Source organism: Ambystoma mexicanum, chromosome 4p (assembly GCF_040938575.1).
Source record: "Ambystoma mexicanum isolate Mex_15411 chromosome 4p, UKY_AmexF1_1, whole genome shotgun sequence".
Lineage (NCBI taxonomy): Eukaryota > Metazoa > Chordata > Amphibia > Caudata > Ambystomatidae > Ambystoma > Ambystoma mexicanum.
In genome coordinates this window covers 205,463,033-205,535,121 of record NC_090927.1, presented here as the reverse complement: position 1 = coordinate 205,535,121, position 72,089 = coordinate 205,463,033, and positions in this window count along the sequence as shown.

The following is a 72,089-nucleotide window of genomic DNA, read 5'->3' as shown; positions in this document are numbered from 1 at the left end:
CTATCTATCTATCTATCTATCTATCTATCCACCTATCTATCTATCTATCTATCTATCTATCTACCCACCTATCTATCTATCTATCTATCTATCTATCTATCTGTCTGTCTATCTATCTATCTATCTACCCACCTATCTATCCATCTACCCACCTATCTATCTATCTATCTATCTATCTATCTATCTATCTATCTATCTACCCACCTATCTATCTATCTACCCACCTATCTATCTATCTATCTATCTATCTATCTATCTATCTATCAATATTTATAAAAGTGAAAATATGTGGGTTTGTTTGTGGCTTGGCAAAGGGCTGTTCCATATACAATTCCACACCGTTACACCAATCTGCACCAAAGTTTGTATAGTTGCCTGTTAGGACCCTCCGGACATTACTGGATGCATGCCCTTTGGACACCCCGCCCATTTCCTTGGATTTCAGCAAAAGTCCACATTTGTTTGTGGGTGAAGCGTTGTCCATTATACATTTCCACACCATTACACCAATCTGCACCACATTTTGCATAGTTACCTGTTAGGGCCCTCTGGATATTACTGGCTACATAACATTTGGACACCCCACCCCTTTTCCCCGGATTGCAACACCTTCCAACATGAGATGGTTGCCTGAAATCAGTGAAAAATCAATGTGGTCGTAAAAGCACCAGTCCTCAACCCTAGAATGCACAGTGTCTGAGACATTTTCACCACAATGCACATGCAAAGAACTGCACCACGCCAGGGTGAGGCAACATGTGGGGAGAGAGCAGAGTAGGTCCCAGTGTACGGCAGCACACCAACTCTCGCCTCCCCCAATGTCTACTCCGGGGTATGTCAGCCAGCCACACATGCCCATTCTCATTGAAGTTCACGTCAGAGTACAAAGCACAGCAAGTGAAAGGCGAAACGGAAAAGCGACCCACAAGATCATCGATTTTCATCAATTGATGAGACTGTTGTCATGTCTGTCCACAGAACCCATTCAGAGAATGGGTACATTTTGCTAGTTATAAATATTGTGGAAGTGCTTTATGTATTGCAATCATTTCTGAGGCATCATTTCACTTTTAAAGCCAACAGTGTAGATTACATATTTTCTTTCAGTCATTGCTTGAGAGTTCAGGAGGTTATGTCGAGAGCCAAACTGGAACAATTTCACATTGGCAAAGGACAGGGCCTGAAACGTTCGAGTGCATTTACTTCCCAAAAGAATTCAGCAGGCCACAGAATGTGTATTGGGCCACATAATGGGTATTGAAATCATCTGAATGTTATGTTCTAAAGCCCAAGCACCTGGAATATGTTATAAACATAGCAACCCAGTCTGAGTACCAAAAAACCCCATTCTTGCAACTTTTACGCTTATAAAGAACTGGATTTCTTAGCATGTCCTTTTAATTCGGATAACATGTGTCAAGAACATGTTTAAAGTGATTTTTATTAAATTTCTATCTTTACTATGTATTTTTGAGTACTAAATGATGTAAATGTAAGGCCTATGTAAAGCACCATGGTATATCATTTCAGTGACTAGATTTATTATTGTTTCATTTCACCTAAAATGATGTGAGATGTATATTCATGTAAGGACTAACATTGAAAGTCCTGTTTTATTTTGCCATGATTGTAAATCATTTTAAAGCACAGTGGCCCTCATTAGTACCCTGGCGTTAAGGGTTTAACGGCGCCGTAAAAGGTGTCGGCACCGTTAAACCCTTATCGCCTTACTACGAGGTCCCTTTGCGGGACCCGACCTTAACGGCTGGTCTAGACCAGCCGTTAAAGTAGGGGCCCGCAAAGGGACTCTAAAGGTAAGTACGGTACCGCAATTTGCGGTACTGTACTTACCGCCTTCCCCATTCCCATTGAGCCCTATGGGGCAAAAATGGGAATGGGGAAGGGCCATGGTGGCATGGGGAATTACCACCCTGCCAACCTTGGAATGGGGTGGTAATTCCCCATTCCGGCATGGCGGACTCCGGCAGCGACCATGGTGCTAACAGCACCACGGTTTTCTGCCGGAGTCCTAATGAGGGCCAGTGTATTTAGTGTCTGGGGTTGCTAATGGTACTCTTGTTCTGAGGAGAATTGCCTAGCATTTCGGTGCTGGTCTGCCCTTGTGGGTGGGACAAAGACTGATATGCAAATGGATAATTCCTCCTCAGTGGAAGACACTCCATAGAACAGGGTATTTGACCAATGTTCATTCTAAGTAAACAGGGGTAATCCAGACATTGACCCCTTGCTCACTTCGCCTTAGAGAAGCTCAGGTTCCCCTCACTGCAAAGGCCCAACAAGGCCAAAACACGTGTCTGGGGTTGCTGATGGTACTCTTGTTCAGAAGATAATTACCTAGCATGTCAGTATTGGACTGCCCTTGTGGGTGGGACAAAGACAGATTTGAAAATGGTTATTTCTCCTCTGTGAAGGGCGCTGTGAGATAAGATGTGGTTGTAGACCCTCTTGAGTGGAAGAAAGTCCATAGAACAGGGTATTTGACCAATGCTCATTCTCAGTAGAGGGGCTCCCACACTCCTTTTTAATTTTCTAAAATAATGTGAGATGTATATTCATATATAAGCTAACATTGAAAGTCATGCCTGTAAATCATTTTACAGCATACTGTATTTAGAACATGACATTAGCATGCCCTAGATATTTTTCCACTATTGCTGGGGGGGGGAAGAGTTCAAAACTGTTAAAAAGGGGAGCTTGACACCCTTCATAGATTCCCAGTCCCAGAACTAACACACATCAGATAATCCATGGGCCCACACAGAACCATTTATTGATTGTGCTGAAGGTGGTTCCTTAGGAGGCAGCCCCATAAAACCTACCACCAGATGAAAAGTAAGGGGTTTCAAAGAAACTGTCACCATCCATCAAATTCCGGCCCTCATAAAAGCCATTAAGCACAGGTCAATGGAAAGGTTGTTGATTTCCATGTGAGAATAGATGAATCCATGCATTAACAGATATTATATATCCTGGAGGCAAGCATACAGCACAGGTGTCAACAGTGCCCTCCGTGGGCCGAAAGCAACATTTTGTATCTTTCAAAATTGAATAGAAAGCTAATGGATGCATGTAAAACCCAAATCATTCAAATAATCATTGCGTTGTGATGCAAGATAAGATTTACACAAACCCTAGTGTGTTTTGTAGCTAGAAGTAATATCTATCCAAATATGTAAAAATGTATATATCGTGCCATATTATGATTAGGGGGAAATGACAAAAACACATAATTGCTCCAAATGTTATCACAGCATGCTCATTCACGCGTTTAATTTTGGGCACCAATTTACAGAATCTGATGGTGTTCATATTGTTAATCTCACATGTTCCAATCTAAAGCATAACTAGCTGAAGTGGGCCTCTCTTATTTCTCATGCAGAGTGTATTGTGTGGCAAAAGAGAAAACAATTACTGCCACTTAAGTGCTTAGGACCTACCACCTGGTCACACACCTAACTTCTAAGCATAAGTGGAGACATTTGTAGCTTTGAATTTCCTAAATGAAAGCCATTTCAGCTTTCAAATAAACGATAAACCACTTAGCTATTTTCTGGTCACCGCTGACTTACAGTGGAAATGCTGACATATATTCTTGGTGCACATCTTATGATTTTCTATTGGCTAATCCAGTATTAAAGGGGGGCAGCACTGGCATATAGTGTTGAGACAGGCCATATGATTTCCTTTAGGCGCAATCACTGTGGAAGAGAGCACTGCAAACATATTGTTGAGACAGGCTTCATGATTGTCTTTGGCCACAACCATCATTAAAAATGTGATGCTCTGTACAACGTTGTTCACTGTCTGTTTTTGCCAAAGCTGGCCCCTCCCCTCCTTAGGTATCCAGTGTAATAACATGTCTTCACATTAGGCGGGCTAGCTTTGACTTGCTGTGTTTTACATCCTATCTTTTGCTACCTTGCTCAGATTGGAGATGGCCTATACTTCTCTACCTATGTGAGCAACGCACGGCTAAGCACCAAAGTCCCACATTTTTACTTACTTCCACTGCTTCTTCCCATAGTCCCATTTGGAAAAGAAACCTCCCATTTGGATATAAGCAGCCATATGATGTCCCAAGCTCATCCAGCTGCATCGTTCACAGCTCATTCTGTGACTAGGTACTGTGTCTTTTCACACAAACTCCTCATTTCAAGCAATGCATTTGTAATGAGGAAGGCTGTGAAGCAGGCACATCCAACAAGTGTGAGAGAGAGCCAATTTTCTCACCTCGTGCTGCTTCTTTTGAGAGTTAATGATTGGTAATTAGCATTGTGATTGAGACATGAAATTCAGCAATCCCACATGGATTTTCAATCTGCTTTATGCAAAGTAAATTGAATCACAACGTTAATATTTTTTTTATAAATATTTTGGAATACTGTCTCGACCAAGATATTTGCTTGTTAAATGCAGAAAATGGTTTTCATCTTCTTCATGTAACTGTAGATTGTTTTCTCATAATCCACAGAAACAAGCTGTGCAACTGTGTCAAACAATGACAGCAAGCTGGTGACTTGAACACACAAGCACTTCTGCCATGTGTCTTAATCTCTCAAAAATAAATTAGCTCATAGGCAGTTTACAGCGTTCCCAAGTTATCCCATTTCGGGTGTGAAATAATTAGCAAGTCCTGACTTTTAGGTTCATTTCATATTGCTTTCTGGTACTTGTAGGCTTGAATTTGTAAAGATTAAATACTACAAGATCTGAACAAGTTTGCAAAATGACTTGTCAAAAGAAGCTAGGCCTGCGGAATGCAATGTGTATGCGTTCCTCCGAGCTGTGTCATCTGCTTCCCACTAGTGATGCTTCTTTACTTTTACTATTCTTTATTTATTTGTAAGGCACAACCAAAGTGGTCCGGAGGCATACGGGCGCCGAAGCAGAAAGAAGTCTGAAGTGGTAGGGTGAGTGGACCCGGGAAAGAAGACCCGAGCACAGCTTATCTGAAAAGATACATTCTATGAAGGAAAGTGGGCAGTGAGCATTTATAGCTTTTGTGAGCTTTTGAATGTTGTACTCAGCAGTTATCTTATGCTACATCGTGTGTAGATTACTGCTGTGCGGCAAAGCTTTGTGATACCAAGGTGTCCCCGGCATTTGTGATGGTACATGGAAATGTGGCACAATAGTAAATGAGAGTACTTAATACAAACGTTACCCTGATATTTGTGGGCATTGTGTAATCATTTGGAACACCCTTTTAAGGTGCCCTCTATATCTCCCCCTCCCATGTCCTCGAAAATTGGCACCTCTATTCATCAGCCTTTCATAACTGAAAGGTGTTCCTTCTTTGGCTAGCAAAATATTCCATTTGCTATGTACATGGCTACTGTTTTGGCAAGCAGCTTGCGTTTTGTTCTTAGAGCCCCTGGCTCGGCCCAACCCATGAATTTGCTCGCTCCCGCCTGCATAAGTCCAGGCACCCCGCATGGTCTTGCTCCTCCTTATCTCTCTTCCCTTCTCACCTTTTACTCGACCTCTGGTTCCCTTCGTTCCGCTGACCATTTCCTCCTCACTGTACCTCCTTCCCCCTGCGCTTCCTCCCGGTTCCGCTCCTTTCAACTCCTTGCTCCTCTGCACTGGAACTCACTCCCCCTATCAATCTGCTCTTCCACGACCCTCCCCTCATTTCGCACTTCCCTTAAATCCCTCCTCCTCCATTCTCCACCTTAAAAGCCCCCTCCACCCTCTCTTCTCCCCCCTTTCTTTCCCTCTTCTTATTCCTCTCTCTCCTCTCCTATTTCACTCTCTCTCCCTTCCATTTTTACTCGTTCTGTCCTTCTCCTGCCCCCTCACCTATCCTATTCCCACTCCACTTCCCCTCAGTTAATTGCTCTTTGCACTGTTTTGTTGTAGAATGATTCAAGATGTCATTTTTGCTCCCAATGTTTTTTGTTGTTGTTCTTTGTATTAAGTTGTTCCACTGTACAGCGCCTTGGTGTAAGGCGCTCTATAAATAAATCAATACACGCACACACTACACATGCACCCATAGATCAGAATAAAATGCCTCTACAAAAACCAAAACTGTTTACTTATATTGACTGTGCCAATGTTTTTTTTATAAGTGGCTAGTAGAGAGCACAGTGAAACAGTAGCTCCACACACTGTCGAGAATAATCGCGTCACTCATTGTTTTCAGAAGAGCCTGTAATAACTTTGCTTTACAATAGCCCGTTGATCCCGCATGTTGCACGTATAAAAGTTTGAGATCGATTTCTTTTTGTTAGTCACTCGAGATTTGTGGATTAAAACTGAAACATTAAATGACTACAGTAAGCCTCATAACGAGTTGGGCGGTATCCCGACTGTATTTGCGTTACTGCCCACCCGTCCAGCGGTATTACCGCCGGATCACCGGTTGGGCGGTAAATGTAATTCCCCATTGGGTCCGTTGGACCCAATGGGGAATTTTCGGCGCAATTAGCGTGCGCTAATAGCGCCGAGCTCAGAAGTGTTGCTGGGGGTGGAGGTTAGGGGGCTATAACCCCGGGTCTTTTGGTTCTAGCCCCAGACAAAAGCTCAGGGACTACACCCAAAAGGGTAGCTAGCCCCAAGTCCTGGCAGTCCTGACATTAGCTTAGCCCAGATCTTTTACAGACCTAGCAAGACCCCTGGCCGCGCTAATTGGAACCGAAAATGGCCGTTAAGTCGGCGCATTAACACCCAGCTTGGAGCTGGGGGTAAATGTTGCCAGACTCGTAATTGGGCGCACCCTTAAATGCGGCAGTATTAGCGTTACATTTAACATTAAATGGTGCATCTGAAGACCACAAGATGGCAGCATTGCCTATGAAATGATAAACAGCCCTTGCCTTCATAACAGAATTTCGGTAAATTCAAAAGGTTGGTTTCAATTGTAAATTGTTTGCCCTAACAGCCCCCGGAAAACGGGGGTCGAAACCTTCTGGCATGTCACGTGCCTTGCCAATTTCCTTTTAGTTCAGGTAATAAAATTGGTGCACTGAATGCGGGTGTCAAGAACCCTGGGTCCCTCTCTATGAAACAGGGAGGCAAACGATACCAATGTTGTGCCGGTACTATGATGGTCTCTGGGAGATTTGGACATTCTCTGCACAGTAGTAAGATTGTTTTTGGACATTTTTTCTATTAAATAGTAGCATCTAAGGAAACACCCTGGCTCCTCTAGACAGGCGTAGTGAGGTCACACCTGTGTTAGCACCTTTTTCACCAGGAAGCGCCAATAAGCCACTTGGTTTGCTGTTTTGAGCTATGCACTTCTTTGCACTCACATCCGGGCGTTTTTGTCAATTATTATTGGGTTTTCGGCACATACAAATTATAGAATTTAATAACAGCGTTTTACATAGCGCCTTGTGCCTCATATGGGCTCCAGCTAGAAAGGGCTGCATGATTTCCCTTAAGGGAAAACCGAGAAATTAAGATACATACACCAGGGGTTTAATAAAAATACTTGATGGAATGCTATAGGGACAAAAAGGTAAAAACAAAGGAACAGAACTCCCCTGCCCAGGAATAGGTTGGACCGAGGAGAAAATAAACAAGAGAACATTTACAAAAAGAAAACACAATTGAGAAAAGGGGAGATGAAAGAAGAATCAGGAAAAGAGAGTGAGAAATGGAAGCAACTATCTATCTGGGGGAGTGTGGCCTCGAGTGGCTGTCAGGGCCAAAGAAAATATTATGTGCTGGGCCATGCTTGGAGGCGACCCACTGAGTGAACCGCTCAGGCAAGCTGTGTGTCAGGAGCAGCCTGGCTGCCCACGGTGCCATGTCAGGTGTCAGCCTATTCAGTCCAGACAGGCCCAGGAGTATCAAAGGGCTCAGGCAGTGTTTGTGGGGGTTCCCGGTCCGCAGGTGAGGAGCCACGTAGTCCGGGCTGCATGAGGGGTGCAACCCGAACCAGGAAGTCCGGCCATGCCCCCAAGTCGGTCCACCTTGTGGCCAGTGAGATGGGCCTTTTGTGAAAGTCCCCCCGGGCCGTGATTACCAGGTGGGGTGAAGCGTGTGGAAGTCCACTACGCCCTAGAGTGTAGGGTGGTGACGACAAGTCCCAGGCTGCCTCTCAAGGCATCCCAGTGTGGTGATGCCGATACAATCAACACAAAGTTTGGTACCACCCCCATATGTTCGCAGAGGTGAACCAAGGTAGAAGCTGACAAGTGACCTGTAAACAAACAGTTTAGTGATAATGCGATCGCCACAAGGAGCAGAATAGGTTGTGCCAAACAAGTAGGGATAGAAGTAGAGTGCACTCACAAGTTTTGGGAAAGGCTGCAGAATACACAGATAGGGTTACACAAGTAGCATAGAGAATAGAGATGAGCATAGGTAGGGGTGGGCTGCAGAATACACCGGTAGGGAATAATGTATGGTGGCACGCAATGCACGAGACACGAAGAGCATTAACGTGGTGGAGATTGAACCAGAGTACCACCATTTTCAGACCGAACTTTGAAAGGACTTTCTTCTGAAATACTGAATCCTGACATCAAAACTGCTTTGCATGCAATTCCAACCTCATGATGTTCAGACAGACACTCAGGCTTCAATGTCACTAAGGAAGTGGGCCCTGACCGGGAATGGAAACCACACTAGATAACATTCTCCAGAAGCACACAGCATGCAACCATGAAGTTAATTTGTTTCTATTGGTAGCAGTGAGAAAGTACAGCTAGCCTTGATCTCCAGGTGCAAATAGCTACCGTGCCATGCATCCTCCTAATGAATAAACACACAGCGCAGGACACAGGGGTCAGGATAGCAGAAAAACTCAATAAATATATCAAAATTAGTTCTGAACAGTGGTCCTCAACCATGTGATCGGAACAGTGATCATTTATTCCAGGCTCAAATAGATTGCGCTCCTGCTACCACCTTTGCACATCCAGACACAGGGACGACACGCCAAGGCCATGAAGAAATTGGCAGATAAGGTATCAGGCTTGGGAACGAGAAGGGAGTAACTTCTTCAAATTGGATTATAGCAGCCCGTTCATTCATCTCCTCGTCCTCACCACACATATTGGCATCATATTCAAGTGACCAAGGTCAAATGAGGCAACTATTAACCAATTTGAATCTTGTCCACCAGGTTGTCTATGGTCGTATAAAGCCGACCAATGAAATGGCAGTATGAAATGTAACATTGTTTAGTAGGACGAACTTAGGAGTTATGAGTTAAAGAATATCCAATAGTCATAGCCTTTGCCTATAGAACGTATAGGTGTTATATTTTACTAACCAATAGGATGAGTCAGTAAAAGTGTTTTCTTATCACTAACCATGACACCATTTATGATGTGTTTTCATTTAAAAGCTTGTGTTTTGTATTATAACGATTGAAAAATACTTTTATGTGTCTTCCAGGCTGTTCATGTTTGAATAAAGCTGGGTGTTCTCGTGCACTTGTAGTTACTCAATTTTGGTGAGTTTGTCTTGTGATTATCGATTAATGATTGGGACCACCTTAACACCGGGCGAGGAGCGAGGTGCTGGAGAAAGTCCCAGGCTGCCTTGTCATGGCAGACCAGGTGAAGAAAAGCCCAGGATACAGTGACCAGGTGAAGCCCAGGTGAAGCATGGAGCACTAGCACACGTCCTGTTCCGGCCAGAGCTCCCGGACGAACTACGGCCTGTCCCCTACGTATCTCTGATGCAATGCAGAGGGGATGGGCCAGAAAGATCAGACAGCCAACATGTCAGCGTCCTCCTAGCAAAGGGGACACAACCTGAACTAAAGATGGCACCCAAGGCTTGACAGAAGTGCATAAGTTGCCTGAGGGCTGGCAGGGTGTTCGGGTTCCCCCGACACATAAAGTTGCCACCCTGAAGACATCGCTGGTGGCGTGGGGGTTCAACGGTGACATGGGAATATCTACAAGCTGGCCAGGACACAATCCAGCAAAGTGCATTAAACAAAAACATCTTTATTGCAATGCGTTGTCAAATGTAGGAACGACAAAACACTATATCCGGATCGGGTGTTATCGGCCCGGGGCCCGAGTTAAAGGCCTGAGTAAAGCGAGGACATTTAACAAGGGGCCACGGGCTGATAACACCCAATCCTGCACGCAGGAGTGAGTGTTAACGCTGTTAGCCAGCAGGCTGTTCAGAACGCGGGCTGAAATTATCAGCTTCAGCCCGCGTTACGAGCAACCTGATTGGTTGGCTCCCACGGCCAGGTTGAGAGAACATGGGAATGAAAGGCGAATATAAAAATGAAAGAGAGAGGTGGTCCTACTAGGCCTTGTGAGCATTCAGAGTGTGCATGTGCAGAGAGAGAGAGGGATGAGGGGAGGGGGATAAGTGCTCGGATTAACAAGGAGGGAAGTGCTAATGATTAAGTATGTACCCTCCCTCCCCAACAGTACCCCTAGCAAAGTCTATGTTCACGTATATTCTTCTCTTAGCTTTGAATAACACTGTGCTACAAACATAGGGCATGAAGCACCAAGCCAATGTGCCCAGCTTTTTTTGGCATTAAATTATCTCTTTCAGATGTTCTTTGACCGATCAATAAACAAAAGCAGGACCCTTGCCATTGCCCATGTAACTTTCACCTGGTTGTTACACCTGATTATGGCAATCAGACTCTGCCCAATTGTTGTCTAAGAATAAAAGAGATCTAGCTGTGAGAATTCCAATAATGGCCACACCTATTACTACACAGTGCTGGATCACTTTGCTGCAGCCTTCATCTTTTCTTTTCTTTTTTCTTGTATTGTTTAAAGCGCAGACCTACCTCGAGAGCAGCAGAGGGTGTTCAGTCATAATATCGAAAACAAAATGTCGAAAACAATAATTTCTAAAAAATTATGTCGAAAAGAAAAAAATCGAATTCTTTATTTTTTTATTTATATATTTTTTTGGGGGGTTCGCGAGTAAAAAAAAGGTAAAAAAAAGAAAAGGGGGGGTTGGGAGAGAACCCCCCCTTTTCGAATAAAAACGTAGTGAAAAAGAAATTTGATTTTTTTTTCGACATTATTTTTTCGAAATTATGACTTTCGACATTTTTGTATTCAATATTATCACTATAAACCACAGCAGAGCGCTGTACAGAGTGTGGGTAGCCGGCATTTGGCCTGACTTCTTTTAACAGTAGCTCAGTACTGCAAGGTCTGCGCGTTTTTATGTGTGTCGTTGTGCATATCCATTGGAATTAGTCCATGGTCAGGTGTTGGTGATTTTTGAAACTGGAGAATTGTGGAGGCATTCCAGAGGGTGGGTGCATGACAAGAGAAGGATTGTTTGTGGGTCCTCTCTTTTGCGGACGAGTTGTGATTTGTGGTTGGTCGATTTGCTGCGCAAGGAGTGTGTGCCACCAGATATGTGGAGCTTAGCTGCCAGGTACGCTGGTGTGCTACTCATGACTGCTTTGTAGATGATATATGCTGTCTTGAACAGTATCCTAGCTTGGAGTGGAAGCCAATGTAGTTTGCGTAGGATGGGGGTAATTCGGTCAAATGTCCTTGCTCCCATAATAAGACGTGCTGCAGCGTGGTGGACTGCTTTAGGGGGAGCCAAGAGAGCAGCTGGGAGCCCTGTCAGAAGAGCATTTCCCCCATTGATGTGCGAGACCACAAGGGCCAGCAGTATGGTCCAGAAGTCCTGCGGCGGGATGAAGGGCTTGAGTTTTTTCGAATGGTAGAGATTCTGAGCAAGGCTATTTGGGCCTTCTTGGTTATGTGCTTCTGGAAGATTTCTGTCAATGGTGAAGCCTAAAGATTTTGCTAAGTCTGAGAGTTGTGGATCAAATCCTTCTAGGCGCATATCAATGAGCCATTGGTGAACAAGTTGTTTTATTGCGGGTAGACCGATGAGGACGAATTCAGTCTTAGTTTAAGGTAAGCAGTCGACATCCAGGATTAGATGATGGCTAGGTAATCGTGATGACGAATGATGTACTGCGCGCTATTTACTCTCATGACCAACTGAGTGTCACCTGCGTATTGATTGATGGCTATGTTGGGATGTTTGAGGAGAGTGATGTGATGAAGCCTGTGGAGTCATCACTGATCCCCGGCCAGAGATCTCCTCCTAGGTGGCCAGGGGACGGCAGCCGCTACTGACCCTGGGGGTGGTATTATGAGGGAGGATCACGTGGGTGGAGATGGATGTCAGGGGAAGGTGGTGTTGTAACAGGAGGGAGAACCCCTCTGTTTTAGGACCTGGGGTCAGGAAGTATTACATAACATAATGTGTCCTAATAATCCATATCTTTAGGCATGTGATGTGCGTTCATTTGCTGTCCAAATTTCACTATGAATGTCTATTGGTTCTCAATTACTCAGCAACAAAAAGTAGCATATTCATTAAGACTTTTTACATAAAAGGTTTTTTTTTCATCTTCCCTCCTTTCTCATTTTCTTTTATTCAGTATTTTTTCATTTCTCCGATTTGATAATTTCCCTAACAATCTTACTATACATAGTGACAAAAAACATATACAACAATAAACATAAGGTTTAAAGAAAGCAACATAGGATCTGTAGCTTCTGTGAACAAAAAGACATGCTTCGTATTCTCATAAATGTGATATACTAGACTATACAAAACATGTACTGAAGCAGGTGAACATATTCCACAAGAATTTGTTACTTCTCACGGTGTGTGCAAAGGACATGAACAAAACTATAATGCAAAGCATGTGTACATTAATAACCATTGACATGTAATGTGGTCCATGTGTCCATATTAAGAACTAGTTACTTCTACTTCTTCATACGGTTCTGTGCTACTGCCACATTTCTTCTGGTAGCATTATGGAAAGGTGGTGGCCCCATCAGGAGAGACACAGTATGCTTCCCTTTCCACATGAGAAGACCTCATAATTCCTGAATTCCTGATGGCTAGTTGTCACTATACAAGTCCCTCCCTTTGTAAAACCCAAAATCCCCTTCCTGCAAGCCTTACCTACCAGCATGGCACAAGGCCAAAGGAGACACAGCAGGCACCATGGCAGAACTGCTGGGGAGTCGGCAGCAGAGCTACCGGAGTCGCAGTTGTGCCGAGAAGCTGCAGTCTTACCAGCGGGTGAACGCAGAGCTGGCAGGAAAGCTGGGAGAAGATCTGCAGAGCGGGAAACGCCACCCCTGAGTGAAAGCTTCACTGCAACAACGTGCCACGGGTCTGGAATCAGGGAGTCTGCCCAGAGATAGGGGCGTACCGACAGGCATGTGAGCATTTAAGAACTTGCTTTGAATACCTGCCAAGCAAAATACAAAGACAGAATGTGCACAAATCCTCATGTATGAGATGTCAGTATGGGGAAAGGCGGAGAAAGTGTTATCACAAACATTTGAATGGTAATGAAGAAGTTAAAAGTCAAAACTTGAACAACTCTCAATATATGAGACATCAATGTGGGGAAAGTTGAAACAAGTAGTACTTCAAGCCAAGTAAGTATAGACAGTGAAGGAATACAACTGTGCTATACTGAAAGACAGTGATAACATTAAAAGAAGCCCTTGTGAATGAAGCACATCGCGCCATGAACATTTGGGGGAGACGATACCTGGCAGAGAAGCATACCAGGGCATCTGCAAGACCCCAGGAACGGATTCCTGCCATGGGAGTACAAGACGCAATTCATTCGAATAAATCCAGAGGAATAAGACATTGTGGAAAGATACCTGGCAGGAGAGTATACCTGGGGACCTAAGAACCAAATGCAAGGAAGTCTTGGCAGTCAAAACACCAGACAAGTTGAAGTCAAATAAGCACATTAACATTGTGGGAAGATACCTGGCAGGAGAGTATGCCAGGTGATCTGATGAACATACTATAGAAGAGGATTCCTGACAGCAGAGTATACCAGTATCCCATTAAAGCCATAGAAAGCTTACTTACTCTTGAAAAACACATACAAACAAGTATACCAGAGACGTTCAGAAAATAGAAAAGTGGCAGTGGTGAAATTGAACAAAGATCAATTTTCTGTTAAAATCAAAATACCTGGCATAAGAGCTCACATGAGGATTTCTGGTGGACAAGTACATCAGATGGTCCGCTAAAAGTTCAAAGAGGTTTATAAGAGAATCCTATATGTAATATCTCATTGTTATTAATAAGACCCCTTTGGTTTGTGAACTCAGTGCACAGAAACCTAGAAAGAGCTGAATGGTGTGGGACAAATTGTTTTTTTTCTAGAAACTTCTTGAACCAGGTATAAGGAACCAAAGAAGCTGTTGCTTGAAAGAGACACCTTTGACAACCTACCTGAGATATCCAGGGAAAGGAAACCACCCTCTGGAGATAAGGACTTCTAAGGACTTCTCCTTGGAAAATACTATTTTGTTGGATTTATCTACTTGCTTTAACTGTGAACACTTTTTGCCAAGCCTGAGGCAGAGGCATTTCCTTACACCCTTAGTTGTTCATTTTTAGGGTGAGGGTCAGATTAGTATGTTTTGGACACAAGGACAGTTTATATAATTCTGACGACGAGACACAGGCTGATCTTTAGTTTTAGTTTCCTACATAGGGAAACTCTCTTTAGGATAAGGACAGAGAGGCCTTCATCCAACCTTTTTTTACTTTAATAAAGATGTCTAAGGTTGAAAACATTACAACTTTGTGTTTGCCCCTCATTTCGGACACCTCACATTGCCCAGAGGTTCCATGTAAAGGTTAGAAAGGATTGATGAGAGGATGGAGCCTTGGTGTATCTTGAAAAAGGAGGGGCCACTGGGGTCTTCACCATGAAGAAAATGAGCTTCACTTTTCCAGTGGGCAGACTGTTTCTCACTTTATAAGTCTCCTTGTCCTTCACCTCAAGTTCCAGTCAGTGGATCTTTCCATTGCCTTCCTCTCACCTTCAGCGATCTCCTGTGAAGGTGCATCTCTATTACCATACTTTCAATGTCGCATCACATAATTTCTTTGACCAGTAAATGGGTCTGGTGGCAGGTACCCAGTAGGATATGGTAGTGTCTGAATTAGTCTTTTTTTTTTACTATATTTTTCGTATAAGTGTTTTGGGTTGCTTTTACAGTGCCATTCAAAAATCAATAAAACAAAATTTTGGGAGCAAATTAACTTCCACGTACAAGATATTTAAAATTTTCAATGGTATTAGCATTTGGGCAAAAATTGCTCTAGTGCAAAAAGCATACTCTTTCAATGGTATTGACACTACAGCAAACATTACCCTGGTGCAAAAATGTACTGAAAGAATATTTTAGCACAATGGCAATTTTTGCACTAGTACCAATAAGGTTCAAATTTGCTCTTGAAAGCCAATGTTTCAGAAATGAGGCCACAGTTGCAGTATTTCAGAAACTTTGCATTGGCAAAATGTTTCTTTCAACATTAGGGCAATGTTTTCCCTGGTGCTAATTGCACTTGCATTTGTGAAAAGTCTCTGTAATACCACCCCAGGGGGGTCATTACGACCCTGGCATTAAGGGTTTAACGGCGCCGTAAAAGGTGTCGGCACCGTTAAACCCTTAACGCCTGATTACGAGGTCCCTTTGCGGGACCCGAACTTAACGGCTGGTTTTACCAGCCGTTAAAGTAGGGTGCCGTAAAGGGACCTCGGTGCTAATTACGGTACCGCAATTTGCGGTACCGTACTTAGCGCCTTCCCCAGTCCCATTGAGCCCTATGGGGCGAAAATGGGAATGGGGAAGGGCCATGGTGGAATGGGGAAATACCGCCCCACCAACCTTGGAATGGGGCGGTATTTCCCCATTCCACCATGGTGGACTCATTACAACACCGGCACCAACCATGGTGCTAATAGCGCCATGGTTTAGCGCTGGGGTTGTAATGAGGGCCCAGGTCTTTTCTTTGCCAGTAAAATGAAATCTATTTGTCTATTGTGTTCTTGCTGTTGTTTGCAGTAAAAGAAGAACCACAATTGGTTGGGTGCATCTTTGCTTGGAACTGAGAGCTGCTGATGAATCCACAAGAACACGTAGCATGCCACTGTGCATCAGGCGGTATTCCCATCAAAAAAGTGGCATGTGGTAATTATTGTTACTGCATGCCGAATCAGTTTACCAACCATTCTGTACAAGCAGTATTTCATGTATTCAGGATGCTGTCATGGCTCGCTTCGGGAACCCCTTTCCATGGGAACGCTAGCGGCATTTTCACACCACAGGGGTTTCTTCTCTCAACATGGCGTCTCTTGCGCCGAATGCAGGTCTGGTGGTCAGACAAGGCAGATCCAGAGGAGTTTGTCTTCCTTTCTCGTCATTGGATCTGCCCCCCGAACATCTACAAAAAGACCGGTTCCCAAGACAACATTGTGTTGCTACTGTTGAAGCAGAACGCTCTGTAAGTTCGTTCGCTGTCCTGTGAGCAATCCTGTCTGCATCTGTCACTATCTCTATGCCCCTCTATGCTTGCTAACTACTCTCTTTTTTCACACTATTTTTTCACCTTTCCTGAAGTGGTGTCGCCAGGAATTAAATTTAGGAGGGGCCCAGAGGGGGCCAAAGACAAAAGTAGGGGTGGCACAGACAAAGGTGGTGGGAGCACCTATGAAAGGTAATGTGTGACGTCACAAGCACTCGTGCAGAGAGGCTTTTGTACACACCAACTACCCACACCCCACTGCACTTCCCCTCCCATCAGGATGCAGGCACGAAACCATTCAGTGACTAATGGCCCATCATTGGCAGTTTTGTGTGCTACAGTCTGATGGGAGGGGCTGCAAGCTGCTCGATCACTACTAGCTTTGAGACAAAAGGAGTATTGCCGTGTGATAGGCAGACATTGGCCTCAGTGAGTGTCACAAATAACACCACAAACAGAGAACATGGCCACTGCTCGCCTTAGGTGGGGGGGGGGGCATAAGAGGGGGACACTGGATTTCAGAGGGGGGCACTGCCTTCCAATTCTTGATGCGGTCTCCATCTCTCCCGGCTGCAGGTTGCAACCGTTTTGAATGAGACCTATAAATATCAAGGGTGCTGCACTAGTGTAGAAGCCATAGTCTCTCTTCCCATCATTCCAGCCGTGTCTCTCCGGTTCCTATGATTAACCAGTCATCAGCAGCCCGACATTGGAGCGCTAGAGTTTTCTTCCCCAGAGGGTTTCCCTAGGGTTCTTGCCTTCCTTAGAATACCAATCAGGGGGGTAAGGGGCCAGGGGCAACACCTTGCATATCTTCCCTAGTCTGCTGCAACTGTTCAGGTTAGTGAATATTTGAGCTATATTGTATTATCCTAACAAATGCACTATTACTCAAATACCCCATCTTTCTGTTTGTGAAAAGTGTAAACATGCATTTCCACCCATTTTAATTTAATAGCAATGTGTATGGGACAGCAACGGTTCAGGGCTGCAGCCCATGCATACAATAAATGCTCAGAAGGGTAACTTATGGCCCTTCTGCGCATTGTGAATCTCCATGTACCTGCAGATTCACAGATTGCCACATCCACCCCCCTGCAGATTCGCTGCATATTTTCTTTTGCTGTGACAGGTGGAGGTAAGATTATGGGGGGAAATGTTTTTTAATAGGAATTATTTGTTGATTTGATCATGTGCTAGTACAAAAAAACCAGCTGACATTTATTATTATTATGTTTATTATTATTAGTAGTATTATTAGTAATAGTATTATTATTACTAAGGAATGTATTGAGCATGAACCTAGCTACAATCATAGGGGAAGGACATGGTGAGGGAAGTAGAGACACAAGGGACCAGGGCGCTAACAATTATGGCCTCCCAACGTCCCTCTGCCTTTCGCTCCTCCTTCTCTCCTACCACACCTGATGAGGTCACCAGAGTTGTCTGCTCCATGAAGGTCTCCTCCAAACAGGCTTCCACCTGCTCCTCCAGAACCATTAAAGACAATATTGGCTCTCTTGCCTCTGCACTCGCTGATTTCTGAAACCACTCTTTTGCTACTGGATCTTTCCTCTCCTCCCTCAAGCACTCTCTTGTTTGACCCCTCCTGAAAAAACCTTCTGCAGACCCATCTTGTCCAGACAACTACTGCCCCCTATCTATCACTCCCTTTCTTGGGAAACCTTTGGAGAAGCTGGTCTTTCCCCCAACTGACCGAGCACACTGAACTTGTTTGTTGCCTCCATGATCAACCATCTGGATTCCGAGAATCCAGAGGCACTGAAACTGCTCTTCTGAACATCCGTCAGGGACTGCTTGCATCTCTTAAGTCCAACACTCCAGCTGTTCTCATTCTACTTGATCTCTCCTCTGCATTCGGAACGGTCAACCACTCCATCCTCACAAAATGGCTCCACGATACCCTTGGTATCTCAGAGCGGGCATTGAAATGGCTAACCTCCTTCCTCACTGACCGTCCCTCCTAGGTTATCCTGGGGTCTTTCTCCTCTCCCACCTCCATCTCCACCGGTGGCGTTCCCCAGAGTTCCAACCTTTGTCCCTGGCTCTTTAACAACTACCTTGCTCCTCATGCAGACCTCATTTCCACCTTCTCCCCAAACGTTTAGTATCATGCAGATGACACACAACTCTTCTTCAAACTTCCCTCTGATGCTCTTCTTTCCCCATCATTCCTGACTGCCTATCTGCCATCCAGTCCTGATGTACTTCAATTGAGCTCTGCCTTAACGCCAGCAAGACTGAGATCCTTCCTATTGGGACTCCTGCTCCCTCTTTCTGTCCTGCACTCTGGCCTTCTTCTATGGGCTCTCCCCCTTCTCCTTCATCGTAAAACAGAAACCTTAGAGTCATCTTCGACTCCTCTCTTTACTTCCTCCCTCACACTCAGGACATTGCCAAGAAGTCCCACTTTCAACTACACCTCCTCAAAGGAATTCTTCATGTCCTCACTTTCCCCCAGAAGCTCAATGTCCCTAGAGCTCTGGTTTTCTCTAGGCTGGGCTACTGCAATAGCCTTTTTCTTAATCTACCCTCTTCATCTCTACGACCCCTCCAGCTAATCCAGAACAGGGCTGCAAGACTTATCATTGGTCTCAAGCCCAGGGACTGCATCTCTCCAGCCCTAAAAACTCTCCACTGGCTCCCAGTTGCTGCAAGGATCAAATTCAAAGGGCCACTCTATTTACAGCTTGCTCTCACTAAATACTCTCCCTTCAGATCTTTACGTTCCCTCCGGCACCAACTCTCTGTGTGTCAAGCGCTTCGCTAAACAGCAAGCTGGTGTCCAATCTCTTTCCTCGGCAGGCTCCCTTCTATGGAACAGCCTCCCCTTCCTCTTTGTCTTGAGCTGGATCTCCTCATATTCCGGAAGCTCCTCAAGACTTTCCTTTTCATCTCATCCTTCCCTCCCTCTTCTGTTAAATCCCACAGTTTCTGAGATTGGTGACCGGGGCCTTTATGTGTCCTCCTGGGTCCTGGCCTCCCACACCCAGTCGCCTACTGCCGACACCCAGCACTTTGCTTTGGGACTCACTGACCTATGCCACCACAAGCCTGCACTTAATTATTGGCGGCTGACCACTCCACCTAGGCACTTACAGCTGATCTCTCCCTAGCACTTCCCACTTGATACACCTAGCACTTACCGCCCACCACTCCTCATTCCTTCTCTCTCTCTGAACTTGCACGTTCTGAATGCTCACAAGGCCTAGTAGGTCCGCCTCTTTCTTCATTATTATATATGATTTTCTTTCCCATGTTCCCTCCCGGTTGCCCTGTGGGACCTTTGAAACACAATTTAATGAAACATTACCTTTCACCCCTTGACAAAACAGGAAGTGCCATGACATAGCATTGTTCCTAAGTACACTACGTATCGTTAATATCAGTGTCTATAAGCCCATGCACGCAGGAGTGAGTGTTAACGCTGTTAGCCAGCAGGCTGTTCAGAACGCGGGCTGAAATTATCAGCTTCAGCCCGCGTTACGAGCAACCTGATTGGTTGGCTCCCACGGCCAGGGTGCTAATTTATGTTTACATCAGTCGACTCTCCTGACTTAATAAGAACCATTTTATGAGAAGGTGAAATCTTGGTCAGGTGAGATATTCTTATATATTTTAAGAGCAGCAATAAAGTGTGGCACAGATCCAACGACCCTGTTCTTAGGCTGTATGTGTCAGATGCGCGGGGCAGCAGACTGGGGTTCACGCTGCAGCTTTTAGCAGCCAGCTGAGAGATCTTGCAGGTTGCAGCCTCATAGACGATTGTCCTCGTGTCACTAGTGAGACAAGATGATTGGGGGTGGGCACAAAAATAGCCACAAGTTCATATGGGGTTCAAGGATACTCATAAGCTCCCACTGGGCAACAGAGAGAGAACATGGGAATGAAAGGCGAATATAAAAATGAAAGAGAGAGGTGGTCCTACTAGGCCTTGTGAGCATTCAGAGTGTGCATGTGCAGAGAGAGAGAGGGATGAGGGGAGGGGGATAAGTGCTCGGATTAACAAGGAGGGAAGTGCTAATGATTAAGTATGTACCCTCCCTCCCCAACAGTCCCCCTAGCAAAGTCTATGTTCACGTACATTCTTCTCTTAGCTTTGAATAACACTGTGCTACAAACATAGGGCATGAAGCACCAAGCCAATGTGCCCAGCTTTTTTTGGCATTAAATTATCTCTTTCAGATGTTCTTTGACCGATCAATAAACAAAAGCAGGACCCTTGCCATTGCCCATGTAACTTTCACCTGGTTGTTACACCTGATTATGGCAATCAGACTCTGCACAATTGTTGTCTAAGAATAAAAGAGATCTAGCTGTGAGAATTCCAATAATGGCCACACCTATTACTACACAGTGCTGGATCACTTTGCTGCAGCCTTCTTCTTTTCTTTTCTTTTTTCTTGTATTGTTTAAAGCGCAGACCTACCTCGAGAGCAGCAGAGGGTGTTCAGTCATAATATCGAAAACAAAATGTCGAAAACAATAATTTCTAAAAAATTATGTCGAAAAGAAAAAAATCGAATTCTTTATTTTTTTATTTATATATTTTTTTGGGGGGTTCGCGAGTAAAAAAAAGGTAAAAAAAAGAAAAGGGGGGGTTGGGAGAGAACCCCCCCTTTTCGAATAAAAACGTAGTGAAAAAGAAATTTGATTTTTTTTTTCGACATTATTTTTTCGAAATTATGACTTTCGACATTTTTGTATTCAATATTATCACTATAAACCACAGCAGAGCGCTGTACAGAGTGTGGGTAGCCGGCATTTGGCCTGACTTCTTTTAACAGTAGCTCAGTACTGCAAGGTCTGCGCGTTTTTATGTGTGTCGTTGTGCATATCCATTGGAATTAGTCCATGGTCAGGTGTTGGTGATTTTTGAAACTGGAGAATTGTGGAGGCATTCCAGAGGGTGGGTGCATGACAAGAGAAGGATTGTTTGTGGGTCCTCTCTTTTGCGGACGAGTTGTGATTTGTGGTTGGTCGATTTGCTGCGCAAGGAGTGTGTGCCACCAGATATGTGGAGCTTAGCTGCCAGGTACGCTGGTGTGCTACTCATGACTGCTTTGTAGATGATATATGCTGTCTTGAACAGTATCCTAGCTTGGAGTGGAAGCCAATGTAGTTTGCGTAGGATGGGGGTAATTCGGTCAAATGTCCTTGCTCCCATAATAAGACGTGCTGCAGCGTGGTGGACTGCTTTAGGGGGAGCCAAGAGAGCAGCTGTGAGCCCTGTCAGAAGAGCATTTCCCCCATTGATGTGCGAGACCACAAGGGCCAGCAGTATGGTCCAGAAGTCCTGCGGCGGGATGAAGGGCTTGAGTTTTTTCGAATGGTAGAGATTCTGAGCAAGGCTATTTGGGCCTTCTTGGTTATGTGCTTCTGGAAGATTTCTGTCAATGGTGAAGCCTAAAGATTTTGCTAAGTCTGAGAGTTGTGGATCAAATCCTTCTAGGCGCATTTCAATGAGCCATTGGTGAACAAGTTGTTTTATTGCGGGTAGACCGATGAGGACGAATTCAGTCTTAGTTTAAGGTAAGCAGTCGACATCCAGGATTAGATGATGGCTAGGTAATCGTGATGACGAATGATGTACTGCGCGCTATTTACTCTCATGACCAACTGAGTGTCACCTGCGTATTGATTGATGGCTATGTTGGGATGTTTGAGGAGAGTGATGTGATGAAGCCTGTGGAGTCATCACTGATCCCCGGCCAGAGATCTCCTCCTAGGTGGCCAGGGGACGGCAGCCGCTACTGACCCTGGGGGTGGTATTATGAGGGAGGATCACGTGGGTGGAGATGGATGTCAGGGGAAGGTGGTGTTGTAACAGGAGGGAGAACCCCTCTGTTTTAGGACCTGGGGTCAGGAAGTATTACATAACATAATGTGTCCTAATAATCCATATCTTTAGGCATGTGATGTGCGTTCATTTGCTGTCCAAATTTCACTATGAATGTCTATTGGTTCTCAATTACTCAGCAACAAAAAGTAGCATATTCATTAAGACTTTTTACATAAAAGGTTTTTTTTTCATCTTCCCTCCTTTCTCATTTTCTTTTATTCAGTATTTTTTCATTTCTCCGATTTGATAATTTCCCTAACAATCTTACTATACATAGTGACAAAAAACATATACAACAATAAACATAAGGTTTAAAGAAAGCAACATAGGATCTGTAGCTTCTGTGAACAAAAAGACATGCTTCGTATTCTCATAAATGTGATATACTAGACTATACAAAACATGTACTGAAGCAGGTGAACATATTCCACAAGAATTTGTTACTTCTCACGGTGTGTGCAAAGGACATGAACAAAACTATAATGCAAAGCATGTGTACATTAATAACCATTGACATGTAATGTGGTCCATGTGTCCATATTAAGAACTAGTTACTTCTACTTCTTCATACGGTTCTGTGCTACTGCCACATTTCTTCTGGTAGCATTATGGAAAGGTGGTGGCCCCATCAGGAGAGACACAGTATGCTTCCCTTTCCACATGAGAAGACCTCATAATTCCTGAATTCCTGATGGCTAGTTGTCACTATACAAGTCCCTCCCTTTGTAAAACCCAAAATCCCCTTCCTGCAAGCCTTACCTACCAGCATGGCACAAGGCCAAAGGAGACACAGCAGGCACCATGGCAGAACTGCTGGGGAGTCGGCAGCAGAGCTACCGGAGTCGCAGTTGTGCCGAGAAGCTGCAGTCTTACCAGCGGGTGAACGCAGAGCTGGCAGGAAAGCTGGGAGAAGATCTGCAGAGCGGGAAACGCCACCCCTGAGTGAAAGCTTCACTGCAACAACGTGCCACGGGTCTGGAATCAGGGAGTCTGCCCAGAGATAGGGGCGTACCGACAGGCATGTGAGCATTTAAGAACTTGCTTTGAATACCTGCCAAGCAAAATACAAAGACAGAATGTGCACAAATCCTCATGTATGAGATGTCAGTATGGGGAAAGGCGGAGAAAGTGTTATCACAAACATTTGAATGGTAATGAAGAAGTTAAAAGTCAAAACTTGAACAACTCTCAATATATGAGACATCAATGTGGGGAAAGTTGAAACAAGTAGTACTTCAAGCCAAGTAAGTATAGACAGTGAAGGAATACAACTGTGCTATACTGAAAGACAGTGATAACATTAAAAGAAGCCCTTGTGAATGAAGCACATCGCGCCATGAACATTTGGGGGAGACGATACCTGGCAGAGAAGCATACCAGGGCATCTGCAAGACCCCAGGAACGGATTCCTGCCATGGGAGTACAAGACGCAATTCATTCGAATAAATCCAGAGGAATAAGACATTGTGGAAAGATACCTGGCAGGAGAGTATACCTGGGGACCTAAGAACCAAATGCAAGGAAGTCTTGGCAGTCAAAACACCAGACAAGTTGAAGTCAAATAAGCACATTAACATTGTGGGAAGATACCTGGCAGGAGAGTATGCCAGGTGATCTGATGAACATACTATAGAAGAGGATTCCTGACAGCAGAGTATACCAGTATCCCATTAAAGCCATAGAAAGCTTACTTACTCTTGAAAAACACATACAAACAAGTATACCAGAGACGTTCAGAAAATAGAAAAGTGGCAGTGGTGAAATTGAACAAAGATCAATTTTCTGTTAAAATCAAAATACCTGGCATAAGAGCTCACATGAGGATTTCTGGTGGACAAGTACATCAGATGGTCCGCTAAAAGTTCAAAGAGGTTTATAAGAGAATCCTATATGTAATATCTCATTGTTATTAATAAGACCCCTTTGGTTTGTGAACTCAGTGCACAGAAACCTAGAAAGAGCTGAATGGTGTTGGACAAATTGTTTTTTTCTAGAAACTTCTTGAACCAGGTATAAGGAACCAAAGAAGCTGTTGCTTGAAAGAGACACCTTTGACAACCTACCTGAGATATCCAGGGAAAGGAAACCACCCTCTGGAGATAAGGACTTCTAAGGACTTCTCCTTGGAAAATACTATTTTGTTGGATTTATCTACTTGCTTTAACTGTGAACACTTTTTGCCAAGCCTGAGGCAGAGGCATTTCCTTACACCCTTAGTTGTTCATTTTTAGGGTGAGGGTCAGATTAGTATGTTTTGGACACAAGGACAGTTTATATAATTCTGACGACGAGACACAGGCTGATCTTTAGTTTTAGTTTCCTACATAGGGAAACTCTCTTTAGGATAAGGACAGAGAGGCCTTCATCCAACCTTTTTTTACTTTAATAAAGATGTCTAAGGTTGAAAACATTACAACTTTGTGTTTGCCCCTCATTTCGGACACCTCACATTGCCCAGAGGTTCCATGTAAAGGTTAGAAAGGATTGATGAGAGGATGGAGCCTTGGTGTATCTTGAAAAAGGAGGGGCCACTGGGGTCTTCACCATGAAGAAAATGAGCTTCACTTTTCCAGTGGGCAGACTGTTTCTCACTTTATAAGTCTCCTTGTCCTTCACCTCAAGTTCCAGTCAGTGGATCTTTCCATTGCCTTCCTCTCACCTTCAGCGATCTCCTGTGAAGGTGCATCTCTATTACCATACTTTCAATGTCGCATCACATAATTTCTTTGACCAGTAAATGGGTCTGGTGGCAGGTACCCAGTAGGATATGGTAGTGTCTGAATTAGTCTTTTTTTTTTACTATATTTTTCGTATAAGTGTTTTGGGTTGCTTTTACAGTGCCATTCAAAAATCAATAAAACAAAATTTTGGGAGCAAATTAACTTCCACGTACAAGATATTTAAAATTTTCAATGGTATTAGCATTTGGGCAAAAATTGCTCTAGTGCAAAAAGCATACTCTTTCAATGGTATTGACACTACAGCAAACATTACCCTGGTGCAAAAATGTACTGAAAGAATATTTTAGCACAATGGCAATTTTTGCACTAGTACCAATAAGGTTCAAATTTGCTCTTGAAAGCCAATGTTTCAGAAATGAGGCCACAGTTGCAGTATTTCAGAAACTTTGCATTGGCAAAATGTTTCTTTCAACATTAGGGCAATGTTTTCCCTGGTGCTAATTGCACTTGCATTTGTGAAAAGTCTCTGTAATACCACACCAGGGGGGTCATTACGACCCTGGCATTAAGGGTTTAACGGCGCCGTAAAAGGTGTCGGCACCGTTAAACCCTTAACGCCTGATTACGAGGTCCCTTTGCGGGACCCGAACTTAACGGCTGGTTTTACCAGCCGTTAAAGTAGGGTGCCGTAAAGGGACCTCGGTGCTAATTACGGTACCGCAATTTGCGCTACCGTACTTAGCGCCTTCCCCAGTCCCATTGAGCCCTATGGGGCGAAAATGGGAATGGGGAAGGGCCATGGTGGAATGGGGAAATACCGCCCCACCAACCTTGGAATGGGGCGGTATTTCCCCATTCCACCATGGTGGACTCATTACAACACCGGCACCAACCATGGTGCTAATAGCGCCATGGTTTAGCGCTGGGGTTGTAATGAGGGCCCAGGTCTTTTCTTTGCCAGTAAAATGAAATCTATTTGTCTATTGTGTTCTTGCTGTTGTTTGCAGTAAAAGAAGAACCACAATTGGTTGGGTGCATCTTTGCTTGGAACTGAGAGCTGCTGATGAATCCACAAGAACACGTAGCATGCCACTGTGCATCAGGCGGTATTCCCATCAAAAAAGTGGCATGTGGTAATTATTGTTACTGCATGCCGAATCAGTTTACCAACCATTCTGTACAAGCAGTATTTCATGTATTCAGGATGCTGTCATGGCTCGCTTCGGGAACCCCTTTCCATGGGAACGCTAGCGGCATTTTCACACCGCAGGGGTTTCTTCTCTCAACATGGCGTCTCTTGCGCCGAATGCAGGTCTGGTGGTCAGACAAGGCAGATCCAGAGGAGTTTGTCTTCCTTTCTCGTCATTGGATCTGCCCCCCGAACATCTACAAAAAGACCGGTTCCCAAGACAACATTGTGTTGCTACTGTTGAAGCAGAACGCTCTGTAAGTTCGTTCGCTGTCCTGTGAGCAATCCTGTCTGCATCTGTCACTATCTCTATGCCCCTCTATGCTTGCTAACTACTCTCTTTTTTCACACTATTTTTTCACCTTTCCTGAAGTGGTGTCGCCAGGAATTAAATTTAGGAGGGGCCCAGAGGGGGCCAAAGACAAAAGTAGGGGTGGCACAGACAAAGGTGGTGAGAGCACCTATGAAAGGTAATGTGTGACGTCACAAGCACTCGTGCAGAGAGGCTTTTGTACACACCAACTACCCACACCCCACTGCACTTCCCCTCCCATCAGGATGCAGGCACGAAACCATTCAGTGACTAATGGCCCATCATTGGCAGTTTTGTGTGCTACAGTCTGATGGGAGGGGCTGCAAGCTGCTCGATCACTACTAGCTTTGAGACAAAAGGAGTATTGCCGTGTGATAGGCAGACATTGGCCTCAGTGAGTGTCACAAATAACACCACAAACAGAGAACATGGCCACTGCTCGCCTTAGGTGGGGGGGGGGGGCATAAGAGGGGGACACTGGATTTCAGAGGGGGGCACTGCCTTCCAATTCTTGATGCGGTCTCCATCTCTCCCGGCTGCAGGTTGCAACCGTTTTGAATGAGACCTATAAATATCAAGGGTGCTGCACTAGTGTAGAAGCCATAGTCTCTCTTCCCATCATTCCAGCCGTGTCTCTCCGGTTCCTATGATTAACCAGTCATCAGCAGCCCGACATTGGAGCGCTAGAGTTTTCTTCCCCAGAGGGTTTCCCTAGGGTTCTTGCCTTCCTTAGAATACCAATCAGGGGGGTAAGGGGCCAGGGGCAACACCTTGCATATCTTCCCTAGTCTGCTGCAACTGTTCAGGTTAGTGAATATTTGAGCTATATTGTATTATCCTAACAAATGCACTATTACTCAAATACCCCATCTTTCTGTTTGTGAAAAGTGTAAACATGCATTTCCACCCATTTTAATTTAATAGCAATGTGTATGGGACAGCAACGGTTCAGGGCTGCAGCCCATGCATACAATAAATGCTCAGAAGGGTAACTTATGGCCCTTCTGCGCATTGTGAATCTCCATGTACCTGCAGATTCACAGATTGCCACATCCACCCCCCTGCAGATTCGCTGCATATTTTCTTTTGCTGTGACAGGTGGAGGTAAGATTATGGGGGGAAATGTTTTTTAATAGGAATTATTTGTTGATTTGATCATGTGCTAGTACAAAAAAACCAGCTGACATTTATTATTATTATGTTTATTATTATTAGTAGTATTATTAGTAATAGTATTATTATTACTAAGGAATGTATTGAGCATGAACCTAGCTACAATCATAGGGGAAGGACATGGTGAGGGAAGTAGAGACACAAGGGACCAGGGCGCTAACAATTATGGCCTCCCAACGTCCCTCTGCCTTTCGCTCCTCCTTCTCTCCTACCACACCTGATGAGGTCACCAGAGTTGTCTGCTCCATGAAGGTCTCCTCCAAACAGGCTTCCACCTGCTCCTCCAGAACCATTAAAGACAATATTGGCTCTCTTGCCTCTGCACTCGCTGATTTCTGAAACCACTCTTTTGCTACTGGATCTTTCCTCTCCTCCCTCAAGCACTCTCTTGTTTGACCCCTCCTGAAAAAACCTTCTGCAGACCCATCTTGTCCAGACAACTACTGCCCCCTATCTATCACTCCCTTTCTTGGGAAACCTTTGGAGAAGCTGGTCTTTCCCCCAACTGACCGAGCACACTGAACTTGTTTGTTGCCTCCATGATCAACCATCTGGATTCCGAGAATCCAGAGGCACTGAAACTGCTCTTCTGAACATCCGTCAGGGACTGCTTGCATCTCTTAAGTCCAACACTCCAGCTGTTCTCATTCTACTTGATCTCTCCTCTGCATTCGGAACGGTCAACCACTCCATCCTCACAAAATGGCTCCACGATACCCTTGGTATCTCAGAGCGGGCATTGAAATGGCTAACCTCCTTCCTCACTGACCGTCCCTCCTAGGTTATCCTGGGGTCTTTCTCCTCTCCCACCTCCATCTCCACCGGTGGCGTTCCCCAGAGTTCCAACCTTTGTCCCTGGCTCTTTAACAACTACCTTGCTCCTCATGCAGACCTCATTTCCACCTTCTCCCCAAACGTTTAGTATCATGCAGATGACACACAACTCTTCTTCAAACTTCCCTCTGATGCTCTTCTTTCCCCATCATTCCTGACTGCCTATCTGCCATCCAGTCCTGATGTACTTCAATTGAGCTCTGCCTTAACGCCAGCAAGACTGAGATCCTTCCTATTGGGACTCCTGCTCCCTCTTTCTGTCCTGCACTCTGGCCTTCTTCTATGGGCTCTCCCCCTTCTCCTTCATCGTAAAACAGAAACCTTAGAGTCATCTTCGACTCCTCTCTTTACTTCCTCCCTCACACTCAGGACATTGCCAAGAAGTCCCACTTTCAACTACACCTCCTCAAAGGAATTCTTCATGTCCTCACTTTCCCCCAGAAGCTCAATGTCCCTAGAGCTCTGGTTTTCTCTAGGCTGGGCTACTGCAATAGCCTTTTTCTTAATCTACCCTCTTCATCTCTACGACCCCTCCAGCTAATCCAGAACAGGGCTGCAAGACTTATCATTGGTCTCAAGCCCAGGGACTGCATCTCTCCAGCCCTAAAAACTCTCCACTGGCTCCCAGTTGCTGCAAGGATCAAATTCAAAGGGCCACTCTATTTACAGCTTGCTCTCACTAAATACTCTCCCTTCAGATCTTTACGTTCCCTCCGGCACCAACTCTCTGTGTGTCAAGCGCTTCGCTAAACAGCAAGCTGGTGTCCAATCTCTTTCCTCGGCAGGCTCCCTTCTATGGAACAGCCTCCCCTTCCTCTTTGTCTTGAGCTGGATCTCCTCATATTCCGGAAGCTCCTCAAGACTTTCCTTTTCATCTCATCCTTCCCTCCCTCTTCTGTTAAATCCCACAGTTTCTGAGATTGGTGACCGGGGCCTTTATGTGTCCTCCTGGGTCCTGGCCTCCCACACCCAGTCGCCTACTGCCGACACCCAGCACTTTGCTTTGGGACTCACTGACCTATGCCACCACAAGCCTGCACTTAATTATTGGCGGCTGACCACTCCACCTAGGCACTTACAGCTGATCTCTCCCTAGCACTTCCCACTTGATACACCTAGCACTTACCGCCCACCACTCCTCATTCCTTCTCTCTCTCTGAACTTGCACGTTCTGAATGCTCACAAGGCCTAGTAGGTCCGCCTCTTTCTTCATTATTATATATGATTTTCTTTCCCATGTTCCCTCCCGGTTGCCCTGTGGGACCTTTGAAACACAATTTAATGAAACATTACCTTTCACCCCTTGACAAAACAGGAAGTGCCATGACATAGCATTGTTCCTAAGTACACTACGTATCGTTAATATCAGTGTCTATAAGCCCATGCACGCAGGAGTGAGTGTTAACGCTGTTAGCCAGCAGGCTGTTCAGAACGCGGGCTGAAATTATCAGCTTCAGCCCGCGTTACGAGCAACCTGATTGGTTGGCTCCCACGGCCAGGGTGCTAATTTATGTTTACATCAGTCGACTCTCCTGACTTAATAAGAACCATTTTATGAGAAGGTGAAATCTTGGTCAGGTGAGATATTCTTATATATTTTAAGAGCAGCAATAAAGTGTGGCACAGATCCAACGACCCTGTTCTTAGGCTGTATGTGTCAGATGCGCGGGGCAGCAGACTGGGGTTCACGCTGCAGCTTTTAGCAGCCAGCTGAGAGATCTTGCAGGTTGCAGCCTCATAGACGATTGTCCTCGTGTCACTAGTGAGACAAGATGATTGGGGGTGGGCACAAAAATAGCCACAAGTTCATATGGGGTTCAAGGATACTCATAAGCTCCCACTGGGCAACAGAGAGAGAACATGGGAATGAAAGGCGAATATAAAAATGAAAGAGAGAGGTGGTCCTACTAGGCCTTGTGAGCATTCAGAGTGTGCATGTGCAGAGAGAGAGAGGGATGAGGGGAGGGGGATAAGTGCTCGGATTAACAAGGAGGGAAGTGCTAATGATTAAGTATGTACCCTCCCTCCCCAACAGTCCCCCTAGCAAAGTCTATGTTCACGTACATTCTTCTCTTAGCTTTGAATAACACTGTGCTACAAACATAGGGCATGAAGCACCAAGCCAATGTGCCCAGCTTTTTTTGGCATTAAATTATCTCTTTCAGATGTTCTTTGACCGATCAATAAACAAAAGCAGGACCCTTGCCATTGCCCATGTAACTTTCACCTGGTTGTTACACCTGATTATGGCAATCAGACTCTGCACAATTGTTGTCTAAGAATAAAAGAGATCTAGCTGTGAGAATTCCAATAATGGCCACACCTATTACTACACAGTGCTGGATCACTTTGCTGCAGCCTTCTTCTTTTCTTTTCTTTTTTCTTGTATTGTTTAAAGCGCAGACCTACCTCGAGAGCAGCAGAGGGTGTTCAGTCATAATATCGAAAACAAAATGTCGAAAACAATAATTTCTAAAAAATTATGTCGAAAAGAAAAAAATCGAATTCTTTATTTTTTTATTTATATATTTTTTTGGGGGGTTCGCGAGTAAAAAAAAGGTAAAAAAAAGAAAAGGGGGGGTTGGGAGAGAACCCCCCCTTTTCGAATAAAAACGTAGTGAAAAAGAAATTTGATTTTTTTTTTCGACATTATTTTTTCGAAATTATGACTTTCGACATTTTTGTATTCAATATTATCACTATAAACCACAGCAGAGCGCTGTACAGAGTGTGGGTAGCCGGCATTTGGCCTGACTTCTTTTAACAGTAGCTCAGTACTGCAAGGTCTGCGCGTTTTTATGTGTGTCGTTGTGCATATCCATTGGAATTAGTCCATGGTCAGGTGTTGGTGATTTTTGAAACTGGAGAATTGTGGAGGCATTCCAGAGGGTGGGTGCATGACAAGAGAAGGATTGTTTGTGGGTCCTCTCTTTTGCGGACGAGTTGTGATTTGTGGTTGGTCGATTTGCTGCGCAAGGAGTGTGTGCCACCAGATATGTGGAGCTTAGCTGCCAGGTACGCTGGTGTGCTACTCATGACTGCTTTGTAGATGATATATGCTGTCTTGAACAGTATCCTAGCTTGGAGTGGAAGCCAATGTAGTTTGCGTAGGATGGGGGTAATTCGGTCAAATGTCCTTGCTCCCATAATAAGACGTGCTGCAGCGTGGTGGACTGCTTTAGGGGGAGCCAAGAGAGCAGCTGTGAGCCCTGTCAGAAGAGCATTTCCCCCATTGATGTGCGAGACCACAAGGGCCAGCAGTATGGTCCAGAAGTCCTGCGGCGGGATGAAGGGCTTGAGTTTTTTCGAATGGTAGAGATTCTGAGCAAGGCTATTTGGGCCTTCTTGGTTATGTGCTTCTGGAAGATTTCTGTCAATGGTGAAGCCTAAAGATTTTGCTAAGTCTGAGAGTTGTGGATCAAATCCTTCTAGGCGCATTTCAATGAGCCATTGGTGAACAAGTTGTTTTATTGCGGGTAGACCGATGAGGACGAATTCAGTCTTAGTTTAAGGTAAGCAGTCGACATCCAGGATTAGATGATGGCTAGGTAATCGTGATGACGAATGATGTACTGCGCGCTATTTACTCTCATGACCAACTGAGTGTCACCTGCGTATTGATTGATGGCTATGTTGGGATGTTTGAGGAGAGTGATGTGATGAAGCCTGTGGAGTCATCACTGATCCCCGGCCAGAGATCTCCTCCTAGGTGGCCAGGGGACGGCAGCCGCTACTGACCCTGGGGGTGGTATTATGAGGGAGGATCACGTGGGTGGAGATGGATGTCAGGGGAAGGTGGTGTTGTAACAGGAGGGAGAACCCCTCTGTTTTAGGACCTGGGGTCAGGAAGTATTACATAACATAATGTGTCCTAATAATCCATATCTTTAGGCATGTGATGTGCGTTCATTTGCTGTCCAAATTTCACTATGAATGTCTATTGGTTCTCAATTACTCAGCAACAAAAAGTAGCATATTCATTAAGACTTTTTACATAAAAGGTTTTTTTTTCATCTTCCCTCCTTTCTCATTTTCTTTTATTCAGTATTTTTTCATTTCTCCGATTTGATAATTTCCCTAACAATCTTACTATACATAGTGACAAAAAACATATACAACAATAAACATAAGGTTTAAAGAAAGCAACATAGGATCTGTAGCTTCTGTGAACAAAAAGACATGCTTCGTATTCTCATAAATGTGATATACTAGACTATACAAAACATGTACTGAAGCAGGTGAACATATTCCACAAGAATTTGTTACTTCTCACGGTGTGTGCAAAGGACATGAACAAAACTATAATGCAAAGCATGTGTACATTAATAACCATTGACATGTAATGTGGTCCATGTGTCCATATTAAGAACTAGTTACTTCTACTTCTTCATACGGTTCTGTGCTACTGCCACATTTCTTCTGGTAGCATTATGGAAAGGTGGTGGCCCCATCAGGAGAGACACAGTATGCTTCCCTTTCCACATGAGAAGACCTCATAATTCCTGAATTCCTGATGGCTAGTTGTCACTATACAAGTCCCTCCCTTTGTAAAACCCAAAATCCCCTTCCTGCAAGCCTTACCTACCAGCATGGCACAAGGCCAAAGGAGACACAGCAGGCACCATGGCAGAACTGCTGGGGAGTCGGCAGCAGAGCTACCGGAGTCGCAGTTGTGCCGAGAAGCTGCAGTCTTACCAGCGGGTGAACGCAGAGCTGGCAGGAAAGCTGGGAGAAGATCTGCAGAGCGGGAAACGCCACCCCTGAGTGAAAGCTTCACTGCAACAACGTGCCACGGGTCTGGAATCAGGGAGTCTGCCCAGAGATAGGGGCGTACCGACAGGCATGTGAGCATTTAAGAACTTGCTTTGAATACCTGCCAAGCAAAATACAAAGACAGAATGTGCACAAATCCTCATGTATGAGATGTCAGTATGGGGAAAGGCGGAGAAAGTGTTATCACAAACATTTGAATGGTAATGAAGAAGTTAAAAGTCAAAACTTGAACAACTCTCAATATATGAGACATCAATGTGGGGAAAGTTGAAACAAGTAGTACTTCAAGCCAAGTAAGTATAGACAGTGAAGGAATACAACTGTGCTATACTGAAAGACAGTGATAACATTAAAAGAAGCCCTTGTGAATGAAGCACATCGCGCCATGAACATTTGGGGGAGACGATACCTGGCAGAGAAGCATACCAGGGCATCTGCAAGACCCCAGGAACGGATTCCTGCCATGGGAGTACAAGACGCAATTCATTCGAATAAATCCAGAGGAATAAGACATTGTGGAAAGATACCTGGCAGGAGAGTATACCTGGGGACCTAAGAACCAAATGCAAGGAAGTCTTGGCAGTCAAAACACCAGACAAGTTGAAGTCAAATAAGCACATTAACATTGTGGGAAGATACCTGGCAGGAGAGTATGCCAGGTGATCTGATGAACATACTATAGAAGAGGATTCCTGACAGCAGAGTATACCAGTATCCCATTAAAGCCATAGAAAGCTTACTTACTCTTGAAAAACACATACAAACAAGTATACCAGAGACGTTCAGAAAATAGAAAAGTGGCAGTGGTGAAATTGAACAAAGATCAATTTTCTGTTAAAATCAAAATACCTGGCATAAGAGCTCACATGAGGATTTCTGGTGGACAAGTACATCAGATGGTCCGCTAAAAGTTCAAAGAGGTTTATAAGAGAATCCTATATGTAATATCTCATTGTTATTAATAAGACCCCTTTGGTTTGTGAACTCAGTGCACAGAAACCTAGAAAGAGCTGAATGGTGTGGGACAAATTGTTTTTTTCTAGAAACTTCTTGAACCAGGTATAAGGAACCAAAGAAGCTGTTGCTTGAAAGAGACACCTTTGACAACCTACCTGAGATATCCAGGGAAAGGAAACCACCCTCTGGAGATAAGGACTTCTAAGGACTTCTCCTTGGAAAATACTATTTTGTTGGATTTATCTACTTGCTTTAACTGTGAACACTTTTTGCCAAGCCTGAGGCAGAGGCATTTCCTTACACCCTTAGTTGTTCATTTTTAGGGTGAGGGTCAGATTAGTATGTTTTGGACACAAGGACAGTTTATATAATTCTGACGACGAGACACAGGCTGATCTTTAGTTTTAGTTTCCTACATAGGGAAACTCTCTTTAGGATAAGGACAGAGAGGCCTTCATCCAACCTTTTTTTACTTTAATAAAGATGTCTAAGGTTGAAAACATTACAACTTTGTGTTTGCCCCTCATTTCGGACACCTCACATTGCCCAGAGGTTCCATGTAAAGGTTAGAAAGGATTGATGAGAGGATGGAGCCTTGGTGTATCTTGAAAAAGGAGGGGCCACTGGGGTCTTCACCATGAAGAAAATGAGCTTCACTTTTCCAGTGGGCAGACTGTTTCTCACTTTATAAGTCTCCTTGTCCTTCACCTCAAGTTCCAGTCAGTGGATCTTTCCATTGCCTTCCTCTCACCTTCAGCGATCTCCTGTGAAGGTGCATCTCTATTACCATACTTTCAATGTCGCATCACATAATTTCTTTGACCAGTAAATGGGTCTGGTGGCAGGTACCCAGTAGGATATGGTAGTGTCTGAATTAGTCTTTTTTTTTTACTATATTTTTCGTATAAGTGTTTTGGGTTGCTTTTACAGTGCCATTCAAAAATCAATAAAACAAAATTTTGGGAGCAAATTAACTTCCACGTACAAGATATTTAAAATTTTCAATGGTATTAGCATTTGGGCAAAAATTGCTCTAGTGCAAAAAGCATACTCTTTCAATGGTATTGACACTACAGCAAACATTACCCTGGTGCAAAAATGTACTGAAAGAATATTTTAGCACAATGGCAATTTTTGCACTAGTACCAATAAGGTTCAAATTTGCTCTTGAAAGCCAATGTTTCAGAAATGAGGCCACAGTTGCAGTATTTCAGAAACTTTGCATTGGCAAAATGTTTCTTTCAACATTAGGGCAATGTTTTCCCTGGTGCTAATTGCACTTGCATTTGTGAAAAGTCTCTGTAATACCACACCAGGGGGGTCATTACGACCCTGGCATTAAGGGTTTAACGGCGCCGTAAAAGGTGTCGGCACCGTTAAACCCTTAACGCCTGATTACGAGGTCCCTTTGCGGGACCCGAACTTAACGGCTGGTTTTACCAGCCGTTAAAGTAGGGTGCCGTAAAGGGACCTCGGTGCTAATTACGGTACCGCAATTTGCGCTACCGTACTTAGCGCCTTCCCCAGTCCCATTGAGCCCTATGGGGCGAAAATGGGAATGGGGAAGGGCCATGGTGGAATGGGGAAATACCGCCCCACCAACCTTGGAATGGGGCGGTATTTCCCCATTCCACCATGGTGGACTCATTACAACACCGGCACCAACCATGGTGCTAATAGCGCCATGGTTTAGCGCTGGGGTTGTAATGAGGGCCCAGGTCTTTTCTTTGCCAGTAAAATGAAATCTATTTGTCTATTGTGTTCTTGCTGTTGTTTGCAGTAAAAGAAGAACCACAATTGGTTGGGTGCATCTTTGCTTGGAACTGAGAGCTGCTGATGAATCCACAAGAACACGTAGCATGCCACTGTGCATCAGGCGGTATTCCCATCAAAAAAGTGGCATGTGGTAATTATTGTTACTGCATGCCGAATCAGTTTACCAACCATTCTGTACAAGCAGTATTTCATGTATTCAGGATGCTGTCATGGCTCGCTTCGGGAACCCCTTTCCATGGGAACGCTAGCGGCATTTTCACACCGCAGGGGTTTCTTCTCTCAACATGGCGTCTCTTGCGCCGAATGCAGGTCTGGTGGTCAGACAAGGCAGATCCAGAGGAGTTTGTCTTCCTTTCTCGTCATTGGATCTGCCCCCCGAACATCTACAAAAAGACCGGTTCCCAAGACAACATTGTGTTGCTACTGTTGAAGCAGAACGCTCTGTAAGTTCGTTCGCTGTCCTGTGAGCAATCCTGTCTGCATCTGTCACTATCTCTATGCCCCTCTATGCTTGCTAACTACTCTCTTTTTTCACACTATTTTTTCACCTTTCCTGAAGTGGTGTCGCCAGGAATTAAATTTAGGAGGGGCCCAGAGGGGGCCAAAGACAAAAGTAGGGGTGGCACAGACAAAGGTGGTGAGAGCACCTATGAAAGGTAATGTGTGACGTCACAAGCACTCGTGCAGAGAGGCTTTTGTACACACCAACTACCCACACCCCACTGCACTTCCCCTCCCATCAGGATGCAGGCACGAAACCATTCAGTGACTAATGGCCCATCATTGGCAGTTTTGTGTGCTACAGTCTGATGGGAGGGGCTGCAAGCTGCTCGATCACTACTAGCTTTGAGACAAAAGGAGTATTGCCGTGTGATAGGCAGACATTGGCCTCAGTGAGTGTCACAAATAACACCACAAACAGAGAACATGGCCACTGCTCGCCTTAGGTGGGGGGGGGGGGGCATAAGAGGGGGACACTGGATTTCAGAGGGGGGCACTGCCTTCCAATTCTTGATGCGGTCTCCATCTCTCCCGGCTGCAGGTTGCAACCGTTTTGAATGAGACCTATAAATATCAAGGGTGCTGCACTAGTGTAGAAGCCATAGTCTCTCTTCCCATCATTCCAGCCGTGTCTCTCCGGTTCCTATGATTAACCAGTCATCAGCAGCCCGACATTGGAGCGCTAGAGTTTTCTTCCCCAGAGGGTTTCCCTAGGGTTCTTGCCTTCCTTAGAATACCAATCAGGGGGGTAAGGGGCCAGGGGCAACACCTTGCATATCTTCCCTAGTCTGCTGCAACTGTTCAGGTTAGTGAATATTTGAGCTATATTGTATTATCCTAACAAATGCACTATTACTCAAATACCCCATCTTTCTGTTTGTGAAAAGTGTAAACATGCATTTCCACCCATTTTAATTTAATAGCAATGTGTATGGGACAGCAACGGTTCAGGGCTGCAGCCCATGCATACAATAAATGCTCAGAAGGGTAACTTATGGCCCTTCTGCGCATTGTGAATCTCCATGTACCTGCAGATTCACAGATTGCCACATCCACCCCCCTGCAGATTCGCTGCATATTTTCTTTTGCTGTGACAGGTGGAGGTAAGATTATGGGGGGAAATGTTTTTTAATAGGAATTATTTGTTGATTTGATCATGTGCTAGTACAAAAAAACCAGCTGACATTTATTATTATTATGTTTATTATTATTAGTAGTATTATTAGTAATAGTATTATTATTACTAAGGAATGTATTGAGCATGAACCTAGCTACAATCATAGGGGAAGGACATGGTGAGGGAAGTAGAGACACAAGGGACCAGGGCGCTAACAATTATGGCCTCCCAACGTCCCTCTGCCTTTCGCTCCTCCTTCTCTCCTACCACACCTGATGAGGTCACCAGAGTTGTCTGCTCCATGAAGGTCTCCTCCAAACAGGCTTCCACCTGCTCCTCCAGAACCATTAAAGACAATATTGGCTCTCTTGCCTCTGCACTCGCTGATTTCTGAAACCACTCTTTTGCTACTGGATCTTTCCTCTCCTCCCTCAAGCACTCTCTTGTTTGACCCCTCCTGAAAAAACCTTCTGCAGACCCATCTTGTCCAGACAACTACTGCCCCCTATCTATCACTCCCTTTCTTGGGAAACCTTTGGAGAAGCTGGTCTTTCCCCCAACTGACCGAGCACACTGAACTTGTTTGTTGCCTCCATGATCAACCATCTGGATTCCGAGAATCCAGAGGCACTGAAACTGCTCTTCTGAACATCCGTCAGGGACTGCTTGCATCTCTTAAGTCCAACACTCCAGCTGTTCTCATTCTACTTGATCTCTCCTCTGCATTCGGAACGGTCAACCACTCCATCCTCACAAAATGGCTCCACGATACCCTTGGTATCTCAGAGCGGGCATTGAAATGGCTAACCTCCTTCCTCACTGACCGTCCCTCCTAGGTTATCCTGGGGTCTTTCTCCTCTCCCACCTCCATCTCCACCGGTGGCGTTCCCCAGAGTTCCAACCTTTGTCCCTGGCTCTTTAACAACTACCTTGCTCCTCATGCAGACCTCATTTCCACCTTCTCCCCAAACGTTTAGTATCATGCAGATGACACACAACTCTTCTTCAAACTTCCCTCTGATGCTCTTCTTTCCCCATCATTCCTGACTGCCTATCTGCCATCCAGTCCTGATGTACTTCAATTGAGCTCTGCCTTAACGCCAGCAAGACTGAGATCCTTCCTATTGGGACTCCTGCTCCCTCTTTCTGTCCTGCACTCTGGCCTTCTTCTATGGGCTCTCCCCCTTCTCCTTCATCGTAAAACAGAAACCTTAGAGTCATCTTCGACTCCTCTCTTTACTTCCTCCCTCACACTCAGGACATTGCCAAGAAGTCCCACTTTCAACTACACCTCCTCAAAGGAATTCTTCATGTCCTCACTTTCCCCCAGAAGCTCAATGTCCCTAGAGCTCTGGTTTTCTCTAGGCTGGGCTACTGCAATAGCCTTTTTCTTAATCTACCCTCTTCATCTCTACGACCCCTCCAGCTAATCCAGAACAGGGCTGCAAGACTTATCATTGGTCTCAAGCCCAGGGACTGCATCTCTCCAGCCCTAAAAACTCTCCACTGGCTCCCAGTTGCTGCAAGGATCAAATTCAAAGGGCCACTCTATTTACAGCTTGCTCTCACTAAATACTCTCCCTTCAGATCTTTACGTTCCCTCCGGCACCAACTCTCTGTGTGTCAAGCGCTTCGCTAAACAGCAAGCTGGTGTACAATCTCTTTCCTCGGCAGGCTCCCTTCTATGGAACAGCCTCCCCTTCCTCTTTGTCTTGAGCTGGATCTCCTCATATTCCGGAAGCTCCTCAAGACTTTCCTTTTCATCTCATCCTTCCCTCCCTCTTCTGTTAAATCCCACAGTTTCTGAGATTGGTGACCGGGGCCTTTATGTGTCCTCCTGGGTCCTGGCCTCCCACACCCAGTCGCCTACTGCCGACACCCAGCACTTTGCTTTGGGACTCACTGACCTATGCCACCACAAGCCTGCACTTAATTATTGGCGGCTGACCACTCCACCTAGGCACTTACAGCTGATCTCTCCCTAGCACTTCCCACTTGATACACCTAGCACTTACCGCCCACCACTCCTCATTCCTTCTCTCTCTCTGAACTTGCACGTTCTGAATGCTCACAAGGCCTAGTAGGTCCGCCTCTTTCTTCATTATTATATATGATTTTCTTTCCCATGTTCCCTCCCGGTTGCCCTGTGGGACCTTTGAAACACAATTTAATGAAACATTACCTTTCACCCCTTGACAAAACAGGAAGTGCCATGACATAGCATTGTTCCTAAGTACACTACGTATCGTTAATATCAGTGTCTATAAGCCCATATTACCAAATTACTGTGAATGCAAGCAGACATCCAAGGCCAAATGATAATGTGTTATTATATAGCATTTATGCTATTCAGGCTTCAGATGTTGGCAAAATATTGAGAGGGGTCATAACTGTGTATTAAAGAATTTAGAGCAGCGCAGGGAAAGCAACAAACTCACACGGCATCCCATACTCTGGTCACTCGTTATCTCATACATGCAAACAAACATCCTAAACAACATGAAAAGAAAGATAGACACATTACACCAAAGCATTCACTACGGCATAATGTAATCATGTGCCACTTTATGTGCTATGGTCAAACATTTCTACACTGTACACAAGCTTTTAGGCACAATGATTTTGTCAAGTGACCGAGGACACCGAGATGGAAAGTCTTGTGATGATCGAAACAGAGACAACAGCAAAAAAAAATATGCTATAACTGCAACATGCGAAAAGCAAAATCCATAGGGCCTCATCACGATTTGGGCGGTAACGCCGGCGCTATTACTGCCGGCGCTATTAGCTCTACCGCCAAACCCCCCGGAGCTATTAGTGCCGGAGCACGGGTTTGGTGGAACGGTTAGTGCCCATTCCCCATTGGGCCCATTCGGGAATTCCTCATTCCCCATTGGGCCCAATAGGGAAAATGTGCGCTATTACCGCCAGTGGATTTCCCGCCGGCGGTAATAGCGCCGATAAAAACTGGCGGACCCTTAAATGAGGCGGTAATAGCGCTAACGCCGCATTTAAGGGTTACCGCCAGACTCGTGATGAGGCCCATGGTCTGAAATGGATGCTTATTCTACTCTAAATGCTTTTTGGAGGATGTTGTCTGCATTGTGGATTTGAGGTGTTTAAGAACACACTAACAGGGTAATTCATAGAATTTCGCACAAAAGTGGCGCACGCGGCTGGCGCACGCGGCTGGTGCACAGTGTCCCCGTGCGATACACTGCGCCAGCCGCGTGCGATAAAATCCATTTCATCGCACAGCGTCTTCATGGATTTTAGCCTCCAAAACCAGCCGTGGCGCAGAGTGGCGCAGCGACCCTGCAGCAGTGCCAGTTACGCCCCCAAGAGCGCCCTTGCGCAAGGAAAAGCCATCAAAATCCCCAATTCATCGCAAATGTCTGCGCTAACCCTGGACCAGTTCACAGGGCTGCCAAACAGCAAACGCCAAGCGGGGTACGCGTATTTCAGGGGTTTGTGGGAAGTTTCACACGCGATTGACCTGGGTACGTGTATTTCAGGGGTGTGCGTGAAGTTTCACACGCGATTCCATCAGGGCACGTGTATTTCAGGGGTGCGCGGGAAGTTTCACACGCAAATTCAGCAGGGTACGTGTATTTCAGGGGTGCGCGGGAAGTTCCACACGCGATTGTCCGGGGTACGTGTATTCCAGGGGTGCGCGTGAAGTTTCACATGCGAATTCAGCAGGGTACGTGTATTTCAGGGGTGCGCGTGAAGTTTCACACGCGATTCCATCAGGGCACGTGTATTTCAGGGGTGAGCGGGAAGTTTCACACACGAATTCAGCAGGGTACGTGTATTTCAGGGGTGTGCGGGAAGTTCCACACGCGATTGTCCAGGGTACGTGTATTCCAGGGGTGCGCGGGAAGTTTCACACGCAAATTCAGCAGTGTACGTGTATTTCAGGGGTGCGCGGGAAGTTCCACACGTGATTGTCCGGGGTACGTGTATTCTAGGGGTGCGCAGGAAGTTTCACACGCGAATTCAGCAGGGTATGTGTATTTCAGGGGTGCGCGGGAAGTTCCACACGCGATTGTCCTGGGTACGGGTATTTCAGGGGTGCGCGAGAAGTTCCACACGCGATTGTCCTGGGTACGTGTGTTCCAGGGGTGCGCGAGAAGTCTCACACGCAAATTCAGCAGTGTACGTGTATTTCAGGGGTGCGCGGGGAGTACTACACGTGAATTGGCCGTGTGGGTCCTCCCAGGTGTTCCCTCTACACCCTCCACGGCCCCTGCAGGCAGCCCACACCACAGAGAACTACCCTGCCCCCCTGCTCATGTCCCGCAGGCAGCCCATCCACCATGGGCATGCCCCCCAGCCAAGCCACATGTCACCTTGCACTACTGATCAACAACGCATGTCTCCCAGCACCCACACCCCCCAGCACTGTGGGGCACCTGCCAGCAGGCCCCCGACATGTCTCCCTGCACCCCCACCCCCCAGCAGTGCAGGGCACCCTCCACCAGGCCGCCACTCATGTCTCCCAGCACCCACACCCCCCAGCATCCAGGGGCACCCTCCACCAGGCTCCCACTCATGTCCAACTCATGTCCCCCTGCACCCCCACCCCCCAGCAGTGCAGGGAACCCTCCACCAGGCCCCCACTCATGTCTCCCAGCACCCCCACCCCCCAGCAGTGCAGGGCACCCTCCACCATGCCCCCACACATGTCTCCCAGCACCCCCACCCCCCAGCATCCAGGGGCACACTCCACCAGGTCCCCACACATGTCTCCCAGCACCCCCACCCCCAGCAGTGCAGGGCACCCTCCACCAGGCCCCCACTCATGTCTCCCAGCACCCCCACCCCCCAGCAGTGCAGGGCACCCTCCACCATGCCCCCACACATGTCTCCCAGCACCCCCACCCCCCAGCATCCAGGGGCACACTCCACCAGGTCCCCACACATGTCTCCCAGCACCCCCACCCCCAGCAGTGCAGGGCACCCTCCACCAGGCCCCCACTCATGTCCAACTCATGTCCCCCTGCACCCCCACACCCCAGCAGTCAGGGGCACCCTCCACCAGGCCCCCACACAGTCTCCCAGCACCCCCACCCCCAGCATCCAGAACACCCTCCACCATGCCCCCACTCATGTCCAACTCATGTCCCCCTGCACCCCCACCCCCCAGCATCCAGGGGCACCCTCCACCAGGCCCCCACTCATGTCCAACTCATGTCCCCCTGCACCCCCACACCCCAGCAGTCAGGAGCACCCTCCACCAGGCCCCCACACATGTCTCCCAGCACTCCCACCCCCCAGCATCCAGGGGCACCCTCCACCAGGCCCCCACTCATGTCCAACTCATGTCCCCTGCACCCCTACCCCCCAGCATTGCGGGGCACCCTCCACCAGGCCCCCACTCATGTCTCCCTGCACACCCACCCCCCAGCAGTGCAGGACAGCTGCCAGCAGGCCCCTATACATGTCCCCCCAACACCTCATGACGATCCATAATCATGGCCCCCATCCCCCCTCAATACGCTGCCCACGCCACCCCAGTCCGAACACACCACCAGGTATGACATCTACCCCACAAAGAAATCACCAGCACATGATGCATCCCAAATGGCTAGTCTGCACATCAACATATATCCGTCAAACCCACACAATGACAGCATGTGAATGAAAAAACACACATTGCGACATGCATGAAACCAAAGAGAGAATACCACACATTGAAGTACCAAATGATAATGTATTAAACAGAAAAGCAAGGTAATGAAATTGAACAGAAGAAAATGGCAATAAAAAAGAAATTCAGCATGTCCAATAAATGAAAAAGACGCATGAAATCCAAATGAAAAGCAATCCAAAAGCAAGTCTCCAAAGTGTCAGTCTGAGAAAATAAATCCAAGGTGCAAAAATAATAAAAAACCATTGATCCATGAAAAAAAAAAATCAACAATCCAAATCCATTGTCAAACTATGTACAAAGTGAACATCCAGGGTCCATGTGCCCAATCCTTTAAATGAAACGTATGAAATAAAATCCTACCTAATGAAGAAATATATACAAGAAGTTGGAGCATTGTCCAAGCGCCCCAAAACAAAACAAAACCAAAAGGAAACTTAACACTAAAGAACTATTTACAAGGGCAGCGGGCTAGTCCAACAGCTCACTTATGGATGTTCCGGGTCAGGGCATCATCGAACTCCTGCTCAATGTCCCGGAGGTGGTCCTCTTCAATGGCCCTGAGTGTCCGCAGGGATGACGACATGTTCTCCTCCAACTCCCTGCGGATTGCCTCGAGGCACTCGGCCCGCTTCAGGGCCCTCCGCATGGAGTTCTCCGCCCTGACCATCGTGAGCCGTGCCTCTTCCGCCCGCTGCCGCTCCGCATCTATGGCATGGCCCAACCGCTGCCACACGGAAGACACTTCCTGTCCTGGGTCCTCCTCCCCTCCGGCCAATGCCTGCCCCTCCGATGTCGAAGGCCCCGAGCCATCATGGCTCCCACCTCGTTGCTGCTGCTGCTGTGCCTGTGCCCGTGCCCTGGCTCCTGCTGCCTGCACATCCTCCACCGGCCGGGGAGCAGTCGTTGATGTGGCCATCCCTGCTGGACGTCCGACTCCTGACTGTGGCAGGGATGTGTCCTCCACCAGCCTGGCCGCACCGTCAGAGGCAGCTCTACAGCGCACCCAGGTGACAAATGGGTGGAAAGATGGCACGGAGGACGACTGGCGCATAGGGTGTTCAGTTGAGGAGGGGGTTGGAACAAGCTCCAGCAAACGGAGGAATCCGGCCTGGGTGACCTGTCCCAGTAGGCCGACGCGGTCAACGAGCCATTCGAGATGACGTGCAGTCTCCCCATGAAAAGACTGCAGGTCACCTCGCATGGCCCGTTGACGCAACGCCACACCAGTCAGGACAGGCTCAACCCGTACCTAGATAGCCACGTCCGCAGGCAGAGGAAGGCCAGTTGTTGTAAGCTCATCCCCTGCCTGAAATCGGGTCTGGACGTAGGCATCTCTGCTGGTGCAAGATGATGCAGTGACAGGATCAGGGACAGGATTGCACACAGACACCTCCACGGCGGCCTGTGCTGCCTCCTGTCCCTGGTCCTGCACTGCACCACTAGCACGGTCCTGCACTGCACCACTAGCACCAGTGGAATCCCCACCTCCAGGCCCCGTCTCTGTCGCTTGCACGGCCTCCTCCTCCACCAAACCCCCCACCAACCTGGATGACTCCGTGCCATCTTCCCCCGTTGGGCCCTGTGAGGTCCCAGCTGCCCCTTCTGCTGCCGAGGAGTCCAACTCCGACCTCCGCCTCTTGGACCTCCCCCCGGCAGCTGCGGCCTGGGATGCAGCACCGGACTCCTCACTGCCGGACGAGATGAAAACCTGGGAGGGGAGCCGGGCCTTGCGTCTCCGGCTGGCGGTGCAATCCCTGCCGCTGTGCTCCACAGCACCTTCTCCGCCCTCTTCATCAGTTGACGCTGCAGACAGGGAGAAATAAAACACAGGCATCAGGGCACTGTACAATGGACACATACACACATGACAGTTGTACATGAGTGGCATTGGCAAACCTCAGACATGGCATCACAATCGCCAACACACATGTCATTTCAACTCGCACCATGAGCCATACCACAGCCATATTGCAACAGCCAGCACCATCCATACACATACAACAGCATGAGCAGGCAAAGGTGAGCCAGATATCACATGCAACACAGGGAGTGCACTACACATGCACACACACCACCACACTTGCATGCATGTGTACACCTCTGCCAACTGTTGCAGTGTTGAGATCGGCATCCATGTCACATCTGCCAATCAGTCTTCCACATCCCGGTGTCACATGCATCCATGTTGCATCACTGTTGCCCCCTTGTCAAATACACACACATGCACATGTACACAGTGCAGATACGTGTAGCTGAAACCAACATCCATATGTGACATCACGAACATGCCTACTTACATACACATTCATTCAAACATGTGTGCCCACACATCTGCATTTGGCATGCAAGCCTACACACACAAGCACCATCCATGTCTCACACATGAGAACCCTCGCATGTGTTAGCCTCACGGCCCTGTACACCCCCCCCTACTTGGCCCCATTAAAACACATGTGCAACCTGCACACTACTGGCACACCACCACACGCACAGCTCACAATCAGGATGCATGTACACTTACCGCTCAACTCCAGACGGGTCTGCCTCTCAAGGACCTGGATGTGGAGCGATGGGGATATGCGTTCCAGGACCCTCATCTGATCTTCCGACAAGTGGCCCCGGTGCCCCTTAGCATCCGCTGCCTTCAAGAGGCGCTGGGCCTTGTTGAGGGTCCTGGACCTGAAGTCCTCCCAGCGCTTCTTGACATGATGGAATAGTCGGACTGCGTTGATGGCAGTCACAATGTCCGTTCAGATCTGAGTCCGTCCTTCCTTGTCGGCGCGCAAACTTCCGAAGAGGGCATCATACTGCCCCAGGACTTGCTCCACCAGGACACCAACTTTGGTGGCAGTGAAGCTGGTGCCCCTCTGCCTCTCTGGCCGGGGGTTGTCAGTGGTGCCAGATGTTGCAATGCCCGACATGACAAGCCCTGAGGCAGGAGTGGGTGGGCAACTGGGTCCTGGGGCTGGTCTGTGGAGCGATGGAATCCCAGTCGGGAGTCTTCGGTTCCAGCAGAGGTGGTCACAGCAACAGCACCCTTGGCTCGGGGCTCGGGGGGCAGTAATTCGGCCTTCTGGGCAGGAGCATGGTCTTCCGTGTGCTTACGCGTGGCCAGCTTGATACGGAGTGATTTGGCACGTGAAAATCCAGCACGTCTGCGTGTAATTCGAGGAAAGGGCCTTAGCGTGTAAGCACGTCAGCACACGTACGCAAATTCATTGGCCCAAAGGCCCCCAGCGTGTAGGCGCGTCTATGAGATTACGCGTACGTGCGTTTTCCATGGCGCGTAGAAACACTAAGCACGTCAGAGTGTCATAGCGTGTAATTGGTGGAAAGGGCCTCAGCGCATATGCGCGTCTGTGACGTGCGTGCGCGGGCGTTTCCCTGTACACGGGTGCATGTTACACGTCCAATGACTGCACGTCAGAGTGTCAGCTCGTGTAATTGGAGGATAGGGCCTTAGCGCGTACATGCGGAAGTGACGCTGGACGTGTGGGCATGTTTATAAGGTACGTGTAGAACGCCATTTCCTTGTACGTGCTTTTCGTGGAGAGCGAGTGGGTGAAATCTGTATTTCTTGTCGGTTCACATGCGATTTACTTCACGGCGTTCCAAGTTCGTACTCCCTGTTACCTCTGACAGCTTTTTCTCTTTTTGACTTTTTCCTGGGCCTGTTTCCTCAAACAGCATTCACTTCTTCTGTTGTCCTGTCTCCTCAGACAGCGTACAATTCTTCTTTTGGAGGGGGTGTTGCCAACGCGCACACAAGTGTCTTTTTCATGCTATTTTTCCAGGCAGACGGTGAGTCGCGCACGTATTTAACATCTGTGCTTGCCCCGTGTGTCGCGTACCCCTTCAGAGGTCATTCTAGGCTGCGTGTGACACGCATACGTTCATTTTTGTGTTTCTGGGTGCCACAGCGTAGTGCAGGTTTATTTTTCCACGCACGTGGTCTAGGAGCGATTGCGTGCACATTAGCTCCCTTTTTTGGGGTGCCTGTGCGTTGCGTGACCCGTCATCTTCCCCCAGGGGTCACATACAGCCTTGCTAGAGCACTAGGGTAAGAATTCCATCTAGTACCCTTATCCTTTGACCCCCAATTGCCCAGGACAATAGTTTACTGCAACACCCATACGCACAACAACATCAGTGCCATGGTTGGGAGGCGAGCACGCGGTAAGGGTGGCAAAGTTGGCCGAGCCTCAAGAGGTGGCCGTGGTGGGGACGTGGCCGGGACTTGCAGGGTGCCTCTAGCCCCCCATGTGTGGGTGACCAGTCAGGGACACCCATGCCCGCCCCCTGGTTGAGGGTAACGTGACTGACACCATCCCTGCTCAGCCCTTGTTGGACCAGCCCATTGTGGCACCAGACCTGGCACAGGGTGACTCCATGGCTGACTTCCAGGTCAGCAGGTCTAGGCCGCGTGTGGCGGTGCACGTTGGTGTCACCAGGCCACGTGGATCAGGGGCAGCTATGTCATCTGCTGCCCCGAGTAGGCAGGGTGGGGAGGCTGCAGGGGCAGCTGTGACTCCATCCACCCCAGCTCTGAGTCTCCCAGTCAGGACAGTGTCGGTCCCAGTCCATCCTGCTGACGTTCCCCCTGACTACATCACACTTCAGCTAATGCCTGCACCAAGTCCCATGGTGAGTGTTCATTCCCACACTCCTAGTCCACAGTCCACCGGGGCTCCTGCCCCGAGTGTCCAGAGCGGCGTAGGACACTCAGGATCCCCACCACCTTCCAAGCGGAAGAGGAAGAGTGCTCGTCCAGTACAGGCTGATGCCCCAGACACAGCTACACAGTCCGGCCCACCAAGGAAGCCCAGCTTCAATCAGGCCAAACTTGATGCACTTGTGGAGTATGTGTCCGCACATGACAGCGAAATGGTGATTACTGCAGGATGCAAGACCACACCTGCACAACGTCAGGCACACTGGCAGACCATTGCAGAACTCATAAGTGCCCTTGGATTCGTGAGGCGCACAGCTAATGATTGCTACAAGCGCTGGAATGACCATAAGCGCAGGGCAAAGAAAAAGCTGGCCTCAAGTCATGCCGCAACTCTAGTGACTGGAGGTGGGTCTCCGGCAGAGGACATTGAACTCACTCCACATGAGTATGTTGCTGGGACCTACATCACGGAGGAACAGATCCAAGGCGTGGGAGACCTGCCAGATTACGAGGCATTGTCCGGTGAGTGCACATGCATGTGTGTGTCATCCATGTGCATGGTGTGTGTGTGAGTGCTTCTGATTGAGTGCCAGGTGAGGGGGTGTGTGCCTGAGTGGTTTGGGTCACCCATGTGCTTCATCCAATACATTCTGCGCACCAGGATTTGGGTATTGCAGTATCCCTTCTGGCAACAGTAGACATTTAGCCCAACCTCACGCCAGTTGCCCTTGAAGTGTCATCTTGCCACAACATTGTTGCGTATTATTCTGTGTTCATTCAGGCTGATTGTTTGCATTCCACCACTTTCACTAGGCATTTCTCAGTCCTATTGTCACATGTGTGACATGGCTATGGTACATGCCATCTGTGTGATGGCATGTGTCATGTATGTGTATTGGACATGCCAATCACAGGCCAATGTGTGATGGCACTGCTAGCCAGCATGCAGCAAATGTGTTGGTCTTCCGTCTTGGTGTCATCAATGTGTGCCATTTGCCTCCCCTTCATACGCAGTGACAGTGCATGCATGGGAGGGTTATAGTCATGTGGGACATGTGTCAATGAAGTACTGGTTCTGTTGCTTCTCAGCCCTAATTGTGTGCCATGGTGCTAATGCCTGTTCCCATTTCTTTTCTTTCATGTCTTTGCAGGGGATGACGCACTTGATACTGCTGGGGTTGTGGAGATGGTGCAGACCCAGGAGGGGTCTCAGGCCCCTCCTGGGTCTGCACACTTGCTGCAGACCATTATCTCAAGGGTTGTCTCTGGGTGCACCTCCCCCGAGCTCTATTCAGGTGTCGATTCGGATGATGAGACCTATGTGCGGTCGCAGGTAAGTGTTTCTGGGAGGGATTCTGTACTGTCCAACCCACCTGCCCAGGGGTAGAACCCTCAATGGGGATGTCAGTGTTGGTAGGTCCGCCTTTGGTGGTTATGGATGCAGGGTCACACTCCTCAACATCTGATCCTGTTCCTGGGCCAGCAGATCAGAGGGGGAATGCAGTCCTGCAGCCTCAGGCAGTGCCGGCAGAGCAAGGTGCAGTTCGCCTTGCCCCAGACAGGTGTGGTGCCCGCCGATGCGGTGGCCGTACGCCACCTGGCAATACCGCATGGGAGCAATCCATATACGGTATGGCAAACCAACAGGCAGCATCATCTGAGATGATGGCTCAGGCCATGGATAGGGTGGCCACTTCCATTGTCCCCCAAGAAAGGCTGATGGAACAACTACAGCAGGCAACAGACTCCATTTGCCAGTCACACAGGGAGGACATGTTGGCGTCCAACAGGGACAGACGGGCGGCACTGGAGACTCTGTGGGAAGCCATTTCTATTGAGTCCCAGGGCCACAGGGAAGCCCTGAGGGTGGAACTCCGTCAGCTCAGGGTGATTCTTGTTGAGGTTGAGGCTTCAACTGACACGAGGACAGAACATCAGCTGGAGCGGCTCACATGTTCGCTCTCAGCTGAGATGCAGGCAACTCGGGAGGAGATCCGGGCATCCCGTGAGTTGTTGCATGGGGACCTCCACACGATTATCCTCCAGAACCAGAACCAGACCTTCCACACCCGCATGCTTGCTGCCATGGAGGACCAGACTAGGGCTTTGCGTGGGCTGCCTCCCATAGTGCCAACACCTCCTGATGCAGCTGCAGAGGGTGAGGAGAACGACAGCAGCGATTCTCTCACAATAGGGTAGCCGTACAGTGTGTTGCCTTGTGTGGCTCCCGTGGGCATACGCTGTATTGTGGCTGGGCACATGCAGGCTTGTCCTGAATTTGGGTTAGATGCTTGGGTTTGTGTGACACACACCCCTCTTGCTTCCCGTTTCCATGAGCTTGCAAAGGGTGTGCCCAAGTGACATTGACTTACACAGTGACGTTGGACTCCCATTTGATGTGTGGCCAGTCTGTAGTCAATACTGTGTATACATTCCTAGTGCATATTGTGGTTGTATTGTACACTGCATGGTGTATTGATATGTGCCTCTGCATCCATCTCATCCTCCCAATTTGCAGGTCCATTCCTCATGTCTTCACAAGGCGGTCTACTTTGGAAATGGAGTCCATGTTGTAAGCAGTGCACCTACACTTTTGCGTGGCGCTAACACTGTACAGTTGGAAGTGGTCGAAGTGCTGGCATTATCAGGTAGTGAGACTACCAATTTTTTAAATATGTACTGTCATGTTTATGGTAGGTTGGAGGTTGTGTAGGTGATTAGTATTATTGGTAAATATTTGGTAATGTGTGTTGTTGGTCCTGCATTACTGTGAGCATTTCATGTGTGGCCAGTTTCCATTAGGGACACTGTACTTTGTGACACTTGTGTCATGTTGTGGGGATTAATTTGTTTGCTGTCACATAGCATGACATGCCATGGTGTGTTGTGTGGCGGTGCCGGGGAGGGGTTGGGTGACATGGCACTGTTCTCATGTTGTATTTTGCAAGTGGGTATTCATTTTTGCTGCATAGAAGTGTGTCTTTTGATGACACTGCATTGGTGGTGTTTGTGTAGGTAGGGATGCACACATTGTGACACTTCCAGGTGAACAATCTCAGGCTGCTATGGTTCTGACAGTTGACTGTCCCTTAATTCATCAGAATTGTCAGATTGAGTCATCATTGATTGTTAGATGGTATGTGCCAGGGCTGTGTACACTCCACAGGGTTTGATTTCTTTGTGAAGTAATTAGCCACCAGCTGCGTACGGGCTGCCTCACCCCGTGCCCTTTCCCCTCCCATGCGCAGCGGGCGCGCATGTGGCTGGGGATGTGGGGGCACCACCATGTCCACAGCCAGGCCCCGGCGTGTTGCAACTTTGTGCAGGACACATGCTGCCACTATGATCCTGCACACTACTGGGGGAGCGTATAACAGCTGCCTGCCAGAATGGTCAAGGGAGCGAAAGCGTGACTTGAGCACTCCGAATGTGCGCTCCACTATGCCCCGGGTTGCAATATGGGCTGTGTTGTATCTTACCTCGGGAGGCGTGATGGGGTTCCGAATTGGCGTCATCATGTGGGTGCTCAGAGGGTAGGCACTGTCCCCTGGGGAGGGGGGTGATGGGGATCATTAGTGGGGTAGTGACATTACTCTGTATCTGTCATGCATGCGTGTGCTGTGGCATTTATACTCACCAAGCAGCCATGCATCTCCATGCCGCCCAGCTTCCATGTCCCGGTTTAGGGTTGACATCCTGTAAATGAAGCTGTCGTGGGTGGACCCTGGATAGTTGGCATATACTGAGGTGATGATTCCCTTGGCATCACATACTACCTGGACGTTGATGGAATGCCAGTGCTTGCGGTTTGTATAGATGTGCTCAGATGCCGTGGGGGGACATAGAGCCACATGGGTGCAATCAATGGCACCTAGCACTTTGGGGAATTGTGCCACCCTGTAGAAATCCTGGCTGACAGCCTGCCTTTCTGCAGGTGTTCTGGGCAGGTATATGTGCCTGCGGACTGAAGGGCGTGCAGTGATGATGGCCAACACCTGGTGTAGGCACTGTGACTGCGTGGCCTGTGACACCCGCCCCACTATGGCACTTGTCCGCTGAAATGATCCGGTAGCCAAGAAGTGCAGTACATTGAGGACCTTCTCCAGGGGGCTGAGTGCTTGGGAGCACAGGGTGGGTGATGTGAGGTCATCCTCCCACTCACTGACCAGGTCGAGTATTATGTGAGGTGGAAACCTGTACCTCCCATACACCTGGTCATCAGGCATACCAAAAAGGCTGGTTCTGGGTGTAAAGATTCTGGCCCTGACTATCCTCCTCCTCCTCCTGCGGTATCCCACGGCCACTGCTGCTAGGAACGGTATATTCATCCTGGCGTCTGAGCTTGTTTGTTGTTTGCGCACACTTTTATGCTGCGCGGGACGTGCGCCTGCTTCATGCTGGCATACGTGTTTCCGGATTGGAACTTGTTTTTTGGCGCGTTGTAGGCGACCGTGTAAATCTTCCCACCCACCCCAGGAATACACGTAACACGCTCTCCCAGGCCCAGTCGCGTGTAAATATTCCCGCCCACCCCAGGAATACACGTACCCCACTCTCACAGGCCCAGTCGCGTGTGGCAGTTCACGCGGACCCGTAATACACGTACCCTGCTGATATCGCGTGTGGAAGTTCACGCGGACCCGTAATACACGTACCCTGCTGATATCACGTGTGGAAGTTCACGCGGACCCGTAATACACGTACCCTGATGAAATCGCGTGTAAGACTTCCCGCGCACCCCTGAAATACACGTACCCAGGCCAATCGCACTGCTGGGGGTTGGGGCGCAGGGAGACATTAGTGGGGGCCTGGTGGAGGGTGCCCCTGGATTCTGGGGGGTGGGGGTGCTGGGAGACATGAGTGGGGGCCTGGTGGAGGGTGCCCTTGGATGCTGGGGGGTGGGGGTGCTGGGAGACATGAGTGGGGGCCTGGTGGAGGGTGCCCCTGGATACTGGGGGTTGGGGGTGCTGGGAGACATGCGTTGGTGGGCAGTAGTGCAAGCTGACATGTGGGTTGGCTGGGTGGCATGGCCATGGTGGATGGGCTGCCTGCGGGACATGTGCAGGAGTGCAGGGTAGTCCCCTGTGGTGTGGGCCGCCTGCAGGGGCAGTGGAAGGTGTAGAGGGAACACCTGGGAGGACCCACACAGCCAATTTACGTGTAGTACTCCCCGGCACCCCCGAAATACACGTAGGCTGCTGGATTCGCGTGTGGAATTTCCCACGCACCCGGAGTACACGTACCCTGCTGAAATCGCGTGTGGAACTTCACGCGCACACCGAAATACACGTACCATGCAAATTCGCGTGTGAAATTTCCCGCGCACCTTGGAATACACGTACCCTGCTGAAATCGTGTGTGAAACTTCACGCGCACCCCGAAATACACGTACCAAGGACAATCCCGTGTGGAACTTCCCGCACAACCCGAAATGCACGTACCCAGGCCAATCGCGTGTGGAACTTCCCGCGCACCCCGAAATACACGCACATGCTATTTTTCACACAGTGGGTGTCCGTGTTTGTCGGTACCCCTTTGCACCTCATTTGTCCTAGAGGGCCACAGTATGGATCATTCATCATAGCTGTATATAGGTGCTTTTTGTTAGCGCACATTTTGGCGCACATTTATTTCAGGCGCAGGGACGCTACCGCCTGCTTTCTTGTGGCGGACTTGTTTGGCCCTGTGCGCGTCTTTGCCCGTGCGCTGGTTTGCCCTATTCGATTCCATAAATACGAGTTGTAGGTGAGCGTGTGGGTCCCATTCCGAGTGTTACGCCCCATGTTCCGCCTACTTTTGTTATGTGCACCGCGCTATGTGTGATTTCGTTGTGGCCGTGGCGCACGCCGTTGGATGACCTGTGCGCCGGCGTGCGCCGTGCACTTTTTCAGCGCACATCCAATATTTTTCTCGCGCACGGACTTCCATGAATCGATGTGCGCTGGTTTCCCTGCGATTTTCACACTTGGACTGCGATTCGCACGTTTTGGCACCTCTGCGCCGGAATTTTCGGCGCACATTAATTCCATGAATCGGCCATTAAATCAGCGAATCACCCCCTGAAGTGTGAAATAAAACTTTAATAAGTCTAGCAATTATTGTACAGAATTCCATAAAGACAAATGATTTGTCATTCCTAATCTTTCTTATTTAGGGTCACTGCTCAAAACGTTACTGTTCGGAAAGATTTCTCTAAGTGCAATCTTCCCTCCATATTATGGACCCCCCAAACCTATTGATTTTGTTTGACTGACCTAACCGGACTTTTCCCAGTGGAGCACAGCCTTCAGCTGCGCTCCCCTGGGCTTTTGCTCATTTGTTGTGGGAAAAATGGCACGTCCTTCAGGCTGTCAGTACTGGGAAGCTATGTTTCCCTTATTCTTTGACTTTGTTGCTATTTCTTGGTAACTTTTTATCTATGCGCCAAGTACCTTACTGTACTGCGCACAGAGGTCTTTTCCTTTTATGGCCCTAGACACCCTCTAAGGATGTTTTGGTGGCTATACAAGTGTGCCTAGGACAAACTGGTGGCAGCAGTTTACTTTACTGGTATTTTTACTGCTTTTATTGTGCCATACCGTGTTTATCACGTTTGGTCCCTGACGGTGGCCAGTGCCGAAAATGTCTGTGCCACAAAAGTCTTTTGTTCTGCCCTTTGGCCATCTTGTCTGTAGCATTCACTCAGGTCGAGCTGACCCGGGGCTTCCTTAGTTGGGCATGCAGCCTCCCGTGAAAACCGCATCTTTCGCGGGCTCCTGCATGTCACGTGTGCTAGTGCCCAGGAAGAGGATTGGGACTGTCTGGTCCCAACCCACGCTACTAGTGCCAGGATGTCTGCCATGCCTGAATGACTGAGACCACTGTAGATCATGATTGGCCCGCGCCTGGCATGCATGCAAGAGAGCAGATCTTCTATTGGTGATCCCAGATTTGAGCGCAAAACGAATCTTGGATAATAGAAGGGGCTCTGCATCCATTCCAGGTCAATCTACTGAAGTTCACACCAAACTACAGAAGAAGCCAAGTATACTGAAATGCTGAAGCAGGCCCGTGGAATCGCCAAAGACGCACTGGAAGGTTTGGCACCCTGAGCCCACTGTGGCACCTTGGACTCCTGCTTTTGTCATCGATCTTAGAAGGGCCTGCAAGGGTGCTTTGACCCTTTGGAGTAGTGGGAACAACTACTCTCGGCACCTCCTGATTACAAGCCAAAAGAGCCTTCGCAGGAGTGTTCCTGGGTCATCCAGTGAACTGGCTAGCTCTACCCTGGGATATCGCATAGGAGCGCCACCATCCCGAGTTCCGACTCGAGACTTAGTGCATCTCTAGTTTGTGGTCCTCTGCCTTCTCCCGACAAATTTTGCAGTCCTAGCTCCTCTGGGTCACAATCTAGGTGAGAGCACCATGTCGCAAGTCTTTGTGATCCCTACATCACTACACTGTGGTCACGGTCGCTGTAGGTGTTTTGCCTAATTTTCTTCGTGAGCTGATAAAAGGCTACTGTCCCTTCACGGACGATTGTCCTGTCCCGCAGCCGCTGAAAGCCAGAGTGCTGAGAAATTGCAGGGGTAGCAAGGGAGACCACAGTGGTGGCAAGGGAGACCTCAGGAGCCGCTCTTGCGAACCCTGGCGACCCCCAAATGATGTTCCTGGCAACTGCGCCCAGTTACGACATGACTGAATTCTCCTAAAGTAGACATGCACTGGATCCTTAATTCAATACAAACAACTATTACTTTTACTGTTTCATAGGTAAAAGGAGCTTCAACTGCATTCGTGTCTAGCTTTTTTTTAATGGGCACAATTTAACCAAAATGAAAGTCTCAAAACACTCCACCAAGCACAACATCCTTGCAGTTCATTCATTCAAATATTCACACTAATCAGTCAAGCTAAACCTTAAGCTAGGAAACATTATTTCACTAACAGCTTATTTTCAGGGGGTCACAATTCATAGAAGTGCAACAGTTCTTTTTCAATGTGTGAGCCAACTCGTTTGAGCATTATTCAAGGATAATTTAATTGTCTGTTTTGTGGCTTGACTAGTTTCAACCGTTGTGTTTCAGGCATTTCTGATGCAAACCAGTCTTCCCTAGGGGCAGGTAATCCATTAGTCCAGAGGGATAGTTGCCAGAGTGGAACAGAATAGAAGCTTCCACTTCTACTGCTGGGCCAGGTAGGAAAGGAACAAATAAAAACGAAGCTAGGAGGACAAGAGGAAAGAACAAAACCCACATATTTTAGTGTTCCTCTTATCTAGACCTGAATCCAAGCAAATGATTACAAAAGGTATAATTGTCCCATTCATTTTCAAAAGCTCCCCACTTCCATACATTGTATGGCAACTAAACGCCTTGTATCGGGGCTACTTGCAGTCATTTTCTATAAGGCCAAAACGTTTTTTTGGGGTATTTTACCCTGGGGCCTCATTGATCGCTGGTCAGGCCTCAACACTCGAAGCCCCCCCACCCACAAAAATCAATAGTTAGGTTTTAATCACACTGGCGTTTCCAATTCCCAAAAAATAATGCGTTATTCATAAAAGCACATTGAGGCAGTAATTATGACAGAACGTGAAATTATTTAAATACCACTTTATGGCCCTCATTAAAGGCACAGAGGGGGTTTCTTGATTACCACCAGCGGTATTCTGAGGGTCTTTATTCATTACAGGTTTAGTGGTTTCATGGTGGTAACAGCAGGGGATTTACTGATCGTGAAGGGGCAGGCCAAGCAGTCTCCACATGTATGATGTCCTACCACTGGTGGTAGTCCCCGCTTTGCCATACTATATCTTGTAATCTTATCTTTTTTGTGCAGGAAGGGTGACAGCTGATCCCCCAAATTTCTTCCCCTCTTAAGGGCAAACAAATGTCTCTGCATACCTGGAGCTGTCAACTGTCAAATTCCTATGATTAAGACCTGTCTTCTTGAAAGGCTGTGAATATTTGGACTAGCCAGTGTACTGTGTGATACCTCCACTATGGGTTTTTCTCCTTGTTCCAGATAATTATTATTATTATTTATTAATGTGATACAGTTTTAAACAAATGTAAAAAACTTTACACATAAATTAACATCAAATATCTCAAATACAAATTACAATACAGTAAAATACAATACGATTCCGAATCTTAATAAAATCCTTGGTACCATTTCTGGATAGTTAATTTATAAGGATTTGAGTCTAAATCTAAGAGAAATGGGAAAACGTCTTAAACTGAATCATACTAAAAATATACAATATTTCATATTTACACTACGAAACACAATAACATTTACTTATCGGGGAAAGACCCCCTTGGGTTTAATTTCATGAGAGCGGCTGCTATTCGCCATACCTGATAAAGTGCTAAATGCAGTTTAGGGTTATTTGTGTTAACACATTGCCTCCAAAAGTCTTCTTGGCCCATATAGTCTGTATTGTGGACGAATTCGCCCAGATACTTATTGTATTCTATTCTCATCTTACCACAGCTTGTCAGCACATGTTGAGCCGTCTCAGGTTCAGTAGGAAGGTCACAGATCCTGCAGTATCTTTCTGCCAGGTTAAACCCCCGTGCAGGGCCCTGGGTAGATAGAGTCGGCAGGTAGTTAAGGCGCATTAATAGGATAAACCGCCTCAGATGCTCTGATGGGCACTGATTTAGATAAAGTTGCGCTTTTCCATAGGTATAAAGTCTGAATAAAATAAAGCTATAGCTTTTCAGGCTATTAAGGTGTTTAAAATTATTCTGCCAGTCCCACAGATTAAGGCGATTGCGCATGCTGGTAATTAGGTCTTCATTTTCCCGGCCCCATTCGGGAGACCAACTGATTTCTTCAGTTAGGGACCGAATCTGATTTTCAAATTTAGCCTGTCTACCAGCCGCACAATCTTCCCTGATCGTCTGAAATAGTTTATTTGTTGGTTTGTTGTTGAGCTTAATATGGAATTCCATCCTCTTTCTTATTACCATGGCTCTGAGGGAAAAGATTCCCATCTCAAGCCTTATAATAGCCGTGGGAATACATTGCGGAAGGCCGAGGATTTTCCTCCAGAACTTACCCTCTATCAGTTGTAACCATCCTAGATTCATATTTATCAGTGGGTCTAAACCATACGTCACCATAGGAGCCAGACATTGAATATATAGCTGACGTGCTGCCCATATTGAGAATCCACATTGCTCACGTGTGAATTTATAAACTAAGGCTGTAAGTTGAGCAGCTTTTGTTTTGCGCTCCTGGATGCAGGTAAAGTAGTTTCCTTTGTTATCGAATTCCACCCCCAGATATCTATACATATGCGTGTATTCAATTTCGTTCGCTCCCAGCATCATTCTTGGTCTAGCCACTCTGCCAGCCGTATATAGCAACAACTTGGTCTTACTGTTATTGATAACTAGATCATTGCTTTCAGCATAGTGCCATAACTGTTTGGCTGATCTCAGGATACCACTAAAAGTGTGGTCCATGATCACCAAGTCGTCTGCATAAGCTAGTAGTGGACAGTGATAGGAACCTATCTTAGGGGGACAATTATTAATCTCTAGGAGGCATTTGGGTATGTCTGAAATAAACAAATTATATAATGTTGGAGCAGTAACACAGCCTTGCTTTACTCCTCGCCTCTGAGGAATGGGTTTGGTCACCGAACCCAGATTGTCCAGCCTAACTTGGACTGTGTTATTTGAGTGTAATAGCTCCAAATAGTACAATAGAGGTTCGGGGCAGCCTAGGGTCCTCAGTTTGTTCCATAGAAGGGAGCAATTGACCGAGTCAAAGGCCGCCTTAAAATCAATATATAGTGCATATAGAGGGGGATTAGAGCGAGATAGCGCCTTGTTTCTCAAAGTATCCATAATAAATATGTTATTGGAAGTGGAAAAGCCTGCTCTAAAGCTACTTTGGAATTGATCTAGGATCCCAGCTTTCTCTACCCATAAAAGTAGTTCTTTCAGAATAAGTGCTGCAAACAGTTTCCCAGAGCAGTCCAGCATAGATAAGAGCCGGTAATTCGTAGGATCGGCCCTGCTACCTTTCTTGAAAACAGGTATGATGATGGCTGTCTGCCATGATGTCGGTATATTACCTTCATGTAGTATTTTATCAAACAATATTTTCAAGAGGTTTGCCCAAAAGAGGGGGTTACTCCTCAGCACCATATTAGAGAGGCCATTAGGGCCTGGAGCACGAGAGGTGTTTAAAGCCTTGATTCTTATCAGCAAGTCCTCCACAGAGGTAGAGAATGGGGGAGTAAGGGGTTTGCTAGCCCTGGGGATGTCGGTCACATAGTTGCTTCCCGTATTTCTTGTTTATAGAAAGGAGATCCATTTATCTTCTCCTATCGGATTAATCATACTAGTTAAAGTTTTCCCCTTCGCCTTCCCCAATATGGACCAAATTTTGCGAGTGTTCTTACTACATAGTGTCCTGACTGTATGTTGCCACCTTTCTAACTTCCTTGTGTTTTTATGTATTTTTAGCCATATTTGGTAGGTGGCCTTCAGTTTTCTTATTTTAAGGGTAATCTCCTTCTTGGGATCAGGGCCATTTCTTATATACCTCTTATCTCTTCTAAGCTTACGTTTCCTATCTCTGATCGCACGGTCAAATTCGTTAGCGGCCTTGCCCACCATCAGGCCCATTTTACGAGAGCCGTGTAGCGCAGAGAACTTACTTATCCACCTTTCTATTTGTTCCGGTGACTTGTGCATAAACATATTTAGTTGTTTGCTACCCCACTCTTCAGACGCCCTTGTGGCTTTTAGAATATTATTCGTTGACCAGGAGATGCGATTTAGGGAATGGTTAATTACAAGATCTCCCAGGTTTACCAGTTCAGCATTCGGGTGGCTAAGTCCCAGTGATAATATCAGAGGGTCATGATCACTCCATTTGTATTTGCACACCTTCATGTCTTTGACAATTAATGCGATCTCTACACTAGTATAGATATAGTCTAAAGTGCTCATACTGCTCCCGTTCTTCCATGTAAATTTACCCGGGCTATCGTTTCTAGTACGACCATTAATTATTTCGAGGTCCCAGCAGTCAAAGAAACCCCTCCAGCACATCCCTTCTATGTCCGTAACAGCCTGATTCCATATACTGTGACTTGTTAGAAGCTGATTATTACTAGTGCCGCCACCACTATTGATTCTACAATTCAAGTCCCCAGCCACAATAATAAAATCTCTACCGTTGGTTACATTCCAATCACTTAGGAGCTTATGCAGGTTATCCTGTATACTTTCTCTGTGTTTTGCGCCCGGGGGATTATATATATTAATTAATAATATTTCTTCCCATCTTGCTTTAATCCTAAGGATAAGAGCAGCAGCACATAGATAGTCACTATCCACTGGGACCATTCTGCTTTTCAGCTTATTTGAGATCCCTATCGCTAGACCTCCATATGGTCGTCCACGTATGCCCTTCTTCGCAAGGGTATGATAAATAGTATACCCATCCATGGCTGTCTGCTGTAGCAGCCATGTTTCTTGTAATAGAAAGATGGGGAATTTGCTTATCATTGATAGAGAGCCCTTGTTAGTGAGGAAATGCTGGTGACCATGTGTGTTCCAGTTTAGGAGGGTTTGATCTCATGATTGTTGTAGGACTAGGGGCAGCGACTCTGCCAGCCATTTCAGAGTATTTTGGATGTCTGTCATCTGCACGTTCTTTCCCGTTTTTTGTGAGGGTATGTCATTCTTATTTGTGGCTGTTGTTGGTTCATCACTTGGAAGTAGCGGATCTTCCTTCTCTTTACAAGCATCTACTTCCACCCCTACCTGTAGTAGACATTGTTTGTGTGATCAAATCAATTGGGCAGATGCCAGAACACAACAATGGAGGGCTGACACATTGGGGTTGCGAACAGAAAGCGGTTCTACAAAGGAGAAATCCTCCGAGCGGATTACCCGCAATTGTGGGATCAGATGCAGTTTATTTAAAACCTCCGTTCTTGTCAACCACTTATCCCTCTTCTTTTGATTTAAGTTTTTGATGATACATATTTTACTTGTATTAGGGATATCGATTTCAATTGTTTCCAGTGGTGTAGGAAGTCCCTTGTTGTCCACCTTATGCTGCTTGTCTTGGTGTACATATATAGAGTCTACTTCGGCGGAGTTAGTTGAAAGGTCAGGATTGGAATCTTCTATAATCGTGCTGGTGATTTCCTGTGTTATATCCGGGATAATCCAACTTGTTAGGGTCCCCATCCCTTTCTTAACATTATTTTTAGTTTTCCGCTTCTTACGTTTAGATTTTTTTGTACGTATTGTTGGAATGTTAGTGGCAGGTAAAGGGGAGGCTATTTCCGCAACCACGTTTTTTGCAGCTAGGCGTCTTTGTTGACGTCGCTGTTTTTTTGTCAGAGGTATTACCAAGGCTTTCACTGTAGCTTTTTCCAAATTGTCAGGTATCTTCTGTGAGTCCTGTCCCTCATCTCCCTTAGAGGGATGTTGGTTGGTTAGATCTTGCCCCATAGGAATGAGGGGATTGGAAAGCCCCAGCTGTATTATTGAGTTTGCATGGATCCTCCCGCATAGTTTTAGTAGGATTTTCATAGCAAATTGGAGGGAGGCTACTGAGGCTTGCAGATCTATAATGGCTAGATTGTTACCGACTTCCAAGTTTCCATTATCTCCTTTGTCCATATGTTCCGGATCATCAGAGCTTATATACAGATTTGGGGAAGTTGATAGCCGTTCCTCTGACAGAACTACTGGGGAGGTAGGGGAGGGGCGCATGGGGAAAGAGCCCGATAAATTAGATGTTGAATTACCAGGTTGCCTAGGGCTAATGGGTCCTCCAGGCTTTTGCTGTCCCCCCTGAGCTGTATTTAGAACCTGTGCCTCAATCACAAGTGGATAATCATTAAAAACTGTAAGAGGGCTGTTTAGTGGGGCCATTGATTTTTGAATTGATAGGCATAGATCTAGAAGAGAATTGTTATCAATGTCATTGAAATTAGTATTATCCAAAGAGATACTGTTGTTATGCAGGACTGGTGGTTGAGGGTTACTGGCTTCTGTTCCTAATTTATCCCCAGTGATGGTAGTCTTGGTGTGGATTTTCCCAAACATAGCTGGGATAGTTCCTTTAATCGATCTGCCCTCCTCCTCAGTAGTATTGATATTCTTATTAGTTTTCTGTAGAGGAAGGTCCCTAGATCCTTCTTGGCTCTTACGCAGGTTATAACGAGTTTTGTTCTGCCTGGTTTTGGCCATGGGCTTTGATAGTTTTAGTCACCCTTCTCCTAGTAAGAGGTGATGAATAGGTACAATCAGGTGAATATTGTCACGCTTCAGTTGTGTCAGGTTCCACCATATATGTGGGCAGGGGTCCACTGAGGCACTACTGTATAGATTTATAGTATAAATAGCTCACCTTCGCAGGTTCCAAGCTGTAAGTGGCGCCACAGCACCAAACAGTCACAAAACAGTCAGCGCCCTTCACCCCTGTCGGGCTTAACGCCGCAAGGGTGGTAGCCTGAGTCTTTTGGCTGCTCCCGAAGTCACGTGATGGATCACGTGCCGTGCGTAGCTCCGCCCCCTCCAGGAAGCGTGTGGCACGGCTGACGGCGGCAAGAGTCGAGGAGCGACTCGCAGTGCCGGTCGGTAAGGCAGCGCTCCAATTAGCTACAATTCAGGGTCTCCAGGAAAGGCACAATACACAAGACGGGCGGCAGCCTGAGTCTTTTGGCTGCTCCCGAAGTCACGTGATGGATCACGTGCCGTGCGTAACTCCGCCCCCTCCAGGAAGCGTGTGGCACGGCTGACGGCGGCAAGAGTCGAGGAGCGACTCGCAGTGCCGGTCGGTAAGGCAGCGCTCCAATTAGCTACAATTCAGGGTCTCCAGGAAAGGCACAATACACAAGACGGGCGGCAGCCTGAGTCTTTTGGCTGCTCCCGAAGTCACGTGATGGATCACGTGCCGTGCGTAACTCCGCCCCCTCCAGGAAGCGTGTGGCACGGCTGACGGCGGCAAGAGTCGAGGAGCGACTCGCAGTGCCGGTCGGTAAGGCAGCGCTCCAATTAGCTACAATTCAGGGTCTCCAGGAAAGGCACAATACACAAGACGGGCGGCAGCCTGAGTCTTTTGGCTGCTCCCGAAGTCACGTGATGGATCACGTTCCGTGCGTAGCTCCGCCCCCTCCAGGAAGCGTGTGGCACGGCTGACGGCGGCAAGAGTCGAGGAGCGACTCGCAGTGCCGGTCGGTAAGGCAGCGCTCCAATTAGCTACAATTCAGGGTCTCCAGGAAAGGCACAATACTAGAACTGGGCACAAAAACTAGGAACCAGGAACAAGGGACCAGTCACGACAGGAACGCTGCAACAATGACCAGCTAATAGATTTAATCTGTTGGGGGACCATGCACCACCTGAGTCTCCCCTTTAATTCATCTTGATGGATGATATCCATGTGTCAACAGCCACGCCGGCATTGATCTCGCCTGCCTAAAATATTCTGCTTTATTGTGCGATTCTGCCGCAACCGCAACAACTGTCCCTACGGTATGCTTCCCATTTGGCTTCTGGTGTACTGGCTAGTGCAGTGCAACCTGTGTTCCTATCAGTTGCTTTTCGATAAAAGTTGGTTGATAAATAAAAAATGTCCTCAAAGGTTCTTAAATCTAAGAAAGCTATTTGGGTTGCTTTTATATTGAGGTCTCTTTGATTCAGCCAATGGAAGAATGCCTCAAGCTTCCTTTCTCCACCATGCCAGATGACCACGACATCATCTATATAGACTTTCCAAAACTGTATGTATTGCGAAAAAAAGGATCTTGTTCACAATTGTGTGATTCCTCCTATGATGTCATGTAAAGCATTACTACTGAAGGAGCAAAGAACGCGCCCAGGTCTGTGCCTTCCTTCTATGGATAGAATTTGCGAGCATATATATATATATATGGGCAAGGTTAAGCATGTCAGAGTGTGAAGAGAGAGTTGCTAGTTATGGATGTACATTATGTGCTAATTTCCCACCACACAGTAGGGGTGATGGTGTAGGACAAATAATAGCTCATCACCAACTACTAGTGCGTTTGATTTAGGCAGAAAGGAGACCTGGCAAGGTGGTGGGAGCTAGGGCTTGGCTCTCAATGGTAAACACCAAGAGACTATCAACCCATACAAATAAAAAGAAGATGCAGTGCTTGAGGTAAGGCTCACGCATGAACTTGGATGCGGGATAACAGAGTGAGGGCTGCTGGTGAGGGAATACTTCAAGAGATCACAGTGGATGCTTGTGTTTGGGGTTGAGGGGGAATTGGTGCAATTGTGAGTGCAACAGAACATGATTTGCATCAATGATTTATGTTTAATTTAAATGTGCAGATTTTACTGTAAGGATAACTGCAAGGATGTCGAAGGTGCTGTAGTGGGTGATGCAACTCTTAGCATCCTCGGTGGGTGCATCCGGCAATCAGGTTGCTCCAACCCCAGGCTAAATCTCATGATCCAAGCCTAGGTTCAGAGCAAGCCATGAGCTGCACCCAGCACTGGCCATCATCTCCCCCTCTCCCTGCCACTTCCCTCATCTCTCGGCCTTCTCATGCTCACCCTCCCAGGCCCAGCCCACACATACCTTTTGCTTTTGTTGCATTACCACTTCACCCCTCACCTCAGCACCTGCCCTGGACAACATGGAAATGGAAGAGGGACTCTTCACGGATCCCTGCCCTCCATTTCCATAGTGGCCATTTTAGATGAGGTTGTCTTTGTCAGAAACAACGGGTAGCACACTGGCTGCGGACTGTTATTTCTGACACATACATTGCACCCGAGCCTGGCATTAAGACCCTCGCCGTGCTAGAACCTATAACATGGGGCTGTGGGCCATTACCAGCCGATGAAGCCTGCAGAAGGGAGTATTATTGCTAAAATATAACAGTGTTAGGAAAGGGGGTTGGTGGGGTCACTCGGGCTGTAGCACTATTGCCCTTGTCTAGAATTCTTATGCCAAGCACGTTGAAGCAGGTGCATGTCATGGTAACCCAAATACTGAAAAGGTGACTCCTGTAGAGCACATAGGCTTATATTGCAGGTGAAATATAACAATGGAAGTGGCTTTATAGCAAGCTCATATGCTTGCCCCCTGGGCTATTGCTTTCATGGGACTTCACTTGCCTTCTCCGAAAACTGCGGGGCTTGTCTCAAATGACTGCCTGCCACTGGATGACATGGTGGGCTATCCGTGTGACTGGTCTCGGGACTGGGTACTTGTGCAACCATTCACGCGGGCTCAGGCCCATTGAAGCATAGTCATTTGGTTTTTTACTCTGAATTTTCGTCTTTTGGTGAGAGTAGGGTGAAGGGCTTTCAGGACTGGGTGAATGGTGGGACCATGGGTCTAACTTTGTTTCATTACCTCATTTAAAGTTGGGCAGTAGTGGGATGGGAAATAAAGCGACATATTTCAGTTGGCACTGCGATACCAAGCACAGGTTTGGGGTATCATATGCCTCTGCAGGGATTTCGGCTAAGTTAATGATGGGGTCGAGGGTCTAGAGGTCAGTGTTCATCCACAGCACGATATTCCCCATGAATGAAGAGAGAACACTCAAATCAAACAAGCATTGCCAATAGTGTGGGCTTTTGCATTTCTCAGGGTTAATTGCTCATTGTTTTTATGTGGCCAACACAAATTCAAATGTATGAATTTGTGTTGGCCACATAAATCAGAGGCCCAGATAAAAAGCCATGCACTATAAGCGGTCTGTCATTGCGTAACTATGATTAAGTGAGCTGTTTGCCTCTGCTGGCTGATTAAACACTTCTACCTTTGAAGACTGCATCTCACACAGGATGTTACAAAAGCCCCAAAAATGAGTTTGATCTCTGCACCACCCAGCATGGCAGCATTAATGATGTTTAAACACACCTCCATGTCCCAATTACCCTGATCTATCAACAGTGCCCAAAATAAAATTGGAACCCTGAACAATACATTTATTACAGGGCCAAGTAGCATGTCTGTACCACTACAAACTCGAATACAGAGATACAGGATATATGAGAAGATGAGATGAAGGCATGTACGGCTTGATAACAATCATTTGGAGCAAGATGAGAATAGTGTCCCAGTATCAATCCACCGGCCTTGCCCATGCAAAGATGGCTTCAACGGTACGACATCCTTTCATTTCCTGCTTTTACATCGCCAGGCTTTTAAACATGCACATTACATCGAATAGCAGATGTAAGGAAGATGTCATGATGTGCAGGCATATACCTACTTCCGTCTTTGAAACGTTTGAGCAGCATTCATGCCTTGCCACGCACCTGAAGCAGCTGGTTTACTCAGTCCTTTCCTGGAGATTTCAGGCTTAAAAATAGAACTGTAGTTCCATGTGCACCTCAAATCATGCAGCCAAGTAAATCCCTAAGCGACAAAATGAAAAAAGCAAGTCAATATGCATGCTTGGGTCAGAGGGGATTCCTTCAACATAATTGAGATTAATTCTCATGCAAACTTGCAGCCTTTAATTCTTTCTTACACTTCTCTTGCACGATCTCCACCCTGATGAGCATCACACTCCCCTAGGAGAGTGGTGAGCAAAGAGCAAAAGAAATAGCAAGCAAGAGACAGACACACAGAGAGAGAGAGAGGGAGGCAAAGAGGGACATGTGGAGTAGAGAAGGGAAAAAGAGCTTGTGCCTGAGACCGTCTGATTAGAACAAAGAAATATTACAAAGGAGATGGGCTGTGACAAAGGAGATGGGCTGTGACAAAGGAGACGGGCTGTGATGAAGGACTGTGATGAAGGTGAAGGACTGTAATGATGGAGGACTGTGACAAAGAAGGACTGTAATGAGGTAGGCAAACTGTAATTTAGGAGAAAGACTGTTATCCAGAAAGGCTGTGACAAAAGAGAAGAATTTTGACGAAGAAAACGACTGTGGAAAAGTAGAAGGGCTATGATTAAGGAAAACTGTGTCAAATGAGAAGATTGGTGATGAAGGACAGTGAAGAAAGATAAGAAATGTGATGATGGAAAAGGACTGCGACGAAGGAGAAAGAGTGTGAATCTCATAAAGGACAGCAGCAAAGTGCTGCGACAACAGAGACAATAGAATAAGACTGTGATGAAGCAGAATGACCGTAATGAAAGACTGTGGAAAGGCAAAGGACTGCAATGAAAGGAAGAGACTTTGGTGAAGGACTTTGAAGCTGCTGTAGGGGAGGACTGGTCCAGGAGACCCCTCTCGCCTGCGTTTCTTCCCCAGGTGAGGGCTATGGCCCATTGGGCGTTCCCTCATGCCACCCGGGCCCAGGTGGTGGAGGGCTCACCCACTGGAGACATTGCCCACACGTATCGAGTGCCCACATGTATTGATTACAACACAAAATTAGCTAGGCCCAGAAACCATTCTTTGCCCGGTAAAGATGGTGTGAGCCCAGCGCACTGTAGCGCGGCCCCCACCCTTGGAGAACATCCCTGTTGCCGCAGCACCCTGGCAGATCCGCTGCGAGCACGTTCCCACGAACAAGACGGACATGAGCTAGCGCAATACGCTAACATTGTAACAGTTCACCTCCCGCAGTGTACTATCACTATCAGCATGACCCGGCCAGCAGGCCTGAGCAATGAGAAGAACGGCAAAATGGTCATCTGACGGCAGACAGTCTTTATATATACATATATATTAATGTCAAGACCTCTTGCGAAGTATGTTTTCTTCCACAAAATCTATATTACAAACGCCTGTAGAATGTATTAAAATGAGAGAGCATGCTCCCATGATATAAGCAATGGCGAGTTCACACCCTTGCGGGTGGATACTAATAATAAAGGAACGCTCCAGGGATTAGTTTGTTGCGTATATCACTGGGCAGCCTACCTCCCATGGTTTTGCGCCATAACTAAAGCTAATGCTGCTAGAATACACGAGAAAGCGAATGCAACTATACTATGAACTCATGTAAAGGATGCGCGAGAATGCACTTATGATGTGTGTATGTCTAAGCCCCTTATGTGCCACCACCGTCACGTACAGTGGCGGGTCGTTTTCTATGTACTCCACTGATCTAACTACTACCTCATTTACTGCGAATGTATATGCATGTAACTAAAACACTGTAACTGCTAGAATATAATGTACAAATATGGTGCTCGGACTGGGTATAATCGAGACGCATCCAGCAAAGGTTAAATGCATGTTTTGAAGTGATTTTAGATAAGTATTATAAAAAGTATTCAAATGTTTGCGATGTCTTTACCTATATTCGGCAACACACGAGGGAGATACCTTTGTGAATGCGTACAAGGTCTCGATGTATCCCCCTCCCTCCCTGCGAAGGCTGCCAAGACATGAGAACAGAGCCCCGCGCTGCGTTATCACGCCTCCCCCGACCCGACTGGAGCCGCTTCAAAGACTTGTAGCCCCACTGCAGCACCCAAGGCCGCGGCCAGCCACCTGCATTATTTACAGCACAGCAGTAAACCTTTGTCTAAACTCAAGCGCCCCCTCGTAAACCCCACAACCCACCGGCCTGTCTCAGACTTATGGCCCTGTGCAATCAGGACACCCAACACTTTGACAACACACAGCGAAACATCCATAACCACTTCTAACAAGACAGAAAGACCTGTACCACCCGCCCCAGTCCCCGAAGCTTAGCCCCTCGACCTATGGTCCCGGTCAACAGACCACGAGTAACCAGGCCTCGATATATCACCTCCAGAACCCTCACAAGGTGCATTCCTCCTGTGTTGCATTAACCTATAAAATAACCTATTGGAAGATTTACTAAAGAGAATAACACTGTAAATGACTGAATGACTGCGGTGTGCATGGCCGAGGGCAAGTAAGTCAGAAAAGGCATTCATCTCTGCCACCGGCAGGATTGGCACACCAACACCGCCCGGATGAACTCAAGCCGACCTGCCAGGCCCAGCCCAACCCACGAGGGTGACCAATGACGTCCTTCAGCCAAGACCAACCACGCCGCAGCAGCACCTATAGTTAGTCGTCGCCACCCAATCCCAATGAACTTGTGCCCCCTATAGTATGTAGGTTTTGATGACGTTTTTTGTAAATATATACGCCTGTCTTTGCTATTGTCGGACAGAGCGCTCTCGGAGTTTGCAGAGTTCTTTGCATGCCCAATTCTGATTGATAAACTCCCATTTACGCTCACCCGCACTCTGTCTTGGCCTTATTCCCATTTTGGGAGAGTCCTTCATTGTCTCTCATTGCGGGGAGGATCGTGCTGTTTGGGGACGCTTGCTTTCACTGCGAAGAAAGTTTGGTATGCTGGAAGACTGTGTCGACAAAGGACTGTGGCAAAGAAAGACAATGATAAAGGCGAATGTGATTTACTTTGATGAAGCATAAGGACTGAGACGAAGGAGATGGCCTGTTATGAAGGAGAAGTTTGGACGAAGAAGGGCTGTAATGAAGGAGAAGGGCTATGAAGAAGGACTATAACAAAGGAGAAGCACTATGATGAATGACTGATGAAGTAGAACGACTATAATGAAGGCCAATGACAGTGATGAAGAAGGACTGTGATGAAGAAGGACTGTGATGAAGGAGTACTATGACAAATAAGAGCGTGATGAAGGAGAAGCACCACGACAAAGAACGCAAATGACAAAGGAGGACTATGACACAGAAATAATAGGGCAAACAAGTAGTACTATGACAAAGGACCATGATGAAGGAGTAGATCTGTGACAAAGGAGGACAGGACTGTGATGAAGAAGTATTTGGAAGGAGAAGAATTGTGATACATAATTATGACAAAGGAGTTGGGCTAAGGCCTATTGTAAAGTAGGATGAATGATTATGATGAAGGAGAAGAACAAAGATGAAAGAGAAGGTTTATAATGAAGGAGAAGTGGGAGGGAGGGTCCATGCCAAAGGACTATGACAAAGCAAAATGCGTGTGCCAAAAGAAAAGGACTGTGATAAAGGAGAATGACTGTGATGAAGCAAAATGACTATGATGATACAAACTAGCACTTAGGACTAGAAGAAAGAATGGGGAGTGAAAGGATACCATTAAAATCCACGTATGATGCAGCCAATGCATTGCAATATCATTACCATTTGCCTTCCATACTAACCTAGTATTCTAATTCTCAACATCCTTTCTCTCTATCTCTTCTGTGTGGCATTGTTTTGGTCACAAGGTGGTGATAAAGCACCTTGATACGTGCCAAAAACAACAACATTGAATGCATGCGCACAAGGAAGAAACAAGAGAATCAAAGTAACATCACACCAATCCGAAAGCCCATATACACAGGAATCAGTTGGGAAAGTTGGCTTGTGGTACTAATTATCGGTTTACCAGGAGGATATGTACACAGAAATCTACACTGAGTAGGTAAGCTCCTCTGCAACACTCCTCTCCTATTGAGATGTAATCAATGAGACTAGAACTAAAGGGAGTGCCATCAAATGTGAGCAGTATAATCCATTAGATAATTAAATCATCAGTAAACTCATTAAAGCCAATTAAACAAACACTTTTTTTTAGAACAGAAAACAAAGTAGGCATTAAAAAAGGGTGTCACTGTAGCGTGAGGGGTGTTATGTCACAGGTTTTGGATGTGTGGTCATGTTGATGTCATTTCCACCGGAACTCAGAAGACCCAAAAGCCAAATCAAGCTTACTGGCTGTAATGTACAATATTGAAACATAATCTGATTTTGCATCTTTTCCAGGAGACACATACACTGATTCTCATATTAATTATGTGTAGTGTGGTGGACAACAAATCACACTTCACACAAGAAATTATATTGTATTTTTACTGTTTTAGTCAAGACTGTGCAGCATCTACGGGACCTTGGGAGGTCCAATAAACACATAGTGGCGTCACTATTCTAAACATATTCATTGCTTCACCTTCCAGTCTCAGGGATATTGCTCTGAACACGCGTCTTGGCTTAAGACTCAAGGATATGGCACCCAGCATGGTTCGCGTCTTATTCCACAGCCTTGGGTCTATAGTGTCCAGCAGTCTTCTTGCCGTATTTCTCTTTCTCAGGATTTTAGAGCGGAGAATGCTTTTGTTTTTATTGTTAAAGGTGTGGTACAACCTTGCACAGTAGAAAATACTTTACATATACACAATATGTCATTTACCCAGTTAGTCAAATAATTTAGTTCTTTCATCAATAGGAATACAACATTTCATAGTGGCTATTATTAAAGACAGTTGTTTCCCTGCCAGATATCGAACCCAAAATTGTTCTGTAATTAAACTAGCAGAATTATTTACAAATTCTCCAAGAAATAAAATATGCTAGTTTATCATTTCCATTGAATGTAGTAATAAATGCTGAGTCGTTTCCATTCATGTTATATTTTACATAGTTGCCAAAAACAATCAGCTGATCACAGCGCAGGAACATTTTAAAATATAAGGTTTGTACCAATTTCTGAAACCAACTAATCCAACTAATCGTTCTTTTTCCTAGCAAATTCAATATTGTTAATCCGATCCCACCTACCTGCTTTATATATTAGCTTTTTTTATTCGCTGTTTCCTTAAAACAGCATATTCTGAACTACAATTAATATCCCCATCTTGCAACTTAAAAAGGATTCATAGTAATCTCTAAATGTTTTAAATATGGAACATTTATTTGAACCCAGAACTATAGCCATAACATAAAAATAGGAATATCAAAACATTTAAAAATGTTTACACCTTGTATTAGAGCAATAGTACTGAGGGATGTTAGACCCATGTCTAGTATAACGTTAGACACAGGAACACAATTAGAAACAAGTAATATGGAATGCCCAATTTTTGTTTCATGTTTCGCTAACCAACCTCCATTATAGATTCTTCTAGCTTCGTAAGCATACATGATCAAAGAAACCAAGCTTTGGTTGTAAGCCATTGCCAGTCCTATCATTTCAGCTATCTTAATTACAGCCTTGTCTGTGTATCTTTTAATGAAGCAATGTGCCCCGAGCCGCGGGTGCATTACCGAGTCAGGTAATGCCCCGGAGCCGATAGTTAAAGGCACAAGCGAAGCGAGGGCATTAGCGAAGGCCCCGGGGCATTACCTGACTCAGTAATGCCCCCACCGCGAGGGGCACATTGCTATTAGTACCCCAGCCTCGCGAAATCTGCGTGACCGGGGCACTACAAGCATTTTCTTCTGTCCTGAAACGCTGCAAATAAAACGGCCAAGAAAATGGCCACCGGGAAAGGGAAAGTTGAGTCCATTTTCCCTTTCCGTGGCAGCCATCGGGAGTGGACGCGCTGCGAACAGAGGTTTTCCCTGCGTGTCCGCTCCCCAAAAA